At 39.6% G+C, this 60909-nt stretch overlaps 1 protein-coding gene across 1 annotated transcript; it reads left to right on the top strand.

The window, feature by feature from the left end:
• Nucleotides 1-22402: 22402 nt before the first annotated feature.
• LOC105918137 lies at nt 22403-40937 on the top strand. The gene is made up of 12 exons (XM_021310919.2): nt 22403-22683; nt 22764-22908; nt 23212-23325; nt 23413-23557; nt 31177-31325; nt 31434-31567; nt 37594-37738; nt 37813-37926; nt 38020-38164; nt 39160-39308; nt 39438-39577; nt 39670-40937. Exons 1-12 carry the CDS (start codon nt 22578-22580, stop codon nt 39822-39824), a joined length of 1641 nt encoding a protein of 546 aa, XP_021166594.2. The 5' UTR covers nt 22403-22577; the 3' UTR covers nt 39825-40937.
• The last annotated feature ends 19972 nt before the right edge of the window (nt 40938-60909 follow it).

Raw genomic sequence — 60909 nt, 5'->3', positions numbered from 1 at the left:
CCAGTTTAGTGTGTTTGGGATGCTGTGTATTCTGTAACAAACCTCCAAGGCCTTTATTACTGTATTAAACTGAGATTAAGTCGCACATAGAGGGATTCTATTTAGCAATTAGGTGACCACTGAATGCAGGTGTATACATTAGATTTTATTTAGTGGTATAATATTGAAGATGAACGCAGAGGCATGCAACTCTTTTGATGATTTATTTGTAAAAGAAATTAGAAAACTATGTAATTTTCCTTCCAGATAGAAGAATTTAGAATTCTAGAAGATGATGGACAAAATAAAACATTTTTGTGTTTGTTTGTTTTTTTCTGAGAGACTCTGTGTTTGGAATACAGTTAATATTGAAAATCAATATTGAAATTCTCCAGTGCACAACGGCACAAATGGTGGTACAACCTTGACTGCCGCAGGAGCGAATTGCAGACAGGAGATGTTTCTCAGTTTTCTCGATCTCACCTTTCTTCTTCTTCACCTCTTTGAAGAACAATTTCAGACTTGAGAGATTAGCAGATCTCAGCTCTGAAGCATGGCCAGATAAAAAAAAAGAAAAAAAATAACCCACTGGAATGGAGGCTGTAGGCACATTCCCACCCAGTGCTTTCAATCGAAGCTGGTAAAAAAAGCCCAGAGGGACATCTGCACACCTTTGATGTTTCCTTGAAGACTCTATTCCTTCCCAAAGTAATTTAATCCAGACCTCTTTGTCTTGAAACATGATTAATTCCAGCCTAGAAAGGCTGTAGGGGGTGTAGGTGTAAACATCAGCGTCTAAATTCAATCCTATGGTTTTTATTGCCACAAATTTGTCAGCTTCCAATAAATTATTACCTAATCGCAGAGTTTAGGAGGGTACCTTGAAGTTTGCACGCACAGATGAGAGAACATGAAAGGTAAAGATCAGAGCTGTAAAAAAAAAAAAATGCTGTTTACGTTGCTCAGGCTGTGTGCTGAGCTTTCCTTTTCAGCCATACAAACACTCGTAAAGCACTAAGAAAAGAACTGGCATTGAAGCTGAATTATTCAGATGAAGGGGGTGGAATGCACAATGACTGGTTCCATGAGGCTTCGAAACAAGCCCTGGAAAATGTTAGCAATCCATCAACATATTGCTCACAATGAGCTATATGTCTGTGGGTGGGATGCGTGCCTTTGGAGAGTGATTGCACTCTAACAGCACCAAATAACACTTAAAATGGATTTGATCTCATTTGTTGACGCCCAATATGGGTCAAGTTCATTCATTAGTGCCGCATTGATGTACGTTATTAAACTTTGAGTCAAGGGTTACTTTGAAATATACACAAATAAATAGCTGAGCGAACCCATGTGGATCAGGCGGATTAGAAAAGATGAGTGTAATCACGATCATCACTTTCGATCAAACTAAAGAAACTCCACTAACTCTTCCTGCTATTGAATAGAACAGCTACTCCTACGATGTTTCATATTTCTCTCATTCATGCAGCTGCCAGCCTCCATCCATCCTTGGCTCCTCTCTTATCTCTCTGAGGGACCCGAGCTCTTTACACTTCCCTAAGCTTTACAAAAGAAATTCATTGGGAGCTATTAAATATTGAAGCTATCACAAGGGTATGTCATGGAGGTCTTTTTGACATTGCAGAGGGTGACAGAGTGAGATTGAATGATTAACAAGGGCAAGTCAAAAGACCTAAGCATGAGGTGCTGCTGTGTTTGTTTAAAAAAAAAAGAAAAAAAAGAAGAGAAATGGTAATCCTTAAGAGTGTTCAAACAGGTCTTTTCATTGAAAGCTCAAATTAAGAACTAATGTGATCAAAATTAAAGAAGGTTTTTTTTTTAGATACAAGAAACCTAAAAAAAAAACCTCTCTTGACACACAATTTTAAATAAACTTTTCATTGTTGCCTCTTTCTCACTTTGTTCTGTCATATCTTAATTGAGCCAGACAGGCCCGGTAATGGGCCAGGAGGACAACGTTCATTTTTTGCCTTCCCTAAAAGTAGTTTGAACATGGTCATAATTTTTCCCCCCCTAAATCCCTTGAAGGAGGAGGGTTTATTGTTTCAAAAAACAAGTCACTGAAATTGTTGTTTTTACAAATACTATTGGTTTTACAGCACTTTAAGAGCACAATATGCCTTTTAAAGGCCTACCAAACGGGGTGGACTCTTCCAGAAAAATGCTGCATGACACAGATATGTTCTTGCTGCGCCCCACATGGCTGGCATCATTGGAAACTAAAGAGTCATACCTTTGCAGCAACCTATGGCACGTCTTTTTCCGACATCGTCAGGTGAACCAATTTCCGTACAACAGAAGTTTTAAAAGTGCTAGTCACTTTTATAACTCCGTCCTTTATGCACAGTTCACTTTACAAAATGCTCCCGACGCAGTTGATGATACACAGCGTAAATGTTGTGACCAAAGGCTCAGTCATGTGCAGAAAGAGTTCTACAATAGAAATCTGCACTTTTGTTTGACCAGATTCCCTTTTATGAGGTGAAATGGACCTCTGTGGGAAGTTCGACACGTTTACGGGCCAACTAAGAAACATAGGCTATGTTCACACTCCAGCCTGAAGTGACCCAAATCTGATTGTTTTTGCCCATATGCGACTTGGATCTGATCTTTTCATGACAGTCTGAACAACACAGATCGGATTTTTTCAATCACGACCCAGGCCACTTGGATATGTGGTCCTAATTCTGACACGTATCTGGTCTTTTCAAATGCGACCTGTGTCTGTACGGCCAGGTCACATTAATCCGACCTGTACGTCACCGATACTCGACAAACGTCACTAATCTGCGTCCTGCTATGCAGAAGCGGGAAGAAAAACGGCACCCATGGCGGACAACAATGAGGAGAGCAGTCAATGGAGAGAAAGCTACAGTTAGAAAATAAAATAAAGCAAAATGCGCACCAGCATTATAATCTGTGTTTACTTCCGCAAACACTGAGCATGCTTGCGGCGTGTGACATCATCGCGTCCTCAACTGCGCATGCGGGACACTTAAGTTGTATGAATTCAGTTCACACAGGAGATCACATACAAGTCGCATATATTTGGAAATGTGAACAACCACGCAAAAAAAAAAAATCTGATTTTACAAAAGAATCAGAATTGAGCATTAAGGCCTGCAGTGAGAACGTAGCCTTAGTCTCTCCAGTGTGTTCTGGGCTTCTTTCTGGAGGGACATGCCAGGAAGACCTCTCTAGGGAGGTCTGAGCCACCTCAGCTGACACCTTTCAATGCGGAGGAGCAGCAGCTCTACTCTGAGGCCCTCCTAGATAGTCAAAGTCCTCGCCACATCGCTGAGGGAGTGCCCCATCACCCTGCAGAGGAAGTTCATTCCAGCCTTTTGTATCCATGATCTTGTTCTTTGGGTCATGACCATAGATGAGGGTTGGAACAAAGGCCAACCGGTAAATGTCTTCTCCACAACGGATCGTGCCACGTATGCATTACTGAGGCGACCCTACTGATCCAACTGTTGATCTGCCACTCCATTCTCCCCTCACTCATGAACTGTGAAAAAAATGTAACAAGAGAGGACATTATGATGAACATTTGTAACAACTGATATGCCTCTAATATCCATTTATGTTGAACATAAATGGTCCTTAAATTTTAACCTTGATATGGTAAAATCTTTACAATACAGCAGACGTTTCGTTAGGATTCTTTTGTTTGTTTTTACAACTGTAAGAAATCGAGATGAAGGAGGTTTTACACATTCTGCCATGGGAACATTTGGCAACAAAGATCTTTAGCATTTTATCAGTTAGCTATTGTCACATTAGATGCAATATCACCGGTCGGATGCGGACCCTGACAACCACACGGTTTTGAAATGCTTAAATTTTAACCATCGTTTTCTGCCTGGGAATCTCGCCACTGCCTTTGTGACCCCATGCTTTTTAGACGAGGAATTCAATGTGTTTGTAAAACTCAGCTGAGGAACATGCCTGAATAAATGAAAGGGTATTTTTTTTATAGCGAGTTGAAATATTTTGACTGGTAGAGAGACAGCAGGACATTAATGCATGCAGCGCAGTAGCTTGTGCACAAATTGAAGCATTGACCCTTGAGTTATGAGGAAGCCTTAGCCTTTTTAATAACCAATGTGCAGCTTTGACAGCGCATGCTTCACAGATTCCGGTGGGCTTTTATCACAGCAGAGCCTCTGGGTTGTGTCAGAGAAGCTCTGACTCCCTGGAGCCAGTTCTTAATACTTCCACGGTTGTATTGTGTCCTTACTTTCTGTCATCACATGGCTGCCTTGTCCTTTTTGGTGGAGACAGGCAGGAGCAATTCCTGCTTGAACTATTCGCTGACAGGTAGGAGCTGCTGCGGGAGCCGAACAGACTACATTCTCTTTGCTTCACTGCACTGCGTTCTCTTTCCACCCCCTGCTCTTTGCCCTCTCCATCTCTCTTCCCAACTGAAATGACAGGTGTCGGAGGAACTCCCCTCACATTCAATAAAGACTTCGACCTTGCCAAAGAGTCCTCCAGTGTCATAGTCATTAAGACTTTTCTGTGTGCTCCCTTCCAGACAAAAAGAGCATAAATGTGTGCTGTTCATGATTCATTAAAATCCAAGTGGAAGCACAGTTTGAAATAATATGCACTTTTCATTTGCCATATGTAGTCTGATAATAATGTAATTTGCCTATAAAAATATGTCATGCTGTCCTTGCTACAAGCTTCTCAATTAGGTTTAGGATAGATGCATAAACCAAAGTTTTAAAGGGAGGGAAAAAAAACACTTTTAGTGACATCTTCTTTAATAGATTATGCACTGTAGCCTCAATGTTGCAAGGACACTCCAAATGTAAATTAAGCACTTTATATCTGTCATTCAGTGCTTTGCAAAAGCATTCCACACCTTGAACCTTTACACATTTTGCCACATTACTGGCAAAAAGCTCAATGTTTCATTGGGTTGTTGTGTAGGAGACTGACACAAAGTAGTCCATAGTTGTGGAGTAGAAGGTAAATATTGAATTTTTTTTTTCTTTTTTTTTTTTACAAATAGAAATCTGAAAAGTGCGGTGGGCTTGTGTTTTTAGCACCCCTCAGACAATGAAATGAACCACCTTTAGCTGTAATTACAGCTGCATGTCTTTTATGGTAGATATCAACAAGTATAACACATGAAAAAAAAGATTTCTGTCCGACCTTCTTTGTAAAATAGGACAGGCTCAACCAATCTGTATGGAGAGGACTTCAAAAAAGCAATTTAGCCACATAATATCAATCAGACGAATGTCAGGATTGTGACCTGAGCCATTCAAACTCATGAATATGCTTTGATTTATAATGCTGCCTTGTCTTTATGTTTAGGCAAATTTCCCTAACCTTGCCTGCAAGCTGAATTCTTGCGGCATTTGTGCGTTCACAAACACACAAGGAAAACTTTTTTGTCCCGTTTCCACCTTAAGCGTTTGGGACCAAACGAAAAACGATTCGGACCAATCATGTTGCAGTATTTTGGTTTAAGGCGGGACATATGACTGTTGACGAAAGCAAGAGCCTCTCAGCCCACAGCCGAACCAACATAAACATGGAAGCACAGGAGGACGGATGTGTAGCTGCTGCTATCACATATGTTTTGTCAGAATCGCCAATTTTTTCTTTGACAGAAGAACAGCGAGAAGTACCGGGACCAGCGCAACTTGCTGTGGTGTCTCAAGGCATATTCTCACATTTTAATTTGACTCTGTGATTGGCTAAAACCAACCTTTGGTAGAAGGACACTAGGTGTCGCTTTGCCCAATCAGCTCGGAAAGTTCTGCTCAGCATCACTCCTTTCCCCAAATGGAGTTGATGTGAGCAGTCACAGATTGATAATGTGCAGAACATATAGCGCTAAACATTACCTATCTGGCTTACCGTCCGTCCGTCCGTCCGTCCGTTGTCTTCCGCTTATCCGGGGTCGGGTCGCGGGGGTAGCAGCTTCAGTAGGGAGGCCCAGACGTCTCTCTCCCCAGCCACTTGGGCCAGCTCCTCAGGAGGAATCCCAAGGCGTTCCCAGGCCAGCCGGGAGACATAGTCCCTCCAGCGTGTCCTGGGTCTTCCCCTGGGCCTCCTCCCGGTGGGACGTGCCCGGAACACCTCTCCAGGGAGGCGTTCAGGAGGCATCCTGACCAGATGCCCAAGCCACCTCAACTGGCTCCTCTCCACGTGGAGGAGCAGCGGCTCTACTCTGAGTCCTCCCCGGATGACTGAGCTCCTCACCCTACCAAGTTATGAATTTTTACCCAAGTCTAAAATCTTGTGCAGCAACAGGATTTATCCCAGGGTTTCTCTGGGTTTGGCTCCATTTATCATCCCACCAACACAGATCAGTGTTTCCATTCCAGTCCTATGAAATGTTCAAAGCTAGGGATTTTGTATTACAACCTAGCCCTGCTTTAAAATTCTCAACAACTTTATCTCAGACTTGTCTGCTGTGGTCCATGGACTTCATAATGTGGTTTGCTCACTAACGTTCTCGAACCTCTGAGACCCTCACAGAACAGTTGGATTTACTGTAAGATTATATCACACAGCTGGCCTCTACTACTACTGTGACTTCTGAACGCAATTGATTACACAGTATTTTATTTAGGGGTACCAGAGGTAAAGGGGATACTGTATATACAAATACATGCTGATCTTCTCAGGTTTTTATTAATAGAAAGCGTTTCAAACCATGTATCGTTTTCCTTCCACTCCACACTATGCCTTTCTTTGTGTTGGTAGACCAAATAAATGTCCACTAAAATAAATTGACTTTTTTTTGTTGCAACTTGACAAAAGCTAAAATATTTCAAGGTGTGCATACTATTCCAAGGTACTATTTTGTCAGACGTGCCACGGCCTTTACGATTTATCATTTAGAGACTGGAAGGATAGATTTTTAAAGAGTGTTTTTATAGATCACATTTTGTTCCTAAGAAAACAAACTGCTGGCATCCTTAGAATCAAGCAGTTCTGCGTTTGAGGCACTAACAATGCCACTAAACCACCATGAATTCTGCCGCTGGGAGTTTATGACTCTGACAGTATTGGATTTAAAGATGAAAGAACGGGAGGTGGCTGGGTATGAAAGTATATCACAGAGGATATAAAGAAAGACAGAGAAAGAGAGACAAGCCGCTGCGGGCAGACATGTGTTAAACGTTAGTTTGTAAAAAAAGAAAAAAAAAAAAAGAAAGAAAGAAAAAGAAAAAGCTTTGCTGCTGGGGTATCAGGAAAGGATCACGGCTCTATATCTACCATCAATAGCAACCACATTCACACCATCCTGTGGTGTGTATACCGCTCAACAGTACACTAAATCACTGCCGAGATCAGAGGAACTGAGCTATGCTGCAAAGCACACCCAGTCCTCCTCCTTGGTCTCACTACACCTCCGGTTTGTTTGTCATCTGCGAAGCTGCCGTTTTCTCTCATGCATGACAAACATTCAATTTACCATAATTTTGTGTTTTGGTCCAGATGAGTTTTGCATCATATGGGGTAATTAAATTAAAGAGTTTGTGCTCTCCATCCTAAACTAAGTATAATGAACGGCTCTGCGAGGAGAAAGCTGGAAAGTGACATGACAGAATCTAATCTCAATTCAGAAACGGAGGTGAAGCATTTGAGCAAGAGCTTAAATGGCTTCACAGATGCAGAAATCTGACCTGCTGAAGGTCAAACCAGCACGAAGTCATCCGTGCAAAGAACGGGAACCGGAAACCGGCAGGACAGGCTCAGTGCCATTTAGCCGAGAATCTCAGAAAATCTCCCGGAGAGATGAAAAGATTGAAAGACCTTTGCTAATTGGAGGACAGGATGATAAAGATGGAGTCATCGTATTGAGTCTGCTATTTTGGGCCTTCCACTTCTTAAATCAAAGAAGACCGGAAACGCCCTTGTAACACTCACATGACTCTAATAAGTTGAGTCACAATAATTCCTTTTTTTTCTCTTCTGCTTGTTTGCGTGTACAAACACCTCATAGCTGACCTTTCACACACACACCTTTTACTGTTTTCTTCCATTACCTTGAGAATGTCTTTGCTAGACTCTCGCAGGTAGCCCCGGCAACCTTTTTTTACGCAACCCTGTAGGTGATGGCTCGAAACCATAAGGATATTTGTTTTCAAGACCTCACATTGCTGTCATAATAAAAGCTGTTTGTTTCATGGTTAATGCCTGTCAAGGTGTCCTTTCGATGTTTATGTTTAAACAATTTTCAAATATTCAAAATCAAGCATAATTAATTTAACTTGAAATATTTTAGACTCTGAAATACAAACTTGTCTGTTCTTTAACAAAAAGATTCAACGTGTCAGACCTGAGAGAAATAAATGACCATGTTGTGGACAGAGTGTTTTTCAGGTTCTCGGACTTTAAATAAATACACGAGGAAATGAAGCCTTCTCCCCGACGAGCTTTTTTATCTCCAGCATTCATTGGGCAACAGCGGGGAACACTCTGGACAAGTTGTCAGCCCGCCACAGGGCAACACAGAGAGACACATGACAGACAACCATCCATGCACACGCTCATATCTTAGGTCAATTGAAAAAGAAAATAAACTAAGTAGTCCTGCTTTCGGAATGTGGGAGGAACAATTGGTTATGCAGATTATTTAACTGTCATATGTGGTTGTGTTTGATGTCCCATATAAGACCTAAGACCAAAGCAATAGCCGGAAAACAGGCTGTTGAGATGCACATTTTGACTTTCTTTTCAAGTCTATCAAACAAAAAGAAGAAAACATTCAGGCAAAAATATCGCCATGCAATGTTTTTGTTGTTTAAAATATTTGATAAGATTCTTCCCCTGATTTGGTAAATTGCACCTTAAGTGTGAGCTCTTGGTGGAGATTAGAGTAATCAATTTTTAGGGGACAGAGATTTATTGAGACTAGCATATCTTTCTACCTTAATATTGTTTCACATTTTATGAATTGTGGTCAATTTGCAAAGATGCTTCGAGCAGTTTACGTCCCCTAAACTAAAAACACCCCTTGTTGAGCTCCTTTTTTATTTAAATACAATTAAATACAAGCAAGGGAGGACAAAAATCCAACTTTATGACATACTTGTGTTGCCTTACATGCAGGCTGTCCTTCAATCAGCGAGGCTGAGCGAGGTTTACACTGGGGCACATTACAGAACCCAGGGACTCAAACGGGTAAACAGAATGTGGTGCTTTAATATTGAGTTTCTCTCCAAAGATGAAACACTGTGGGAGTCAGTTGTGGCAGACTTGGAAGGCAGTCAGACACAGAAGGAACCACTTTTTCAACGAGAGGTAACTCATACTTTAACAACACTCAAATTGGTTGAACATGTACAGAATCTACTTTTATCAAGTTCTGTAACTATCTTTTATTACGACCGTTGACTTACTAGTGATGAGTCAGCTCAGATTGTCAAAGGGTGTGAGTTTTTTGTTTGGTGTGTGATTTTTTTTAAAATGATAAGGATATTACTTTACTGGCTAGGTGTCAATACATTTATATGATTTGTTTGAGGAGATCCAAACTATTTACACAGTTAAAAGTGAAATGTACTGAGAAATCCAAATGTGTACCTTTAAAAAGCTGCATAATCTGCTGGGGTATGCACTGGATGCTGGGCATATATCCAGTTGTGAGAGCAGTGTCCACCCAACTCATCTACACAGGTGATACAACTAAAGAATGGTTTATGCCTGACACACTTATGGCGGACATACGCTGTGCGATATTTTCAATCGTACTCACATACAGCTCAAACTATACAATGAAACCACAGGGTTTAAAAGTTCACAGCTCACCATATCTGTTCTTACACTGTACGGCCCGATGCTCTGATGCGATCTGATTGCTCACACTGTACGTCCAAAAACCAGACGTCGGACTCAGCCCTGTAGAGAGATGGCGCTGCTCGGACTCGTCTATCCAGAAGCCAAACGTAAACAGTGGAAGCAGAAAAAGACGCAAGTGTCAATGCTCAGTGTTCAATATGAGGCTGACTAAAATAAAACGCACTGCCTTGGCAATTCTACCAGAGTTGCTCCTCCATAGTTTGACTCCATGTCACACGTACCGCCACCATGCTTATGCTATGTTTTCGTCTGAGAGGAAGAAGAATTCCCCTGTTTGCACATGCGCACTAAGCGAAGTTGGGGGAAATCGGCTCGTAAACACTCGTAGCTCCGCTTCAACAGCAGGATGCGCTCGTAATCACTCATGAGGGCCGACTCAATTTCAAACATGTTTTCAATTCAATTCCGTTCAATTTTATTTATGTAGCACCAATTCATGATACATTTCATCTCAAGGCACTTTCCAAAGTCAAACTCAATCAGATTACTACACAGGTGATACAACTAAAGACTAGTTTATGCCTAACACACTTATGGCGGACATACACTGTGCGATATTTTCAATCGTACTCACATACAGCTCAAACTGTACAATGAAACCACAGGGTTTTAAATGTCACAGCTCACCATATCTGTTCTTACACTGTACAGCCCGATGCTCTGATGCGATCTGATTGCTCACACTGTACGTCCAAAAACCAGACGTCGGACTCAGCCCTGTAGAGAGATGGCGCTGCTCGGACCCGTCTATCCAGAAGCCAAACGTAAACAGTGGAAGCAGAAAAAGACGGAAGTGTCAATGCTCAGTGTTCAATATGAGGCTGACTAAAATAAAACGCGCTGCCTTGGCAATTCTACCAGAGTTGCTCCTCCATAGTTTGACTCCATGTCACACGTACCGCCACCATGCTTATGCTATGTTTTAGTCTGAGAGGAAGAAGAATTCCCCTGTTTGCACATGCGAACTAAGCGAGGTTGGGGGAAATCGGCTCGTAAACACTCGTAGCTCCGCTTCAACAGCAGGATGCGCTCGTAATCACTCATGAGGGCCGACTCAATTTCAAACATGTTTTCAATTCAATTCCGTTCAATTTTATTTATGTAGCACCAATTCATGATACATTTCATCTCAAGGCACTTTCCAAAGTCAAACTCAATCAGATTATACAGATTGGTCAAAAAGATTTCCTATCCCATAACAGGGAACCCAGTAGATTGCATCAAGTCTCGACAAGCAGCATTCACTCCTCATGAAGAAGCGTAGAGCCACAGGGAGAGTCGTCTGCATTGTTGATGGCTTTGCAGCAATCCCTCATACTGAGCAAGCATGACGCGAAAATGGAGAGGAAAAATCCCTGTTAATGGGAAGAAAAAACCTCCAGCAGAACCAGGCTCAGTATGAACGGTCATCTGCCTCAACCCACTGGGGGTTACAGAAGACAGAGCAGAGACACAAAGAGAGAGACAAACAAGCACAGAAGCACACATTGATCCAGTAATCTGTTCTACATTAGATGGTAATAGCGGGTGATGTCACAGCTAACAGAACGCCAAACTAGGTGTACCTACCATGAAGAGAAAATGAAGACAGAGAAAACAAAAAGTTAAAAGATGAAATAACAATCAAGGAATGCAAATTGAAGAACAGTAGGAGAACTCAGCAGAGTGAGAAAAATAGACCCTGATGTCCTCCAGCAGCCTAAGCCTATAGCAGCACAACTATAGAGATAGCTCATGGTAACCTAAGCATAAAGTCTAACTGTAAGTTTTGTCAAAAAGGAAAGTTTTAAGCCTAGTCTTAAAGTAGTAGGTTTGATTTTCATCCGACCGTATGATTCCTGATCAGGAAGTGGTTGTGAGAGGCTATTCGGCCCTCTTTACCTCATGTATACTACACGACACAGGACGCACAATGAAGCTGAAATTCGGCCCGATCCAAAAAAAATTCTCACATGCCAGTTTTTTTGCCCTTTTTGGGCCGATTTTTCAGTCGTGCAAGAATTTTTTTTACCTGACTCCGCTTCAACTTTCCGTTGAAGTAATTTTGGGAAGGGGCGAAAATACTGGTTAGCTGATTGGCCTATGTTGGTGATAGACGGGCCAAATAAACCAATCAGATCAACGAAGCATATGACGTACTCGTCAACATGCTTCGTCGTCGCTCGTAACAGAGCGACGACGAAAACACAACTACAAGCCAAGCTACTCTTGCTGCTGCAGGTAAAGAAAGGCTCGTTAGCTCAGCAAAGAAATACTCTGTAATTCCGATAAAACTTGCTCGATAGCCACACTAACGCTAGTTTCATCGGCTGAAGCCGCCATGTTTTTTAGACTGAACTGTAGCCCTTCTCGTTGCGTCACACCTTAACCCGCCTCAAAGCCAACGCTGATTGGACGTTCGTTTGGTGAACTGCTCCAAATCTTCTTTAACGGAAAGTAGCCAGACTGATCTGCGAGTGAAACCTTGAAAGCTCGCGAGATCAGGATGGTCTCACGAGGCTTAGAATTTTTTGGATCGGGTTGAGTTTCATCTTCTTCAGTTTATAAAGCTTATCTGCAAAAAAAAGTTGATGTTGGGGTGAATTAAACTTTAAACTCTCGTCATTCTGCATCACTTTTTCTCTTTTTTATTCAATCCAAAAAAGGTTAAAAAAATATATTTTTGCACATTTCTGGTTTGTTTTAAAAACTGACATCAGGTGGCAGGATCCTGTTACCACACAGCTTAAAAAAAAATCAACATTCGCTACAGGATGCAATGTTTTAGCCCCTTTATACACTTTAAAAGGATATATGCTTCTACTTTATGACATAATATGCCTTTTTTGGCTCTTGAGGGCTCGATACATTGCCTTGACGGGCCGGATTTGGCCCGCGGGCCTTGAGTTTGAGTTTTTACAGGCCTGCAGCTCCCACAGAAAAATTATTTTTGAACCTCATTTTTGTGAATACATAATGTATTCACTACTTTCAGGATGAAAGGACAGTTTTACCCGGTACTACAAAAAGTGTTTTTCTTAACAGGATTACCAACTATAGCTTTAAGCATAAACCAGGCTTTAATCACAGCTGTTTTTTGTTGTTGTTTGTTTTTGTTCTGGTCATGGCCAAAAAATAAATACAATCCGTCCTGGCTTAGCTGAAGATCACATCACGAATGCTACTGTATTCGATGCTCAGAAAGGCATTTATTTAAAGACGCTTATGTTCATATGCTAAGCTGTTAAGCAATAGTGCAACATTCTCATTATGTTCTATGCTGTGTGTAACTTAATTTTCTTGACGGGATGACAAACTAGTTCCTACCTAAAATTCAATGAGATTTTTGGACAAAGAAAAATGCCATATACAGGCCATGCATCATGAAATTTCTGCATCCCTTCGCTTTTCTTCATACACTTGCATCCCCCATGGATTGACTGACAGGAAACCAGCACCATTAAGACAATTTTTGAAAGAATATGTGTTGGTCTAAACTTGATTTGAAGCTCTGTTTTAGACAGCTACAGTTATGACTCTTTTTTGTAGCGTGAACCGACTACTTTGACAGCGTCTTGCAGACCAAAGTGGTTTCATATGTGAGGATTTATTTTATATGATGGCTTGTTTGGGGTAGAAATGTGGGGGATTTAAGGGAGGAAAATCTGTGATCCCAGTAAAACTTCCATCAAAACAGGAAATGTATTGCTGCAGCTGGGCTGTGTGAGGTCAATGGGTGTCCTAATGAACAGTATTGAACAGCGATTCACTATTCTGTGGATTCAGCAGTGGCCATGAAGAGCAAAACAACAAGAAACAATGGCAAAACTACACTAAATTCAACAAAAATGGAATGTCTCAAGCAAATATTAAAACTAAAAAAGGTGTAGTCTGAAAATAATCTGTGCAGAAAAGTGCAGAAAAGTAATGATATAACAAAAACACAGGAAATACACTTATATAACAGACAGTGATCCCAACCTACCATCCCCCCCAGAGATTTCTAAACAGCTATTGTTCCAGAAGGCATGTAAATAAAAACTTGCTGTGCACAAATGTGCCCCTAAATTGAATTGCTAACATAAAATTGGTCTTCACACAGGGAAACGGAGGAAGGTGATGAAAACAAGAGCTCAACAAAACATAATTATGCATTAATGAAAAAACAAAAAGTCAGAGAAAAAAAAAAAGATGCTGGAAAATATTTTGGTCCTCCAGGGCTAAAATTGGATTTGTTTTTAGATGATGGCTGATACCAAATGATAAATATCCTGTAAAAAGAAACATGGCATTGTTTTTCATGTTATTAACTCAGATGAAAAAAAATAATAATTTCCTAGCTTTTTGCTGTAACATTTGTCAAATTCAGATCCACATACTTACTTACATTTCTTTACTGTTTGGTAACATTGCCTTTATACTGTGACGTGGACCAAACATGTTCTGGTTTCTTTCTACAATTCTTCTTCAAACATTTGTTGGAAATTTGGGCCCTTCCTCCAGACTGAACTGGTGTAACTGAGTCAGATTTGAAGGTCGTCTTGCTCACACACACCTTTTCAGTGCTGCCACACATTTTCAATGGGTGACATTTCCTTTTTAGTGGTGAGATGGAGGCGTCAGATAACATGTAAATAAATATTTTGGATTGCTCGGTTCAGAGAATTTGGTTGGAGGAAAGAAATCTGAAAGCTTTTCTGTTTGTTTATTTATTTTTTTTCTCCCCTGGATGGCCCTAAACCACCGTTTCTCATCTCAGTGCCTTGTGATCGTGCCTCCAAAACATTGACTTTGTTCTCCTACTTGGCAACTAATTTGGTGGTGCGCTCAGAGTCATTGCCCACTGGGAAATTAATTTGTATACCAAGACTTTAAGAGGACATATGCAAAATCCACTTTAGCCCTTAAACACGCTTTGTTATGTGCTTGGAGTCTCTAGGAGTACAGAAAAAAATTTATCTGTCCAGGTGCAACACAGATATCTTTATTTTCTTCTGACATACAATTAAGCAAATAAGACAGTAAGAGGGAGAACGACTGCCTTGGCAACAGATGTCCTCATGATATATTAGATTTTAAATTGTTTTCTAGAAGCTGATATCTCATTGAGGGGGAATTACAAATATTGGTCAATAAATCTATCTGTGAACGAACTATGTTGTCAAACTAATTATGCTATTTTATTGTATTTAGTTTTTCATTAACCTGAATCCCCACCATGGCACCACATATTATGAGAGCAGGCTGCTCTGGGTAGCGCTAACGCAAATCACCATGGTCTTCCTCCTTTTGAGAAGCTTATGACTTTTTAAAGCTTTTAAAGTAAGATTTGCTATAATTTAGAAAAATAAATGTTGCTCTTATTACTTACAGAATTCAAATACTTCGTTATTTGTCATCAGAATCTCTTTTTAGCACATATTCTACTCTTGTGTGCTTCCGTTTACTTAGTATCCTGGGCCGAGCTAGCTGTGATGAAACTTTGCCCCCAGGGATCAACAAAGTAGCTCTGATTCTGACTCTGATTTGAGTCACCCCATAAAAAACAAGAAAGTTTCAGATATGAGACATGATACACACACGGACCCTTGCAAAAGTATTTAGACCCCGTGAATTTTTGTTACAACCACAAACATCAATGTATTTTTTATAGAAATTTATGGAGCAATACAAAGCAGTGCATAATTGTTGTGAAGATAGTAAATTTGGTACAGCCCACCCACCACATCACCCCCCAGCCCCAGCAAAAAACAAAACAAAAACCAAAACAAATGGTGTGGCATGTATACATGCTATAAATAATTGTACTTCCTTTCACTGTAATTAGAGTGCCAGCCCCTTGGGCTATGACTGTCAGCTTTCCACTTCTAGAATGATGTTTCTTGCCCATTCATTTTTTTTTTTTTTAAATAAGTCTAGCCCAGGTCTAGTCAGGCTGTAACCATCAATCATAATCTTTCCACAGACTTTAGATTTATATATGGACTTTGACAGGGCCATTTTAATTAGAGATGCACCGATCCGATACCTGGATCGGATATCAGCTCTGATATTGACTAATTAGCTGGATCAGACATTGCATTATTGATGCCGATCCAGCGTTCTGATCCAATATTTTTTTTTTATTAATATCATACACAGCAATACAATTATGGTGCTGTAGTCACCTCAATTCTATGTTTGCAATGGTTATGAAGAGCGTGCACAGCAGCTAGCGATGAGCAAACTTAGAGCAACATGGACCAAGTGCCACAGTGAGCCAAGTCTGCTGTTTGGAAACATTTCAAACTTGATAAGCCAACAAGTCTGACTGTAACATGCAGCATCTGCAATGCATAAGTTGCGAGGGGGTAATAAGATTTGGTAAATTCAACACCAAAAACTTAAATAAGCACCTCCAAAAGCACCACGTCAAACAACATGCAGAACCTTTTTTAAACAATTTTTATTTCAAGCCTGATAACTTCACTCACAGGGCAAAGTATACAGTTTATTCATTCAACAGTAGTATCGGATCGGTATCGGGTATCAGCCAATAAGCTTAGCCCAGGTATCGGGTTGGATTGGAGAAAAATGGATTGGTGCATGTAATTTTAACACAAAGTTATGCTACCTTTCAATTGTAGCTCTGGCTGTGTGTTAAGGGTATATGTCCTCCTGAAAGGCGAACCTATGCCGTCTCAAGAGTTTCAAAGCCTCTAGTCCGTTTTCCTTAAGGTTTGTCCTGTACTTACGTAGCTCCATCCATCTTTCCACCAATTCTTAACAGTTACTCATTCCATTATAAGGAAAACAATCCCCTCAGCAGTGCTAGGCACAACTAAACAAATAGTTAGCTTCACTACCACTAAACCAATGATAAATTAGGAAATTAGAGGAAGTCAACGCTAGCTGCTAACCACTAACCACTGACTGTCACTCAATCTTTGTCTCATGTCTTCAGGCAAAGGTTGGTACAGGCACATATGGCACATGATGAATATGCGCAGTGCTGCATGTTAGAGTGGATAGCGTCTTTAGCTCAGGATAAATCACTTTTAAATTTCAACTTTTACACAGCAGTGGAAGCATTTGAGATAAATATTCTATCTTTCTGTGCCAAGGCAGCAGCGTCTTAAAAAATGGAGTGAGTGTGGGCTGGAAACCAGAGTTGCCAGTTCTGACGAGAGAAACAGGAAAACCCAAGACGCAACCTGCTACAAAGTAATACAGAATCTGCTTGTATAGAGTATTATTGAAATGTTATTGTTTTGCATTGAAGTGTTGGAAAAATAAGAGTCCTACTGAGCCACGCAGTGACCCAAAAGCCCAGCACCGAGTCCAGCCTCTTTCCACCTCATGTAAAGCCGGTAACAAACCCAGACAGTTTTGGACACACTAGCTCTCTTGGGAACATGGACGTAAAGACAGTCTATAAAACAGACGATATAAAAAAAACTATATGTCCTTCTGCTGCGTCGCATAAGTAAGGCAGAACTATAACAGGTAACAATGTAGCAGTTAGGTTACACTACTGGTTAAATGCGACCACCTTCAGACTTCTGTCTGAATGGACCCCAATAATATATATATATATATATATATATATATATATATATATATATATATATATATATATATATATATATATATATAACATCATAGTTTTGAGCAAAAGGGGCTGACAACATTAAGACCACATCATAACAAGAAGAAGAAAGGTTAGAAGTAAACGTTTGTAGCCAAATGTTTTTGTTTTTTGTGAAGCTGTGGCTGCTGCTGTTGTACAGAGAAGTATGTGTGGGTGTGTAGTGAGAGCCAGGACAGTGACGTAAACAGCGGAGGAACATCTTGTGAACGGTGTTACCTTACTCACATGTATTGAAACCCAGTATAGTGGCAGCTAACCGACCCGCAGACAGTTTCTGAACTTATCAAGAAAACAAAAAGTAAGTTCCACAAATATATGTATGTGCATCAGTGCAACTGTTCCCATCACTGCCTCTCAGAGCAACAAGCAGGGTTTGTTTTCAACCACATGCAGCACTTCACATTCAAACTAGAAAGTTACATATTGGTTTCATCTAACAAAAGCACATTTGTCCATGTTCCTGTAACCCCGACATGCCAAACTTTTAATGGGATTTCTTCTGGGTTTCCTTCAACAGTTGTATTCCTCTTGCTGTTTCTAATTTAAAGGCAAAGTTTTGGAGTACATGGCTTGTAGTTTTCCTGTTAACAGACTCCCTCACTTGAGCTGTGGATCTTTGGCCCTCTTGAGTACATTAGAAAGTAGATAAAATTATCCACAGGTTGGCTCTACTTGCTAATTAGGTGACTTCTGAAGGCAGCTGATTGCACTGGATCTTACTTATGGGCATCAGTGTAAAGAAGGCTGACTTTATTTTATTTTTTTACCTTTATGTATTATTTTGCTTCCACTTCAATACTTTGTGTTGGTCTATAAAATACATTTTGAATAAGGTGTTTGTAGTTGTCATCTTATTACACGTAAAAAAGGTTCTAGGGATATTAAAGTTGCTTCAAAAATGTTATATTTCCAATGTCAGATGAAAGGACTTGAACCGACTGTCTTGATTACATTTAGAGGCTAAAACCCTTCACCATTGCTGCCTCACCTTTATTGTCCTCTGCCATCCTCATTTGTAATCTACTTGGCGCAGCCACCACTATTGGTCATGGCAGTGTAATTGTGGCATTAGCAGGCACCTAGCTTCCACGGGGATCCACAAATGTTATGCATAAATATACAGCGTGAAAGTCACATAGCCTGAGCCTGGGAAAGACAAACGGCTAAATCCACAGAGCTTGTTAGTCAAGGTTCCTAATTACCAAATGTTGTCTGCAGAATGCTTGCTATTGCCCAATTAAGTCTCATAGAAAAGTCTTATAGGCATGTTTTTCTACTTTGCTGATTGAAAAGATGCAGACATTTTCAGATAACAGCTTTTCTTATTGAAAACTGCAAAAACCTGTGGTATTATACAACAATGTAACCACAGGGTCCAGGGATTCATGGACCTAAATGAGTCACAATTTGAATCACACCTAATCCCAGAGTGACAGTGTTCTTTATTATTACCCATCATGCACATATCCTTCATAATGAAAGTGATCAAAAGTGGCGGGCATGTAATTGGATGCGATTTGGCTCATTAGATGATGAACGGCCAACAAATTGGGCCTTGTCCTTCGCCAGCAGCATGGGTCACAGTAATCAGTCAGTCAACGTAGAAGAGCTGTCCATTCTCAGCTTTAGAGCACAACCTCAACTGACATCAGATATTGTTTTGCCTGAACGGTTTACAGCAATGTCAAGGGTTCTTTCGGTATATTTAGCTTCAAACGAGTGGGAAGAGCTTTCTGACTTAAGTGTCATGAAGAGCTGTAACAGCAGAGAGCTTTTTATCCTCTCTTCTACGTCTCTCAAATGCGATGATCTGCTTCCTGTATCATACCTGTGCAGAAACTCTAACTGCACATGTGTTTGTAGCTAAAAAGGCTTTGGTCAAAGGCCTATTCATTTGGGATTACAAACAGCTCAGAGGAATATAACATCGGCAGGTAGGTGAAGAAATTAGCAAAGGCAACTTCCTGCGTTGAGGTTTTACATGTGTGCAACCATGTATACGTAAGATTGGTAAAGGGACCTAACAGACATGTTTTTGGACTGTTGGAGGAAGCCGGAGTACCTGGAGAGAACCTTAGGGATGCAGAGGGAGAACTTGCAGAAAGACCCCAGACCTGGATTCAAACCCATGCCGTTCTTGCTGTAAGGCAAAAATGCTGCCAACAGTTCCACGACGGAGTCCTTATTCTTATTCTTTTAGTTGATTGTTTACTTTTAAAATCATGCAGATGTATTTTGCTTCCAAGCATTCAAACCTTTTTGGTCCTTTGCTGTATGCCGAGAAGCCAGTGCTGAACAAAAAAAAAAAAGGTAAATGGCTTGTGCTTGTACAGCGCTTTAACTAGCCCAACGACTTGTGCTTGTGAAGATTCTCAGTCCTCCAGGTCATGGTCATTCCAAAAAAGTTGAGGCCAATAAGGACCCTAACGACTCCCCATTGCAGAGGCGTTGTCAAGAACGAGAGATTGAGGACCCAGTATTCAGCCAGACATGAGGGTGACAATAAGAAGGCTTTAATTTAGCTCAAAACGTTCAGTCAGGGAATATGCAGGCTCGGTGGTCAAATAACAGTTCCAAGTCGGTACACAGGCGGGCAGGAAAAAACAGGCAAGGACAACAGGATCAGGATCAGGCTGGCACAGAGGTTAAAAACGCAAATTGGGTCAGGTCAACAGGCAAACAAACAGAACAGGTAATCCTGGACTAGACTCACCAAAAGACAATGATCTGGCCGAGTGCAGGAGACAGAGGCTGATATAAGTAGGGGAGTGAGCAGGTGAACAGAGTGAAACTAATTACCAGAATGAGTGGAGCTGATCAGGGGAGACAAAATGGCTGGAAATAAACTGAAGCTGATTGGATGGTGACTGGTGAAGGGGAGTGACATGAAGACAAAAGAATGCTGGCAGGTGAACTGAATAAAGGCTGGTGACAGAACTGATCAGAACTGATCAGGCCAGAAGAAACTGATAATATAAAACAAAGTACAAAATCAAACCACATTAAAACCCAAACTATTTAATTAACCAACAATAATACATAACCTAAACCTAAGACAGAATTGATTACATGAAGAGAATTACTAAACCAAAACAGAAGTTAAACTAGACTAATCCAGAACCAAAATCAATATAAAGACCAAACCTGAGACTAAACAGAACATAAGCAAATAATAAAAACCAGAGCTAATACTAAGACAGGAGAGTGAACTAATTAAAAAGACCAACATAAACCATAACAAAAACCCAAATCATGACAGGCGTGGACCAGTTTCAGTTTAATTTGCATGTTATCTAAGCCATTACAAGGCCTTTGTTGGGCAGTACTATAAAGCTTGGAACTCCACACTACTCCAGACATTTTAAATTGAGAAAGCTTTCTAGATGGGAAGCGAAACATCTTCAAAGTTTGGAAAAAGTCCAGTTGTTTTGTTTCTCAACTTTTTTGGAATAGCCCGATGACCCCAAAGCGCTTTACACAACAGTCAAGTCATTCGCCCAGTCACACACACATTCACACTCTGACGGTGATAAGCTATGTTAGTAGCTACAGCTGCCCTGGGGCCGACTGACAGAGGCAAGGCTACCATACATCAGTGCCACCGGGCCCTCTGACCAACCGGCAGAACACAAAAGCAGATCTCAAATTTGCAAAAGGCACCCCGATGATCCCCAAGGCTTTTGGGAAAAACATTCTGTGGGCCGACAAGGAAAAGGTGAACATTTTTTGGAAGGTGTGCATGCTGTCACATCTGATGTAAAACAAACAGCATAGTATGACATGAACATCATGCCAACATCCAAACCTGGTGATGCGCCAGAGTTTCACCCTGAAAGTCAAGGTCACCTGTGTTATGTAGAAGGACAGTGAGCCAAAGCAAAACCTGCAACTCCACCTTTGAATGGCTCCAAATAAAAAGAAGCTTTTGGAGGTACAGAGTCTCATCTCATTAAGATGCTGTGGCCTTACCTTAAACAGTGTTCATGCTTGACAGTTATGGGTTTTTTTTTTTTTTTTTTTTCTTTGCAGCACTCTGCAGAAATGTGAACAATGTTTATGTGGACTGGTAATAAATTATCACAATGAAATCTGGGTTCTTGGAGGCAAATATAGAAAAGAGGGATGATTGAAAACCTTTGACCAATACTATAATAATTCTTCATACTATACATAGTGGCTGATGGAAATCCCCTCCAGCTACCTTTGCTCAAATCTGTGCACTCTTTAAAAATCAGTGTAGTAGTGAGTCTGAGTTGGTGATGCATTTTCATGCTAATTCTTCTGGAAGCTGCTGCTCCACGCTGCTCTGACAGCTTCACAATGCCGTGGTATAAAGCAATAGTGCCACTGTGTGGACAAAAGCTACACACCCCAAACCTGCAATGGCTTATCTTTACAATGCAATACATGCGATTTGCAAGGAGTGAGCAGAAAATCAATTAGATTTTCTTTGAACATAATTAAAAAATCACACTTTCAGTTACTGAAAAGGCCTCCGGTGCAGCGTGTGCTGAAAAGGCAGAGCGCTGTAGTAAAGGAAAGCGCCAGAGATTAGAGGTAACGCATTAATAAAATCTGAAGCATAATAAACTGCATAGTTACTTCAATAAACTGATACCCAAATAACAACAAATATGTGGCATAGCTGTCTTTGCAGGAGAGGAAGTTCGCAGCCTTTTGACCAAGGGATGTCATCATTCTGCCTTCCTCTTTACGCTAGGTTTTGACAGCTTTATTCTTTTACTCTATGAACTCCCCGGTTAACCTGATGGTCAGATTAACCCACTTTACGTTGGAGTTGTCCAACGGCCTCTTGTTGTACGTTTTTCACAAGCTGGTCTTTACTCTTCACCGTGCTTTTAACAACTAAATAACTGACTGTTTATGACAGGGGGGAGATAACAGATGCTATAAAAAAGACACGCTGTGACACCAGCCATGAAAGGTCTCGTCCTTCCCTGTTATTGAACTGGTGCAACTCCACTCCATTTGTTATCTGAGAGCCAGAGGACTGATGAATAGAGACGTACATCAGCGCAGATTCAATTAAACCTTTTTTTAATTATTTCTGATACTTTTTTCCGACCAAATTTTCCTCCTGTGGACTTTAATTCTCGTTTTTGTCACCATGGCAAACCACAACCCACCTCGAATTGTGCTCATGTTTGTCGGATTATTTATCCTTTCTGCTGCAATCACGCTAAACTTTCTTTCAGCCCTTGGGGATAAATCAGGTGAATATTTTATTTTTGCAAGGGTCATGTCATGGATTTAAAAATGTTGGTCTCGACTAAATATCAAACTGTCTATATAGGTGTCTTCAGGCAGCGAACGGAGGATGTCACGCGCAAGTACATGACAGCCATGACTCCTGCTCCGTGGACCTTTTTCGTGTGGGATTTTATCTATTTTTGGATTTTTGCCATGTTTGTGTACTTTTTGTCTGGACTCTGCAGAAGGTAAGCACATTTGGTCTCTTATTTTTAGGTTTTGTGAAACCAAAAGGCTCTGGAGCTACATCCCACTGGAGGAATGTGTCTCCGTTTAAAATATAAACAACTCTTCATCCCTTTCTTGTGTTGACACGTGTGGGAAATCACTCCTTTTTGTCTAGAGTCAGTTTATTCCTCCTATGTGCAGCCATTTTGTCTTTACACGCTCCAGGCTGGACAAACATTGTATGAAAAGATTATTTCCCACAGGCACAATCTGTTTGCCGAGGTGTACTTGGTATCTAACGATATTATCCCTGCCCCGTGCAGGAGTACTTACGAGTGGATGTACACCACGCCTGCAGTGCTGCCCTATGGTTTTCATGTCAGCATCATCATCAATCTTTCCTTGAACATTACCTGGCTCTTTCTGTATGACAGAGAGTAAGTACTTTGGTTCACACTGACCATGAGGTTCCTGCTGTCATTTCTCATGATTCACATGCGCATTGTGTTTCTCTCTGTGTCCAGGCTGCTGCTCCCGGTGCTCATAGCCTCAGCTCTAATGACGCTAACTGATTACATGATGCTATTTTTCTCCTGCCACGGGCTGAAGATTTATGGAGCCTGGCTGAGCAAATATCGTAACGCAGACCTCTGGATGTTCAGGATATTGGTAAAACTATAAATATGGGGCAACTCTCCTGGATGTTTTTTTTTTTTTTCTTTTCTAATTTTATGTGGTCTTTGCACCATACTTACAATGGCAGATGTGACTAGAAAAAGCTTGTAAAAAGCAGAGATAAATCCTAACATCCTGAAGCCTGCTTTGTAAAACAATAGTAAAAATAAATACCTGACAACAACAACAACAATAATAATAATATTAATAATAATATTAATAACAATAATAACAATAATAATAATAATAATAATAATAATAATAATAATAATAATAATAATAATAATAATTCAAGCTAGGGTCTCTGCAATTTTTCAGAAGTTTCCCCAAGTCCCTTTTTGAATAACTGCGCCTGCACAAGACCAACTTACAATTTGCATTTTCGATTGCAATGCAAATTGTAGTTGACAATAAAATTGATTGATTGATTGATTGATTGATTGATTGATTGATTGATTGATTGATTGATTGATTGATTGATTGATTGATTGATTGATTGATTGATTGATTGATACTTGCTCTTCCGCTCTTCAGGGGGATTGGGTTACAAAAATTAACCAAATCCAATCTGGTCTTATTTCTTTCTACTGAGGCCTTCCTCTTCTTCTCATGACAAACATGAACACGGTTTGCTTCTTGCGACTCTCAGCCGTGTTCAAACTATACGGTGAGAGCAGCTGAGCTAACCGCTAACCTAATCGCTAAGCTAACCGGATACTAGAAAAAAGTAGCCAGCAAGAGGAAACTATTTAGCTAACTCATAACCCTAGACATGAACTTAAACTGATGCATTTCTTAGGTGTTAGGTCAATTCTGAACAAGAGAAATTATCAGAACTGTCTCACCTGGGCTGAAGGGAAAAGAGACTGGACTGTCGCTCAGCGGTTCAAAGTCCTCTTTTCAGATAAAGTCATGATTTCACTCGGAAATTAATGAAGCTGCTGTAGATGGTTTCACTGTATTTGATTGGCCAGCAAATTCACCTGACTTAACCCCCCCCTCCCAATAGAAAACCTGTGGGGTTTCGTCAACAGGAGGATGAGAGACACCAGCCACAATGCAGGTGAGCTGAAGGCCGATCTGATGTCAACCTAGCTTTCTTAACACCTCAGGAGAGCCTCAAGCTGATCGTCTCCAGCCAAACTATGTTGATGTGATAGTTCATGCAAAAGGACCCCAACCAAGTCTATCTACTGTTGACTGCAACAACATGGTTTTCAGTAAGAGCTGCAATTTTCATGTCTGAAATAGCAATGCCAGAAATAGAAATGAGTGGAAAAACATCCTCCTATTGCTAAAAATTCATCCTTGCCTTTTATTCACTCTTCCTATTTGAATATTATCAACACGATATTGTTGTATTTCAGTGGGTGAATATACCTACTGACATGAACTACCTAATTAAAAATTTTCTAATTCAGATTGCACCGTAAGCACAGTTTCAACATTTTTAGGGGTTTATCATAAATATTTAATTTTATACTGAGCCCTGAAGAAACCCCAAAGTTAAGTCAGTCAGCAGCTTATCTGAAAACCAAGCAATCTGTCTTGTCTACAGAACTGAAACTTAAAAAAAAAAGATATCACACGTCTCTGCCTCTGACACATTTGTGTCCATGTATTATATTGAAATTCTGAGCCGGAGTCTCACCAAAACTTTCATTATTATTACATAATGACAGTAAAGACTCTTGATTCTTGATGATAATAGGCTTCATAATGGTGTTATTCAGCATACAATGCCCTCCTTTAAGAAGTAAACAATTAAAAATAAGGCATAAATTAAACTAAAAAAATTGGATAAAATATTTGTTTGTTGCCACGAACTTTGCAAATGGAAAATATATTTACTGTTTTTAATTATTCCAGGTTTATTTTGTGGGTACAGATGCCCTACATAGAAAAGATGAAAAAAAAAACACATTTTAAATGCACTGTATGTTGTTAGAATGCTAATTACAGTACCTTGTGAAGACACCATTATTAGAAAACTGCAGGAAAGAGACGCATTGTTTGGTTGTCTAGTCTTTAAAACAGGAACCTAAATGCCATCTAGGCTTTTACCTGTTTATGGGGGCATGAACAGGAAAAAGCCTATTCTGCGCAATTATCTTAAAATTTAACATGTGATATTTTCTAAATGCTTACAAGTTTTAAAAGGAACTGTGTGCTTTGATGAGACGGGAAAAGGCTTTTCAGCCAAAATCACTCCATGTGGGGCACGACTATCACGAAAAAGTGCCTGATGCTCACTGTTATGACTGTTTATTTTCGAAATGTCAAAGCCTGTAAGAGGACTTAGCATCATGAACTTTTAAATACCAGGACATTTCAAAACTGGTGGTCTTTGCCAGACTAAATATTTTTGTCCTTTATAAGGATAATGATCCAAAACATGTGGTCAAATCATCCCTGTCACAAAACTAAAATCTCATACGGGTGGATTGAGCTGAAGAAAACAGACTAAAAAGTAAAAAAAAAAAAATAATAATAATAATAAGCAGACAGACAGTGCTGAATGAACAATAATAAACCCCACATATGAAAAGCAAGTTGTTTAAAACGAGACATGTGTAGTGTTTTTTGTTAAATTGTGGTGTTTCTTTTTTTATGTTTATTTAAAAGGGACAGTGCATATTCATAAATATTTAAATGTAAATATACCAGAATTAGTCCGAAGGCTACTTTACACCTGTAGTCCCTGGCAAGTCAATAAGACAAAAACAAGAAAACACCAAACAATCAGACACCAGACAGAAGACATCAATCAATCAATCAATCAATCAATCAATCAATCAATCAATCAATCAATCAATCAATCAATCAATCAATCAATCAATCAATCAATCAATAACAAAACAATGGAATAAAAGACAGTGGAACATTAACAACACTGCACATGATAAGGATAATCTGAAATGGGTGATCACAGATCTGGTTCCATTTGAGCCATTTCTTACAATTGGTTTTAAATGAACTGAATGTAGTAGAGTGTCTTATAACAGCTGGAGTTCTGTTCCAAATTTCTGCACCCTTGACAGATAACACCTGTTGACTAAATGTTGTGCATCTGTGAGATATTACAGTCACCTCTAGTAGATGCTCTTGTTACCTGGTGCTGTATTTTAGCCCAATAAACTATTCCAGAGGTGGTGGAGCGAGTCCATTCAAAACCTTAATTATTGAACGGGCAATTTTAAATTAAATATAAGGTCTCTTCCTCCAAAGACTTTGTTAGTTAATGAATTGATTTCTGATAATCAGATTGATTTGTTTTGTCTCACAGAAACCTGGCTACAAGAGGACTACGTTAGTATAAATGAGTCAACCCCCTCCAGTTATTCAAATTTCCACATTCCCAGATCTGTGGGAAGAGGAGGAGGAGTGGCAACCATCTTTCAGTCTGATTTATTAATTAGTCCCAGGCCAACTAATAATTACAGTTCTTTTGAACATTTAACCCTCAGTTTCCCTCATCCAAACTGCAAAGCAATAACACCTCTTCTGTTTGTTGTTTTGTATCGTCCACCAGGCCCTTACACTCAGTTTTTGGATGAGTTGTCAGATTTCTTATCTGATTTGGTGTTAAATACTGATAAGGTTATTATAGTGGGTGATTTTAACATCCATGTTGACACTGAATGTGATAACCTTAGTGTAGCCTTTAAAACTATCCTAGATTCAATTGGTTTTGTTCAAAATGTGCATAAACCGACGCACTCTCGGCTCCATACTTTAGACCTTGTTCTGACATATGGCATTGATTGTGAAGAATTAACAGTATTCTCTCACAACCCTGTCCTGTCTGATCATTTTTTAATAACATTTGAGTTTAATCTAACTGAATTCTCCACCCCCAAAAGAGGGTTCCATTATAGTAGATTTTTATCGGATAATGCTGTATCAAAACTTAAAGAGTCTGTCCCCTTCTTAATATCCTCAGTATTGCAGAAATGCCCTGTAGATGGCAGCATTGCTGTTTCTTCCCATTCACAAATCGATACCTTTGCTAACAATGTGACTTCCTCATTGCGTTCTGCATTAGACAATGTAGCTCCCTTGAAAAAGAAGGTGATTATTCACAGGAAGCTGGCTCCTTGGTTTAATTCAGAGCTGCGTTCCTTGAAGCACAATGTTAGGAAATTGGAGAGAAAATGGCGCTCTACACACCAAGAGGAATCCTACTTAATCTGGAGGGACAGACTATTGTTGTATAACAAGACCCTCCGCAGAGTTAGAGTAGCATATTTTTCATCATTAATTGAAGAGAATAAAAATAATCCTAGATTTCTCTTTAGTACAGTTGCCAAACTTACCCAGAGCCACAGCTCTGTTGATCCATCCATTCCCTTAGCTCTTAGTAGTAATGATTTTATGGGATTCTTCATAAATAAAATTGATGCCATTAAAAATAAAATAATTGGCACCCTCCCAAACATGATTACCTCGTCCTCAGTAAGTGAGGCAGCATTGGAGGAATCTTTAGAATCTGCGCAGTGTTTGAACTGTTTAGAAGCAGTAGAGCTTTCTGAGCTATCTAAAATTTTAGCTTCATCTAAACCTTCTACCTGTATGTTAGACCCAATCCCAACCAAGTTGTTTAAGGACATATTCCCTTTGATCAGTGGCACTATTTTAGACATGATTAATCTATCCTTAGTAAATGGATATGTACCACAGGTTTTGAAAGTAGCTGTTATTAAACCTTTACTTAAGAAACCTTCTCTTGATCAAGATGAGTTAGTAAATTACAGACCTATATCTAATCTTCTTTTCTTATCTAAAATTCTTGAGAAAGTAGTTGCTAATCAACTTTGTGAACATTTACAAAGTAATGACCTACTTGAGGAGTTTCAGTCAGGCTTCAGAGCTCATCATAGCACTGAAACAGCTCTGGTGAAGGTCACTAATGATATTCTCATGGCCTCAGATAATGGACTTGTGTCTATACTTGTCCTGTTAGATCTCAGTGCTGCGTTTGATACAGTTGATCACAATATTCTCCTACAAAGACTTGAACATACTGTAGGGATTAAGGGGAAAGCATTAGGCTGGTTTAAATCTTATCTGTCAGACAGATTCCAATTTGTTCATGTTAATAATAAATCTTCCTCAAACTCTAGGGTCACCTGTGGAGTACCACAGGGTTCAGTCCTTGGACCAATTCTCTTTACTATATATATGCTTCCGATAGGCAAAATTATCAGACAGCATGGGATTAATTTCCACTGTTATGCTGATGATACTCAGCTATATTTATCCATAAATCCTGATGAATCCAATCAATTACTTCGACTGCAGTCATGTCTTGATGACATCAAAAGCTGGATGACTTTAAATTTCCTGCATCTAAATTCTGACAAGACCGAAGTTTTAATCTTTGGGCCAGAGTCCTCAAAAAATAAACTTCTTAACCAATCACTTAATCTGGGTGGCATTAACCTGGCCTCTGGTAATAAAGTAAAAAATCTTGGTGTTATTTTTGACCAAGACATGTCATTTAAATCACATATTAAACAGGTTTCCAGAGTTTCCTTTTTTCACCTCCGGAATATCGCCAAAATTAGAAACATTCTGTCCAGGAGTGATGCTGAAAAACTGGTCCATGCATTTGTTACTTCAAGGCTGGACTATTGTAATTCTTTACTATCAGGAAGTCCACAAAATGCAGTTCAAAGCCTTCAGCTGATCCAAAATGCTGCAGCAAGAGTTCTGATGAAAATCAACAAGAGGGATCATATTTCTCCAATTTTAGCTTCCCTTCATTGGCTTCCTGTTAAATCAAGAATAGAATTTAAAATTCTTCTTCTAACGTATAAAGCCCTTAATAATCAAGCTCCATCATATATCAGAGCTCTGATTACCCCGTATGTTCCTAACAGAGCACTTCGCTCTCAGACTGCAGGTCTGCTGGTGGTTCCTAGAGTCTCTAAAAGTAGAATGGGAGGCAGATCCTTTAGCTATCAGGCTCCTCTCCTGTGGAACCAACTCCCAGTTTTGGTCCGTGAGGCAGACACCCTGTCTACTTTTAAGACTAGGCTTAAAACTTTTCTTTTTGACAAAAATTATAACTAGTGACTCATGTTACTCTCAGCTACCTTTATAGTTTTACTGCTATAGGCTTAGGTTACTGGAGTATATCAGGATCTAATTTTCTCACTATATTGAGTTCTACTGTTCTTCAATTATGCATTATGTGTTGTCATTTCTGCTTTAACTTTCTGTTCTCTCTCTTTTCTCTTCATAGTAGGTACACCTGGTCTGGCGTTCTGTTAACTGTGACATCATCCAGAGAAGACGGCTCACCTGCTACTACCATCTAATGTAGAACAGATTACTAGATCAATGTGTGCTTCTGTGCTTTTTTGTTTCTCTTGTTGTGTCTCTGTTCTGTCTTCTGTAACCCCAGTCGGTCGAGGCAGATGACCGTTCATACTGAGCCCGGTTCTGCCGGAGGTTTTTTTTCCCGTTAATGGGTGGTTTTTCTTCCCACTGTCGCTTCATGCTTGCTCAGTATGAGGGATTGCAGCAAAGCCATGGACAATGCAGACGACTCTTCCTGTGGCTCTACGGTTCCCCAGGAGTGAATGCTGCTTGTCGGGACTTTGATGCAATCAACTGGTTTCCTTATATAGGAAATTTTTGACCAATCTGTATAATCTGACCCAATCTGTATAATATGATTGAACTTGACTTTGTAAAGTGCCTTGAGATGACATGTTTCATGATTTGGCGCTATATAAATAAAATTGAATTGAATTGAATTGAATTGAATTGAATTGAAATTTTCTGAACTAAGAATACAGTATTTTTGGAGAATGAGACAATGATGAAAGGCCAGAGGTTTTCTATCGAATACTTTTAAAGCCTTTTTAGATAGTGATTCTATTGTCAGGTTTGTCAATGACCAGTTAGTGATCCAGTACTCAGTATGTGAAAAACAAAATCATGCAATGCAGAAACGTATTAGCGGCATTTTCTGCTTCGATCCGCTAAATTGCTGGCATTTATGAGATGAGCTTCAAAATGCAGTAAGCTTCAATAGAACAGGAAGCATGCTCCAAGACTGCACTTTTACGCGGAAAGTTGCCAAAAAGTTGTCAAACAAAGGGCAGCTCATGGAGTTCTTGAGCATTTGCCACACTCCTATAGCTCCCAAGAATCCCAGGACGGTGGCGAGTAACTGTCCTAAGACAGCAAAAAACACATAACTTAGTCTTTATGTGCAGCATGTGTAAATAGCAAAATAATGCTATTAGGTACATGATATGAGGCCACATATGCTGTCAGTCCTTATAGGACTATTTTGTCTTCTTTGATTTTGTATCCGTCAGAGTGTGTTAAACATGTCAGGATTTCCATTTGGCATTTAATTAAAAACGCAATTTACATCTTTTATTGAATTTCTTTGAACAGCAGATCATATATTGTTAATTTTACTAGCTAGGCTACAGCTTCATATGTTCTACCTGAGGCCACAAAACCATAAGCAACATAGAATTACATAGAATTAAAGCAACAAAAACAAGTCCCATCTCTACAACCTTCTCCAACTGGTCCTAGTTCAGTCTTAACCACACAGTCAAGCTCTCTCTCTCATTGTGTCGAAACAGGTGCAAAATGGAGTGGCAGTGTACGCCACTTGGGGGACACTCTCCACTTTGCTGAACCTGACAATCTACTTGCAGCATCAGACGGGAACATCTCGATGTCACTGCGCGATTTTGTCACTGCTGCTGCTCCTGATGGAGCTGTTAGTGTGGTGAGTCTCCCTCCCCGCTGTTTTATGTCGTGTAACTGCTGCTGTTGCTTGTCACCAGACAGGAGCTGAGGGAGAAACAAGCCTTTTCGTGTCTACCGCTGCTCTCAGGTTCCTGTTGGAGAACTCCTACTTTGACGAGCAGGTACGCTACACCATGACCATCTATCCCGTGGTTATGCTGTGGCTGACTGGCATCCTGGACAACGACGCGTCTCCTGGGTGTCACTTGTACATCTTTGAAGGTAATGTTTCAAGCTTGGACCTGTATTTACAGAAATTTGACGGATAAAACCTCATTACTTCATTCGGCATGTACATACACCCAATCACACTGGCAAAATAAGCGCAAAACATGACCCTAAGTGCCTTGCCCATGTGGCAAGAGGAGCTGAAATCAAACCTGCTACTTTGGGATTGTTAAACATCCACTCCTTCCACTGGGCCACCGTCGTCTCTGTAGTAGCTGAAAAACTACAGAGCTCCAAATCAATCCTAAATGTCAATAAACCTCAAACCTGAAAGGAGAAATGTGCTTTTGGCTTTCTCATAGGAAAACCTATCAGTGCATAATTATTGGGAAAGCATCAGTGTGCAGAATTATTATGGAACTAAATGAAAAATGTTCAAAACTCACTTATTTACTTTTGTGTCTTAAAGTGGAAACCGAGCACCGAAAATTAACAACTAATTATTTCTGACATTAAAATAAATAAATTATCAATATACCCAGCCTTCTTTTTGACAACAATCACACACCTTCAGTTCATGGAGTTTTGTTTTTTTAACTCTGATCAGTTGATGATCAACTTTTTGTGTGGCAGCAACCACAGCCTCCCACGGACTGTTCCCTTTAACCATAAGTCTGCGCCTACAAGCTCTAAATGGCGATTAGAACATATGAATAAGGGAGAAATGTCTTTACTCTTTCATCTTTGAGACATTTGCAGGCTATCCATGCAGGGGAGTACTCCAGTGCTCATAATGGAGCATTGTTCTGCAATACAATTGTGGTGTTCTACAAAGTGTCTTCTACAGCAGGTTTGGGGGTTAATTTTAAGTTTACCTTCAACCTGCAAAGGTCCAACTAGTTCAACTTCAATCATACCAGTGCCCCTCCTCCACCTTGAGCTGAAGGTTGTCTGTTACTGATCCAGTTACGGGGCCCTGCATCTGGTCTGTCAAGAGTCACTTTCAACGTGTGAGCCCATTGAACCTGTAAAGTAGCAGTAAGGAACTTTTGTACAAATCCATTTTTTTAACATATTTGTTAAAACTATCACTATGTCTTGACAGTAACATATGAGACAGATAATAAGTGGAGAAAAAAAATCAGGCTCCCCTGGTTCCTCCTCCCATTTGCAGAAATCCACCGCTCCTGGTCAGAAACAAACAACCACAGCCTGAGGATTGCCTGGCTCTGATTGGTTGTTAACAGTGTAAATTACTCTGGTGTACACCCCCTCCCCCGCACAGCACTACCATCATTCAAGCTCCAGGTTGTAGGTGTGATACAGCTGTGTGGAGAAACAACCCGTTTTGCCGGAAAACTGCCAGTTTCTGGAGTGGCACCTGCTCAGAAAACAAAGACAGGTAAACATCGGAGCAGCAAGGCAGGATCTGCTGTGGAGGGTGGGCTGCAACGCAACGGGTTGGTCTTACGTATGTGCTGCCCCCGGTGTTGTTCTGCAGCTGTTCTGCTGTGTACAGACCAAATGTCCTTTGATCATCATAAAGGCGTCCAATGCCTCAACTTGGACACTTGTGCACATAAAAGTCTGAAGCGCTGTCTAGAACCTAAACACTCTAACGTGCGTCAGGTGAAGTGTGTCCCGTTGGGAGGAGCTACCCTGTTCTTGTTCTCTGCCGGACTTTTTGTAAAATTGCAGATGAAATCGAGAGTGGTGTGGCTTTATTTTATGAATAATATAATATAATCTGCACCGTGTCTGAATTTACCAGACAATTCAGAGGCGTTTTGAGTTTGGTGAGTTTCACCACTTAACATATTATATCTACTTTTTTTTATACTAACGGAACCCCATAGAATGGGCACTGGAGAAGTCGCTTTCAGAATAGCTGAAGAGTATATGTCCATCTGTCTCAGGTAGTGGGCATCTTGATGTTAGCATTTATCAGTAATCCGAATGAAGTGAAAAAAAATCCTGTTGGAAAACGGCACATTATGTCACAAAGTTCAGATTTTCCAACTCAACGCGCATCAAACCAAATTTGCAGCACGGAATGCACTGAAAGCCTCAAAATGTGTAGCACAAAACTTCTCGATGCGCGTCCACCATAGACTTTTCGTGTAAACCCGCTGAAATGCTCCTGACGTTCTAAAGGTGTTTGGTCTGAACGGTACATAAGGGATTACTGACTAAAGTGGAGAGGAAGTTTGCCTTGCAGAATTGAAATTCATGGCTTTATGAGGAAGTTTTTTGCCTTTTTGGCGAGAATAAGGACTCTAAAGCATAAAACTGCAGACCTTTTCATAGGCTGGATATTGTATATTCACAATGCGCTTATTGGCTGAATGTTCTTTGGGTCGGATCCAGAAAGCTACAGCAGTCTGCAGCAGAGCGGGCAGATGATCACTGCCTCCTCCCTCCTCCCGCTCACAATCAGGGGCTGTGAAATTCTTTTTAAACCAAACACTTGTTAGAGACAAAACTTAACAGCTTTCAATGTATGTTCAAGAGTGCTGCATCCCTTTGAAAGATTTATCGCAATTTCTGACTTTTATCGCCAATACTGCCATACCTAACTAACTATTATGTACACCATGATCCCCTGGACCAAAGCCTCTCTCATTATACACATCAAGTTGTGTTGCTTTAATGCATTGAGCATTCAATTTTGCAATGCTTTGAGTTGGAAATATGCATAGAAATGATGAAATGGTAAAAATACTAACCTTCCTAATAATCGTGCACACATTGTGTACGGTGCATACTTGAACACTTTGATCTCTTCTTCCACCTGCAGCTTTTATCTTGGCGATTTCCTGCATCCTGTTTGTGGTTCGCATCATCCTGGTGATATGGAGGCATCACAAGCAGCCGCTGTACCCGGACAGTGAAGTCAGTCTGTCTCCGGTGGAAATATCGTTGACACAATCAAATCTGTTTCTATGAATAGTTTCCTGTGATGCTGGTAAAACATTACATGTACATAGCAAGTAGGATTTTTTTTCCATCATGAGCTCTGAGAATGTTACTTGACTTTCTTAGGAAAACGGGAGACATAATGTATACCTCTTGGAAAGAAAATGTACAGTGTTTAAAAAAAATGACAATAGCAATGTTTTGAATAAACTGGAAGGACTTGTGGTGATAAATTACAATACATTGATGAGTGGACACCAAGAATCCTTTTTGGCAACACTTGTGGAAAACTACAGTGTTAGAAACCTGCAAGAAAAGCTCGGCCTCCCATTTTACTGGTTGTTTGTGACTCATGCGTACCAAAGATTTTCTATCTTATCATAACAAGCATCAGTGTGTGGAGTTTGCTAAATAATACAGGGAATAGAAAAAGGAACCACATAGTGTTGTCAAAGGAGACCAAGGCTGGGATTTGCAACATGTGGAAAAGCCCATCATATGTACATCAGTGAGGCTGTTCCAATTACAAAGGTCCTGGGAACTTTGTCAGAGTGTGCGGCAACCTGGACTCCTGGGAGATTTTAAAGGAAAGTCTGATGAGATCTGCCTGAAAACTAAAAAAAAAACGTGTCCTCATTGGATCTTCAAGCTGGATGATGATCCAAAACATTACGCCAAATCTTTGTAGAAATTGTTCACCAGAGGAACAATCTCCTGATTTCCAAGCCCAAATTCCAATAAATGCCTGTTAGATGCCTGTTAGATGAAGTGTTAAAACCTGCTGTATATACAAATGAATTAAGGAAGCCAAGTTATTTACACCAAAAAAGTAACTAATGTTACAATTTCATGTGAAACATGTCTTAAAAACCAAATAGACTACACTTATATAATAACTTTCTAGTCAATCCAACTAGTGAAACTGCTTTGAAACTACAAGTCACTTTCACCCATTTACAAACACATTCATACACAAAAAAAGGGTCAATAAGCAACCTGGTTTCATTTTGCTGCCATAGGACACTATGAATTGAGGAATGGAGTGAGCTAGAAGCAGCTCAGTATGATCAGTTGGCAAAACAATCACAGGAAACATGAATGCAGTGTAAAGACACGTCACTATACTTTGAATTGTCTTCTTACTGAAAAGTGCTTTATAAATAAACTTGACTTGCCTATAAACGTGTGAAATGTATATTATTCATCTTAACATTACCTCAAGTTTTTTTTCAGACAATCTGCCTGGTAACATTAAATATATATTATAGTAAGTGTTTCATAAGAAACATGATTGTTTTCTATACGACTATAAATGGAAGAAATTAGTTTTAGTCTGCGCACTGGGCTCACTCCCCTTCAGCTCAACTATAATTTTATAAATGTCTTTCTGTTGATCCAACCTGAACACATTCAGAAAGTTAACACCTGCAGGTAAAATACTAACCTGAGTCCTGCTGTGAATAATCATATATATATATATATATATATATATATATATATATATATATATATATATATATATATATATATATATATATATGATGTGGCATATTAAAATTAGCAATATTACCTAATTTTGAATTTGAAAGAAAATAAATTTTTTTTATCTAATTGTATACATTTTCAAGGACTAAGGGTTTAAAATCTCACCACAGAGAACCATAAAAGGTAATATAATATTTTTTTTAATGTTGTTGTCATCTATGTTCATTTAAGTTTCATGAGGAATGTTTTCACGCATGGGATGAAAATATAGAAAAATCCTTTTTTTTCCCATTTAGCCCACAGGTGGCCAGTACACAGGTGCAGATCATTGAAGTGGCCGAGGAGAATCTCTATAACTATCCAATAAATTAGAATATGGGTTCCAATGAGGATCATTTGTTAGATTAAAAGTACATTTTGAAAATAACAACCTTTGAGCAAGTATTAAATATACTTTTTATTAAGTCCATATATCTGTATTGAAAATGTATTTTTGTATCAGTTTGGTATAATATCTTAATCCTAAATCTCATGTATTCATTTTATGTAAGCAACAAAATCCTCTTTATTAACAGTAATACGGGCTTTAAAACCTCGGTCTGAGTACTTAATCTATTTAATGTGTTTACCTTGGTTAATTGAGTTACTGAAACATACTTTTTGATAATATTCTAATTTACTGAATATGACTGTATATGGTTCTGTAATGATACTACTAAAATCAACTAACAGAGGTAATACTGGGCATATATCCATGTGGGTTCAGAACGTCGGTAAACATAATGTGACATGTAGGGTTAAAGTCCAGAACTTAGTGCTTCACTGAGAGCAATTCAAGGTCTATGAGGTCACATAAGGTATAGGGTGTGTCTTTATATATTTTACTGAGCAAAAAGCGGCAATTGGTGGGTTTAACAAAATTAAACTTTATTCATGGTAGGGGGTTATATTTGAGTTAAAAGAGTAGCCAGTCTTTAGGGGTGCAAATGCTTGGGAGATAAGATAAGATAAGATATGAAATCCCTTTATTGTCCCACAACGGGCAAATTTGGGTGTGACAGTAGCAAAGACTCAGAAAGAGTTACCCAAATTTAATATTAAAGAACAAAGAACAAGCTAATCTAAAGTTAATTCTAAAAGTACGACAGTTATAAAAGGTAAAAAATAAATACCATCACACTCAATAGCTGACCTGTTGTGACACGGTGTACAGGCGTAATCAAAACGATCATAAAATTTCTCGGGACAAGCCAAGATCCAAAGTCCCACGAGCAAGATAATAGTACTTAGCCTGAGTCCTCCAGACGTCCCAGCTGTAGTCAGTCCGCACAGCACGACTTCCACCATGTTTCTCCTGATGGAAAACACCAGTGTCCATTTAGCGATACACGCTGGCAGCATCGTTCTTGCGATCATCACTCAGATAATCGCAGAAGTCTTTTTCTATCTGGCAAAGGAAGACCACGTGCCCAATGGTGAGTGAATACGCCTTGTGTGCAGATTTAAGTCACGGAATAGCAAAAAAGCAGCAGGATTCAAAGCTGGCTAAGATCGTAAGATACAACAAAAAGAATTATCCGGCATCTTCTCAAAAGACTTTCACCTTGTAAACATTTTTATTTACTTTTTTTGCAAGATGTTGAATACATCATAGATCAGATTTTCTTTTGGGTCCTCAGCTGTTTTTCAGACTTCCTCCTGGAATGTGTCCCAGACCTTCTCCCTAGAGGTGACCATGGACTCGTGGTCTGAGTACTACTGCATCTTCATTGACCTGTGGTCTAAAATGTGGCTGCTTTGTGCTGCCATGAGCCTCTTTATAAGGTACATCAGCAGTGCAAGAAAGAAGTGTGGTTATGCCAGAGTTTCTGATTTGAACGTTGCTTTGCTTTCTATAGAAACGTACTTGGTCCCGAGTCATGCAACCCTGAGATCCACCCCCCCAGGTTCTTTCTGATATGGACTGTCAATAATTTCATACGAGTGTACAGCCTGGCTCTGTGGGAGAAACAGTAAGTTGGCTCCAACAGTGCACGTCATGTAGCTTGGATTGAAAAATGAAGTTGTTAAAGCAAGTAAATTAAAGCTCCTTCTGTTTTCTACAGCTACATACTGCCAGCAGTGTTGCTCAGGTGTATTATACCACTCCACAGCTTCTTCATGCTTTTCATTTCCTACTCCAACCTCAATAAGCATGAAGCCTGGCTTGCCATCAACAACCCGAGTCTGATCCCATGGACACGTTATCTGGTGATAAGACTGTGATGAAACATAGATTTGGGAGTTGCAGTGCCTTGCAATAGTCTCTATAGCCTTTGAACTTGTTCCACATTTTGTCTCAGACAAACGTAAAATGTATTTTATTAGAATTTTAAATGATAGAGCAACACAAGGTAGTGCATACTTGTGAAAGGAAAAGCATAAATGGCTTTCAAATTTCTTTTAAAATTTTTATTAGTTTTATTTTGACAAGCGTGGCATAAATCTCGGGGCCCCTGATTCATACCGTAGAACCACCTCTGACTCTCTGGGTTATGGCTGGCCTTTCTAACAAACACATATGTGTTTTCTCTGATCCAGACCAGGGTGTCCAAAGTGCTGCCCGTGGACCCTTAGCAGTCCTTAAAATGTTTGTGCATTTGACTGTGGTGCATGAATGGTGCAAATATGACCCTCACAAAAACAAAACATCCAGTGATCTTTACTGAAAACCAGGGTTGGATGTAACTTACTCTGCCTTATTTAAATACAGCAAAAGTTTTCAAAAGACTGGTGACACATGTTTTGTTCTTGTTGCTGACAATAGACCAAAAGTTTACCTAGAGAGTAAAAAAGATAATTATCAACCCAAAAAAAATATTGTGTGATTAACAAAGATGTTTTGGCCTGCGTCTACTTTCTTTTGGGTGATTTTAGCTGTATGATTAGTGTTGCTGTCCTGCTGGAAGGTGAACTTCCTCCTCAGTTCGATCATCTTTGTGGCTTCTAGGTTTTTTCCTAATCTGGCCTGTATCTAGTTCAATTTATCTTCCAATCAACTCTGAACAGCGTACCTGTCTTTAGTGAAGAACACCAATTATGCACCAAGTTGTGTTGGTCTATCACAGTAAAAATCTGGTTGAAATGTACAAAAAGTTTTATGTTTGTATCGTAAAAAGTAAACACAAAAGTATGAGGTATGGAAGGTTTCGTGAGGTACTTACGCAGGGGGGGAAATGATCATTGTTAAATTCCTTTTTTTATAGACCCAGAATGGATTAGCAGTGTTTTCCTGGTGGTCCCTCCTGCATTCTGTGGTGGGTCTGGGCATACTGCTGAAATATTATGCCGGCGTGCAGGACCCAGTGGCAAGTGGCATTGTCCTTTGCATCCTCTCCTTGTGCATTATGACATGGTAAGGGCAGAATTTCAGAATATACAATTTATCGGGTTTAATTCTGGATGTTGCTTGTGAAAGCAGAATTGAATAAAAAAAAAAAAAGAAAAAGTAGGGACTAATAACGTTTGTTTGCTAAACTTACAGGTTCATTCTGCAGTACTTCTTTTTGACCAAGTACATGCGCCACACATTCAGCATTTACACCATTCTCATCCTGGGACTGGCTGCAATGTTCACCAGCAGCTACCGTGTCCAGAATTTCTCCGTAAACACTGCCGTCTGCGGTAAGATGAGAATGAAGCACGTCGTGAATGATCCTGGCAGACTATCTACACTCTATCGTGGGATTCCACACTGAACATCTTTCCCCCTTCAGGAGTCCTTATGCTTCTGATCACCGTCATGAGCTTCATCCATCTGATCTCTGCCTGCATGGAGAAGTCCCGCACTCCAGCTGCTGCACTGAGATCTGAAGGCTGTGAGACCGTGTACCAACCCGAAGGGAACATCAAACACAAACTGCAGAACTGAGTTCAACCAGGCAGGGAGCACAATTTGATCAGAAGATTTATGTAAAGTAAACACGGGTCATTTATTACACTGTGCTTCTGAACCAACCCTGCTTACTGGCCTCGTCCGCTGAAATTTTAAAACCGTGTGCTATGAATCAGCCACCAGAAGGTGGCGGCAAAAGCTCAGATTCACATTGGGAGTTTCAAACCGGTGCTGCACCAGGAGATGGCATAACGGTGCACGCTTTATCATTTGATGCACACGAGGTAAAACTGAATTCTTTTAATGAAAAGTGACCGTGTACAGATATTAATGTCATTAACCTTCATGGCACACTGTATTTTGGGACACTTTTAATTCAAAGTTTAAATTATTCTGCATTCAAAGCTCTCAAAAGAAGCTGGGCAAAGATCAGAACACAATAGGGCGTGTGTGTGTGTGTTTACATAACTATAGAATCCTCTGAATAAATTAGAGAACATCTGTATTCTTCATCTCCCTCTCTGCTCCTCTCCGGGGTCTGTGACGCCGTACCAGACGTAATAATCACACTCAAGTTTGAGAGAGGCCTCTTCCGCGACGCTGCTTAAAGAATGGAATATCAAACATGCCCTTTGCCTTCAGGGAAGAGCAGCTCAACCTTTGATGAGGAGCTTTAATAAAGCGATAAATGAAAGCAGAGGGGACACAGACAAGATAGATACAATGCACATGACCGTGGCAGTGGCATTTGTTCAACAAATAAAGATGTGTTATGCAAAATGGTTACTGGTTTGAAAGGTGAGACTGTAAAGTGCAACCATTTTCTGCCTGATCTGCTTGTTATGGGTGTTTTTCTTATTCCTTGCTGCTGGCGCGGTGGTTGTGTGGGTACTTGAACACAGACATTAACTTGTAAAGCCCGCCTCTGTGGTGGGTGGATGGCTTTGACCCCGCATCAAAAGCTCAAACTGGCAATTTGCTCGACTGTGATATTTGGGGGTTTTATCTCTGATTTTATAACGCAGAAAGGATTCGGTTTCAGGGACGTTTAAAAAGACTACATTGGCATCCGAACTGCAAAATCTAGAGATCCTGCTGACGTGCAACACACCCGTGCTGTTGTCTGCAGTAATGATGTTGTGGCTCACTCTGGGATTCTTCAAATGAAGTTTAAATCAAACCTTAAACTAACAAAAAGGAATCCGTTGTATTTGATTCATCGCTAAACTACCTGTAGAGTTTTTTTTAGCAGCTTATTTCATATTTACTCTCCATAAAGTGAATAATTTACTACTCATGCTGTGCAGGGAACTCAGATCATACCTTTCCCCTACTTTAGCTACTTTTCCTCCATGTAAATCCAGTGGTTCCTTAAAGATGTTTCAAAAGAATGAATACATGTTTAAAACACAGGCGGTAAAAACAAGTCCATTTAGGAGTTTGTAATTATCTATGCTGAGAGTTTGTTAACAATTTTGGTCTCTCTCTTGTTTAAAGAGTTGAAGAATTTGCTGTGTTTCAGAATATGAAAAATAAAACGGCCCAAAGTTTTTGCAAGAAACCTTGACCAGCCAGATTAAACACAGGACTAACCACCCTCTTGGGAGTAGATGAATGTTTTTTTTATTTTTTATTATTACTTATCTCCCTCGAGAACTAGGTGTTATGTATTTTGGGTTCTCTAATCGGGAGGAGATGGTGGAGGTTTGGACCAGTTCAAAGGCTGAAGTAAAAGGGGAGAAAATACTTATTTTTAAGTTGTCTAGTTGAGAAATCTGTTATCAATACTTAATGTTTTGTCTTTTCAACAAAGAAGAAATCTGTTCCCACAGGAGAAGAAAAAGGGAGGATCGTTTGGCTTTACCCAGTAACAAAACAATCTGGCATCTTTCCAAGGCAGGAGGACTCCACAATGCGCTGAACTGTGAAAACAGGGTGACCATGTGTGAATATGGCGAGTGGAGTGGGTTTGGCTGGAGGGTTCAAGGACCTGGAAAGTACAGGTTTGATGTGAGAAAAGAGGGGATGGGATGCAGATAAAGATAGGATGGAAGTTTGAGGTGGACAGAGGATGGGCTAATAACAGATTTGATCTTGTAATGACTTGGGAATCTGGGAGCGAGATTTTAAAAGAAAGTCTCTGCAATGTAGTCAAATGTCTTGTCCAGGAGAATAGATGGGTGCTAGGATCCGTTTTCTCCCCCAACTCTTTTATGGCTTTATGGCTTTTGGGCTTGGATTTGTTTCCAGGTTCTATGACATCAGAGAAGGGGAGTTCTGACACAAAGTCTGTCTGAGTCTGGAAATGATGATGGAAGAGGAGGATGGCTGGTACCTGATGATGCTTTGAATGGGGACAAATCTCAGGCTGCTGAGACACGAGAGCTGTGATCATACTCGATCCAGGTAAGATGTTGGGTCCAGAAGGTAAGGGGTTATTGACACATAAACAAGGGAATGTGTTTGTCGGTTTCAGCAGCAGAGGGAAAGCTGGAGAGGACGATGACATGGCAAGTATTTTAAAAACAGCTGATGAGGATGAAAACATCAGTTTTGTTCTTGGTGGCTGGAAGACTGGTAGCAAAACAAATAGCAATACGGGACCAAGGGTGGCTAGGAACAGGAAGAGAAATCTTATTTCTGGCACAGATGGGACTTGCTGAAACTTAAACTAGGACATCTTTATTAAGAAAAGCCCATTGGAAATAAGGGTCAGAGCAAAGGATTTAAGATGACAAGAGAAGTGAGAAGAATGTGCCCAATGAACTACTTGAGAAAGCACACATGACAGAATGTAGAGACGGCCAGGAGGAAACCCTCCAGGATGATGTTCCTTTCTTGGACACATTGGATGTGACCCTCCAGATCGAAACGAAAGAGCTCAAAGATTAAAGGATCAAGGGAAGACAGATGTTCGTCAGGCGCTTCCTTAGAGGAAATTTTGTTGAAAGAGAACATAAGGTTTAATGTTTCTGGATCCTGGAGGATAGACAATAGAAAAAAATTAATGAGAAAGGAACAGTTACGTCTGGATGGACATGAATTTAATCACTTAGCTTACTGGAAATATGAGAAGTTCATGTGGTCTGTCTAGAAGATGATTGGTTGCTCTGTGCCCTCCGGCCGCTGTCTTCATTTTTCCAACACCAGCTGAGTAAGAAGGAGTCCTCCATCTCCAATATTGTAGTTTCACTCTAGGTGCGTGAGTTGTTAATTAAAAAAAAAGCACTCAAGAATGGAGCTTACATTCTGAAGATGATATCTGGGAGAGTCCTGCCCAAACTCTGGTGTCTGAAGCTTCTACCTCTATAATGAACCATGCAGATGTTCTCAGGGTGAGTGGAGATGGGAGCAGTGGAAAAATCTTTTCTTTAGTTTAGAGAAAGCATTTTCTTCTTCTCATAACTAGAGAAATAGTTTCTTTGTGGATGTGAGTGATGTTAGGTGTGGGGCTACTAGGCTGAAATATCTGATGAACTACCTATAGAGGTTTAGAAAACCTAAAAAGCACTGGAGCTGTTTTTTATCGTTGCGGGATTTGGCGATTCCTGGACTGCTTGTATCTTAACGGTGTCAGTCTTGACCTGTCCCTGCTCAAAAATGAATCCTAGGTAGTTAATGAACTTGACATTAAACTAACACTTTTGTGCCCCTATAAAAAGACAGCCCTCCTGGAGCCTCTGAAGAACTTGTTGCACAAAAGTTTGATATTCCTCCAGGTTTTTCGAAAAGATCAATATGTCACTGAGGTCCATGAAAACCAAGAGCTTGATGAAAACTCTTAAAACTTCAGTGACCAGGTTTTGGAATATGGCATATGCATTAATCAGACCTGAGAGCACTACCAAAGACTGATGGTTGACCGTGCATGTTTTAAAGGTGGCCTTCCACTCCCCCGCCCTATGTTGATAGGACAATGAACTTCTTGGAGGGTCTCCTGTGGTAGGGATAATATAATCACAGTGAGACTTTTTACCTGGATAATTAAAGGTGCAATAAAAAGAATCATGAAGCACATAATGTTTATTGTCACCATGTGTTACCATGTTGAACGTTTCTTGGAGACAGACCATGGTTGAGGATGCATACAGATAACATAACATGGACAAACAACATAATTCCACACACACATACATATATATATATATATATATATATATATATATATATATATATATATATATATACATATACATATATATATATATATATATATATATATATATATATATATATATATATATATATATATATATATATATGAACCGACTGAACATCTGAACATACTGCTGGGTGTTTTTCTTTTGTTTGTTTTTTGGCAACAGAAATGTTTTCTCTGAATGTGTGAAAGCTATTTGCACAGGAAATACTCAGTCTAACAAAATTTAAAGGTGAGGAGAAACTAACGTGTGAATTCTGGTGTCTTCTAGTTGCCTTTTTCCAGTATGTAAGAGGAAAAACCTCCAAATATTTATGCATCTCTTCTCTGCGTTTACATTAACACACAGACAAATGTATGAGTCCATGCAAGGGAGCCATATAGAAAGGGCCTAAAAGAAAGCTGAGTTTTATCAGAAATTAACTCCTCTGCAGAAACTATATAAAAGAGCAAGAAAATTTTTTTTTCTCAAGCTTATCATCCCAAATTCAACTGATTACGCCCATTGCTCCCTGCAAAGAATATCCTGGGTTCCTGCTGCTCCTTGTAATTGCGAAACAGATTCAGCCCTACGTTGGCCTGTTCGCCCTGCTGTTTTTAAACAGAGGGAGGGCAAAAGGCAGACTTTTACAGCTGAATTCACTCTGTTCCTGTTCAGCAGACAGAGCCTGTGGATGAAAATCTGAGACAAAGACTGGTGGAAGGCAGTTCTCGCTGCAGAATTTAGATTAACCCCTAACAGTCACACAAACTAAAAAAAACACAAAGGTTTGCAAGCTGGTTTTCCTCCCATAATTAAGCTTTGTGCTTTAAAATGGACCTTCATACCCAATTATCCAATATGTTTCAAGAGTACGCAACAAATATTTTTTTTTTCAGACAAACTAAAACAAAAAGAAATAGTACTTACTGTTGAAAATGGTTTAGTTAAAAAGTAATAAAAGTTGCATTCAGTTTCAGCTGCATATTAAAACCTGTACAAATGGTTTATTGGGACGTTTTCTGAACCAGACACACGGATCACGGAGTTCTTGGAACTGTTCGACACCAACAGGACACTGAGCGCTTCAGCATGGAGAGCTTGAATGTGGAAGACAACTTTGAGTTTCCCTCAATGAATAAAGGATTCTATCCAAGACTGGCATCCTGAGACAATGCCAAATAGGAGATGCGTGTCCAAGAATTGGTAACCTTCAAAGCCACACTTCAGGAGAAAACGGCAACGTTCGCAGAGTATATCAGGAAGATGGCCACAAATTATGAACTGCAGACACCCAATGTGCATAAGGAAGACTGGGAGGATCCGTGATTCAAGGATAATCCCCTGCACGGCACGTAACACCTGCAGATTAAGAAAGTGACAGATTACAGTATTATGAAAAAGTTAAATAATGCAGACTCATGGTGTCACAGCTCATCAGCGAACTAAATCAAAACACTTGAAAAGTTTTCCTGAGCCTCTAAATCAGGGGTCACCAACCTTTTAGAAACTGAGAGCTACTTCATTGGCATTGTGCTATATGAAGGGCTACCATTACTGCCCTTTGAACTAAAAGAGTCAGAGTTCATCTTAACTTTATATTAAGAAAAATCAAATTTTTCATGCTGTGTTATATATATTGTAAATATATATAAATGCAAATGTAAATAAACAGGAAGAGTAACAGAATAAAATAAAGTTTTAGTTACAACTCACTGGTGGATTGTGCTTTTCTTTAAGAACAGGCTCGTGTGCACCACATGTGGTCCTCGGGGCTACTTGGCGCCCGCGGTCACCATGTTGGTGAGCCCTGCTCTAAATGGTCTCTCAGTCTAGGCTAGGAAGCTACATCATCATGGTTAAAACTGCTAACTTGACAAATGTCCAAAAAGACCTCCTCACAAGGATGGTAATCCCCAAAGGATCATGGCTATGGATGTTCACAGAGTTCCATTTTCAAGCATATTCATAGAAAGTTGAGTGAAAGGAACATATAGGGTAGACAAATTGGGGCAGCAGAAAGGAATAATTATAGCCTTGAGAAGACTGTCAAGCAAAATCCATTCAACAATGTAAAGGAGGTTCAACAAAGCTACCAAGTACAGACAAAGCCTATCCTGAATCAGAGTCGCACACGTCTTACTTGGGCTAAGGGAAAAACGAACAGGAGTGTTGCTCAGTGACCTAAAGTCATCTTTTCAGATGAAAGTGAACATTTTATTTATTATGGAAACTAAGGTCCCAGAGTCTGAGGGAAGAGTAGAGAGGTACAGAATTCACGTTGCTTTTACTCAGATGGAAAGTTTCCACAGTCAGTGATGGTTTGGGGTGCCGTGTCACCCGCTGCTGTTGCTCCACTGTGTTTTAGTTTTCTTTTGTTAATGTTTTCAGTATTTCATTGTTTATTTGTGTTGATTTTGTTCCTGCGATATCTTTTCATGCTTTTGTTTTTTGTTTCATGGTTTATTCCAGGGTAAAGAATATACCATGTTTTTGTACATTGGGTATTGTTTCTGTTACATTTCTCTAAGATTTTCCCCCCTTGGTCAGACAGTTTCTGTGTATCTCAGTTCACCTCATTCATGTTGTTTAGCGTCTCTTCCACAGGCTCAGTTCCTTCACATTATATTCTGATTTACTCACCAGCATTTAATGCCATTCCTCACTTGTACCTTAGTTTATGTGCTCATCGGTTCTCATTGTTCCCTGCTGAATCCCTCCGTTGTTCTGCATCCGTTAACATGCCCGTTACGCCCCCCCCCTCACCCCTTTTTTTCTGCCTGTGTTCCAGGACCTGTTCCGCTTGTGTCATGCTGTAAGTTTTTGCCTTTTTTGTTTCCAGTAAAATATTTCTTTTCATCGTGCCGCTCCCGAGATCCCGTCTAAATTTTGCTCCAGCACAAAAAAAAAAAAAAAAAAAAAAAAAAAAACACAAGCTCTGACTTTCACTGGAACTTTTTTTTCCCCAACACCCACTCATCTTTCTTAGCAGCTTCCGGTTTAACACTCTGGCTATTTCACCTCCCAAAATACACTAGCAGATCAGAGGATTGAAAACCTCTCTGGATTTTAGCACAATAGTCTTAAGATGCTAAGGAAAAAAAGGAAGACATCTTAGCGTGACCATAAAAATGAGATTCTCCTGCGTCATTTACTAGCTGCCACGGATTCCAGAAGGTATAATCCCATTTTCTTCAAAATGTAATTTTCATTGCCTGCTCCTCTGCAAAACAAATGATAAATGCCCGATGGTAATTTAAAGATTCCAGGTGAAGGCCATTAAATTGCTTCACGGATGTGGCTCCCGCACATATTGCACCACAGCTTTATCGCATCTCTCTGGAGCTCTGCGGCCAAATCCTCCCTGGGGTGAAACACTGGCTGAAGACGGCAGACGCCTTGTGAGAACTGGTGGTATTTCACTGTCTGGCAGCCCTGTAATTGTTTCTGTACTCTCCAAAGACCCTTTTCCCCATAAGAGAAATAACCTAGATATGCAAATGTGTATTCCCAATTAATTTCATTCAAATAATTATGTAGAGAAAAAGAGATTGGATTGAGGGGGGGGGGGAAAGAAGTGTTACCTTGTGCCAAGTTGTCCTCCCACTCGAGCCCTCTCGCTCTACAGGGTACAGCTAAATTAGCTTAAAATATTGAAGCATGCTTGGCTGCCCAGATGAGCATCAATTATCTCTAACATTTTAATGTGAGTTGTTCAGCGTCTGAAACCAGCAAACTGTGCTGCTGGCAGAAATCGACGCAAGCGGTTTAAATGCAGCGGCTAAGTCCATAAACATGACCCCATTTTCAGATGTTCCTACAGCTTAAATGAGAGGAGAGCTTTAATGTGAACCAAAGGACTGCTCAGCGTAATGCTCCTTATAAGGGAGCTAATCTAAACGGAGGAAAACTTTTTTGGGAGAGGAAAACATTCATGGTTGCTTTGTATTTAAGAAACTGTTATAAGGAGGGTTCAGAAAAATAAGGTGGATTCAAATATGTACCATACACGGGATACTACGCGTTTAGAATAATATAAAGAGAAAGTCAGACAATTTTTTACTATAAAATGCTAAATAAAAATATGCAAACAGGTACAAAGGATTTTTTTTGTTGCAACCAAAACAATGTCTCTTAAAGCTTTCTCTTTTCTTTCTTTAAATCGTTTTTAGAAGTACTGGAATAAGGAAAAAAATATTTAATGGGTCAATACTATTCCCTCTGCAAATTCTCGGTTATCCGGGTCATCGCAACACCAAACAGGGTTAAATCGGAGGCAACCGGATTTTCGCTCAGTACTTCCTGCAAAGGTTTCGACACCTTTGATACCTGTTGACAAAGACTCCTGGATAGGTGTCGAAACCTTTTCAGAAAGTACTGAGCGAAAGTCCGGTTGCCCCCGGTTTAAGCCTGTTTTGTGCCACTACTATTAATTCTGAGTTTGTGAATCCTAAAGAAAAGAAAATGTCAGATGGAATGTCATTAAAATCAGTCCTTTAAGGCTACACCGATCAGTATAGTTTTTATTTTAATGTGCTGTGACAATGAAAAAGTAAAAAAAAAGTGTTTAAACTGAAGCCGCAATCATGCGATAAAAACAATTTGACACAATTTGGGAAGAAAACTATAGAAATGACTTTAAGATCTTTCAATTTTAGAACATTTGAAAATGCTAAACACTAACATGACTTCTGCTGTCTGATTATTTTTTGCCAAATGTCATCCTCATTAAGGTCTCCTCATCAATTAAACCGCAGGAGGCCTCGTAAGTCCTTGCTCACACTTGAAAAAAAAAAACTTTTAGTACTATTATAAGTCTTTGTATATCTTTATATATAATCTTTATCTATCTATCTATCTATCTATCTATCTAACTATCTATCTATGTTTCGCTTTGTCTCTCTCTCTCTCTCTGCATATATATATATATATATATATATATATATATATATATATATATATATATATATATATATATATATATATATATGTGTGTGTGTGTGTGTGTAGAGAAAAATGTTAAGATCTTCATTACAAAATATTTTAAGATCCCTGAACATTTTTCAGTTTTCTGGTCCATTATTTATGAAGTATTATTTTTTATAATAAGCTTATAATGTGCAGTGATGTTTTTTTTTGCTGCATCGAATCAAATCACTTCACAGTTTAGGCCTTTTAGCTTCTCACCTAACATTTATACACATACAAAAGATTTAATGAAATTGAACTAGCTTTGAACAAAGTTGTTCTTTGGAAAAGTCCTCAAAACATTTGTTTGTAGTCAACCGGGATCAGACAAAATATTTTGGCTTTGAACTCTGTCATAGTTTCAAGATGTTGACATGTGTGCATTGGAAATTTTGAGGTAGAAGGCAGATTTATTCTACTTTCTGTCAGGAGAAGAGTATCCTTGACAGTTTCCAATAAAATGAGTCACACAACTCAAAAATAAGTAAACTTTTTTTTTCAAAACTTGCACATATTGGCTATTTTCTTATCGTAAAGCATGGGTTTGCTTATCGCAGGTGCTAAACTGTGGTTCAATTGTTGGATGTGTCACAGCAGCAACACACCTGAGTCACATAATTAGATCATTAGCAGGACTGGAGTGCAGGAGGAGATAATTCAGCCATTTTATTCAGGTGTGATGGACTTGGGACACATCCGAAAGGTGCAAGAAACTGGCCTTCGAGGACCGGAGTTTGACACCCTGTCTTAATTAATAGAAAAAACTTTGAATATATATTTTTTTTACCATAGTGTATCTAATGATAAACCATACTTTTTACTATCTATATTTTATTTCTTCCATATGTTGGCGGTATCAAATCAAAAGATGAAAGAGAAACCATTATTCTAATAAGTCATGAGCATTAATTCCGAATTATAGAAAAGCTGATGGGATTCACAGAAACACTAAACTTGTTATGAGCAAACTTTGCCTGAATTACATTCAAGTGGCGCTCTGGGTTTAGTGCATGCATGCATTTCACAAAGCTAATGGAGCAACGACAACATGCATGAGGCTGACATATTTACTCTTTGCTGGTAACAAACAAACTTAAGCATCTCTCAGTATTTCATCGGTGGCACACAGATGCCAATTAGCTTGCCAAGACAATTAGAATATATGTAAATGCTGTGAATTAATTAATCCCATGACACACGTAGGCTAATTAGCTGGTAATCCCTGATTCCTTTTTGCTCCATATTTAAGACAAACCCACCCAGTCCAGACACGGGGACAGCAGATAGAAAAGTTTGAAATCTGTAAGAATAATTATTCTTTTAAATGGATGTGTTTTTTTTAACTTGATTTGCCTAATTAGTGGTGATACAATTCTGTTATTGCTGATGTGCATTTTAAGATATCTTCCAGGACTAAAGCAAACCAACAAGGACAGCACTGATGTTAATCAAAAGATATGCACTTTAAATTACCGTTGTAATTAAGGCGAGCAATAATTATTGCGAGCATGGTTCTCTGGTGGTCCATGAGTGGCTTAAATGACACAGAAACATAAATCATTCATAAGAATTTTGACAGCTGACAATCTTTTACAAGTTTATATATGGCATGGCTTCGAAATTGATCAGTTTCCAGTAGGGCTGTCAGTTTTAACGCTCTATTTTTTTATTTTTTTATTTTTTTTCCCCAGTGTCCTGTCTAGCAATGTGGCAATAAGAATTGATATCTTAATGCCAAATAGAGCTCGACAGATTTTACTTTCACAAGTGGAGCAAACAGCTTTCGCCATAATGCTCCGCTTGATTTGTGCGTGTAAATAGCTTTATTGTGATTCCTGTAGGGAGAATTTCAAATTATATGGACACTACAATGGGAAAGTAGGAGAGTAAAAGAAAAACAAGAAGAGAAAAAAAAGAAATAAGAGTTGAAAGAAAGACGAGATAAAAGGAAGAGAATGATAAAACGTCCTCTGTCTGCTCCATCACCTGGAAAGAGACACAAAAAGAACAGCACAACCAACAGACATAAAGCAACAGATACAATCGTGTAACACCTTGATACCATTGCTAAATCATATGTATTATTTAAGCTGACATGTGTAATGTGATACCTAAAATAGAAAGTAAAAGAAAGTAAATAAATAAATTATAGCCTTTCTGTATATAAGTGAACATTTAATACCTGGGACCCAGCACCTGTGGGAGTTTGTGAGAGTGCAATAGTTTAGGTGAAAATTTATCCAGAAGGAAATAGTTCGATAGTGATTGTGGAGAACCGAAGACCCACCTTCCCCGAGCACAGAGGCAGGAGTCAGGGGACCCGTAACCCCGGACTCCCAAAGGGGCCCCCAAAGCAGTGCGCCCGAGAGGGGCCTTCACAGGAAATCTGCAACCACCCCCCCCCCCCCCCCGAGGAAAGAGGAGAGACGAACCCGAGGAAATCCCCCAGCCACCGCAATGCCGACGCTGAAGTGGTCCTGGCCATGGGCCCTGGGGGCCAGAGGCCCCAGGGGCGCCCCGTCCCCGCGGCAGGGGCCCCGGCCGCCCCCCGGGGGGCCAGGCCCCGCAAAGCCACCGCCGGGAATGGGCCGGCGCCCACCCGGGAACCCGCCCCAAACCCGAGGACCGTCAACGCGCCAGAGGGCCAAGGCGCCTGCCAACGCAGCGGAGGAGGGCAGGACGTGGGGGGATGGGCTCCGCACCTATCGGAGACTTGAGATGATCTTGGGAGAGGGAGCGGATCGGACCCGAACCTGGGGAAAAAAAAAAAAAAAACTCGTTCACACCATCCCTCCCTTGTGCCCCACTCGCCACACACAGACACAAAAAAAAAGGACGCTGTACACACATTCCCACATAGCATTCACATCCAAAGATCCCAAGTGGGGGGGGTCACTACAATTCAAAAATACGACTGCCTGTGCCCGACCCCCGGCCCCGCCCCCGGACCAGATGCCCCCCGGACCAGGCCACCCAAAGAGGGGGGGCCGACACCCGACCAGAGCCCCCCCTCACCCACTATATACCTAATAAACCCCCTCCCACCCCGACCTTACCCTAGCCACCCCTGCCCCCCATCCCTTCCTGGGGAGAGCAGAGGCTTGTGTTGTTGCATGTTTTAACGCTCTATTAACGCATTAACTTTGTTAGACCATAACGGCAACATTTTTTTGACGCGCGTTAATGTTTTTTTTTTTCCCTGCAGCGCTCTCCGGACTGTGTTTATTTTTTTATTTTATCTTTTAACCCTCGGCGCTTTCCGTAGTTCCAAGAATGCTAGAGACTGTAGCAAAACAGACCCGCGTTCACTGTTGCTAAGTCCGCTTATTTCATGCAATTTTGGGCTTCTTTTTTCTAAAGTCGCTTGTAAATTTCTTCAGTTGCAGGTTGCGGTTTTTGGGCTTGTTTCTGAAAGTGAAGTGCTTATTAGTGCTTATTAGGACAATTATCACATTGCCAAATTGTTTTTAACCTATTTTTGGAATTGCCAAATGAAGTACCCTGGAGTTACAATATCAGCACATAAAGCTGTGCTAAGCAGTTCTCTTTGAAGGGTATTAAGCTTCTACCCCAGTTGAAAGCAAAGTGTAAGACTCTGGAATGATCTGGACATGTTAAACTTTTTTCCAGGCTTTAAACTGTATGAATGTATAAACAGCATGCAAAAATATACGAAGAAATTATTGTTGTTGGTGTGAAAGCTCAGGAGTAGATGGGTGTGTGAGAAAAGAAAAAATGTATAAAACTTGTGATTTTAATAAAATGTAAAATTAGTATTACTTGTAAATATTGTTGTTAATTTGTGATTAATTTCGAGTTAACGATTGAAATTATAGCATTACTATGCGATTAAGCACGATTAAAATTTTTAATTGTTTGACAGCACTAGTTTCCAGCGTCTTCGACCCAAATCCCATGCATGCTAATCTTAATGTTGATTGTGTGCACTCGCTGGGTTTTATTCTGAAATGCCAAAGGAAAATCGAATACAGGGACATTTAAAAACACAGATAAACAACGTCAAATAAACTATACTAATGGCGAGTTAAAGTCACTTGTATTCTTTGTTGCGAGACCTGCGACCACTGTTTGGCAGTGTGCTAAATTATCTGATAAAAAGTGTCGTTGTAGGGCAACAAACAGTGGAATGTGTTGATTACCACAAGTTGGACAAATGTTATTTCTTGACTATCACATCCTACAGTGCATTTATGTTTGTGCTGCACAGCAGCCAAGCCAAAGGGACTATTTAGTTTTATGCAATGTTAAGCATGTCATGGTCATGAGGTGAAGCAATTTCAGTTATTTTTTTCTTTTATTTTTTTTTTAATTTAACCTGGTTCCTGTTTTATTTGCGTAAACCTGTTAACTCTATTCTGTTTGCACAAATTAAATTTGTTCTTCCTCTTTTTAAAAAAATAATGTACATATGTTCATACTTACATTTTTTTTACTTCACCTTTATTTATATTTGAAATATCTTCATTGAGAGCAAAGAGGGGAAAAAAGTGAAATTCCTTGTTTTTTGCTCACAAACTTGGCAAATAAAGCTGAATCTGAGTTTCTGAGTTTCTTTGTGACCTTTGGCTGAGTTTACTTGTTTTTATCCGATCCTCTTGTTTATTAGTTTTGTCATTTCACTGCTCAGTCAATGGTCCCCCGCAGCCGTTCCACATTCAGTTAATCAATCTAACCTGTTGCCAATCCAGCAATCACCTCTCTAAACGTTTATACTGACTCTGTTTCCTCAAGTCATTTGTCAGAGACACCTGTTACTATGCCTACGTCTCTCCTTTTCTGCAGTTTTTTTGTTTGCATTCTGTTTTTTTTTTTTATTATTTTTCAAAAAGATTATCATTGACATGGTTTTGCTGGTCTGTGTAAACATAATATGAACGTTCTTTGATAAATGTAAAACTAGTTACAGTACAAATCTGTCCTGGCCTATGCTTGGAATTAAAATCATACATTCCTGAGAAGCCAAAACCACAAAACTGACACCCTTTTAATTTTTCTAAGGCAGTAGCTTAGAGTTAGCCTTCATTTATTTGACATTTGCTTTCTGATGAGCCAGACTCGTGTGGAACGTTTTAAAATGATCATGATGTGTATCTCGGCTCTTTTAAGATCTCTTGCACAATGTTGTTTTTATTTTATTGGCTTAATACATTTTCAGTCCACTATGCAACCTTTTAGATGATTTTATTATGACCTATAACTACTCAGACATGTAAAGGCCCATGAAACTCAAGAGATAAACTATGTTGTCTTTGCAGAGCAGAACTCTTAGCGAATTAATTATTTTAAATTGGCTCCTCAAACACTTTGTTGCTTGAATCCTGTTGCAGAAACACTGTTCCAATTTATTTAATTGAATCTATAAAAATGCCAAAAATGACAGGCTGGGGTTCATAAGATATTTTTTTTAGCACAAACAAGATAAATCTTAATGAGCAATTAAATGAAACCCTGGTGTACGGATGATCAAAGACAGGCTTGACACATCGCTCAAACTTTGTGCCTGGTCTCGTTTTTTCCCCCTCTCTTTTCTTGAAGACATGATTTTCTGATACTTAGCTTTCTTTGGTTAGCCACATGTCTTCTGCTGCCATGAGTTGTGGGTTTTTGAGTTTGGTTTGTTTTTCTGATTTTTTTCAATGTTTTGCTTTTTTAGGTTTAGAAACTTCTTTGAGTGTCTGGCTTTCTATGTCAGTTTTCTTTATATGAATTTTGCATTCAGTTGTATGCTTCATATGTTGCCACAGTTGTGCTCTGCAGGGAAATTGCTAGCACAGCCAAAGCCGGTCAATTACGTACTGTAATGTTTCATGTCGACAGTTTTGCCTTTGAGCAAGACATAAGGATCTCTGCTGATGTATAGTAATAAGTCTCATTGGAGACATTAAACATAGGAGACAAGAAATTACCCCTTAGGTTTGGAACTGCTCCTGGATAAATAAGATACATTAGCTCTATATTTCCAAAAAAATTACATTTGAAAGCAATTTTATTACAACAAGAACATGAATTTTGCATGAACATTTTTGAAATAGTTGTGTATAGCTGATCCATTGCTGATTTGAACAAGCGCTCTCAACAGAGTGGGTTGGCATTGATTTGTGTTGTTTTTTTGAGGAAAGGCACAAGTTGCAGCTGCAGAATTGAGACCCAGTGCTACTCGCCAGAAGGGTGGCAGAGAGGCCACCTTTCACAATTAGTGGTATCTGTGATGACTTCATTTTTTCTCACCTACACAGCAAAGCACTTAGATCAGGAAGAGAAAGCAGCTGTCTCAGACGGAGATCAATTTCAAGTATCTGACTCGATGTACCTCAGAGGTCTGAGGTCTCTGATTGCAGCAAATTACAGATTAAAGGGCCCTTCATACTGTTTCAGAACATGTCCTGACACACTAGTGTGAGTCTGAGAACGGAGTCCGGGGAGGGTGAGTATCCAGTGTGTCATTTTCCTGGAAATCAGCGGGCTTCTTTCTTCACTGAGCAAGGTGAAAGAAAAAACAGATTGTCCTTTCAGGTGCCAGATGGATGACATTCAGGGAAGTTATTAGGCCCTGACATCAAATCGTTAGTGTTAAAGTCGAAGTGTGTGCTTAATGAGCTTAGCTTTGTTCTGTGAGGTGACTGACAGTGTCCTTCAAGAGTATTCAGAATTGTTTCATGTTTTGTTACAGCCAGAAACTTTGCAATTTATTGGTATTTAATGTGACCGATCAACCCAAGGTTGAAGCAAGGAAACTTATGTTTTTTTCACTTTTTTTGCAAATATTAATGGAAAAATGGTGGCAGTACCACTTTCTTACTACTTTGCGGAGCCAGGTTTTGCTGCAGTTATAAATACAACTTCTTTGGTTTATCTGTCTACGTCTTTTGCACGTCTTGGCTGACACTTGGCAAGTTCTCTTTGCAAAATAACAAAACCAACAGCCAAGTTCACCTGTTCTCGGGAGTGTCTAGTCCTTTCATTGCACAGTTTTTAACATCACTCTGTAAATTGACTGCTGCTTCTCTTGCTTTTAACTTCAACATATAATTATTATCTGAATATGCCGTATTATATTAAAATGATTGCACAGTATGTTTCCCCTTCTGTTATGTCGTTCTCCTCTGTTGCACAGCTTAACCATAATTTAACGTTTTTTCCATGCTAAATTTTTCTTTTGGAATGCATGTTCTCTGTTTTCCATGGGCGCTTTTAATTTGTGTCTGTGTGTTATGTGTGCATTCAGAGCTGATGTCTCACCAACATTTTATTTTGGCTGCATAATGACAATAAGGATTCTTCATGTATGATTCTTATAAGCTCAGGTCGATAGAATGAAGAGTAACTGTGTTACATGATTTGGTGGACCTGCAGTTTTTTTCCATGTCTTGTTTCTTTGATGAGGAATTCAACCGTCCTCTGCCAGATGTTCAAAGTTTGGGATTATTGATTTATGACCCAACCCTGCTTTAAACTGCTCCACAACTTCATCTTGGACCTCTCTCCGTTATTCTTTGGTCATCGCGATACTAATTTAGATGACTTATACAATCAGGGAATAGTGTCACAAAATGAGATGCAGTTCAAAGGGGAATGAATATGTTTGCAAGGCAGAGTAATTTAAACTCAAAACAAAGAAGGTCATGTTGAAGAAATAAGAAACGTCTGCATGTTTTTCCTTGGACAGACTCTAGGAGCCGCAGCAACTCTGCTATTTCCATGTCATATGACCTTGACTGTTTTGTTAATTGTCATATTTTTTTAGGGCAGAGCCTCAGGCTATTCCCTTAAAAAGTTAATCAGGGGCTCACTTGACACATTATATATGAAATTAGACAATTACCAGTTAAACGGACCTTAAACAGTTCATTAACTCTTTCAATTATAGGTTTTTGTTGAAGAATAATTAAATCAAAGTGATTGAATTAGCCCCAACGCTTTACATTCAAGCTTTTCTTTCAATTAGTCAAAAGGTAGTAATTATTTCACGTATTTTGAGACAGAAGATTGGTTACCATTCGTTTAAATTGTGACAGGAGTGTTTGGGGGGGAGGGGGGTAATCATTAGATTTAATTCAAATCTAAAAGCTTAACACTTAAAAAGAGATGCGAAAGTCATAGAAAGACAAAGAAAGGCTTCTGGTCGGTGCATATTTCGGTAATTGGATTTTCTTATAACAAACCAATGGTATTTAAGTTTTGGTTTGAAAATATTAAACTTCTAATGGAAACACAAAGGTTTTTTTTTCTTTTCAAAGGTCAAAAATGGATGAGCAGAAATTTGAAATTTGTTTTATTTATTTTTCATAATTAATGAGAAAACTGACATCAGCACCAAAGAGACAAAAAACTGGTCCATTTCTTATAATCTGACTGACTGCCTCCACACCATCTTTCTTGTTTTACCCTGTGGCCTCTCTGACCATTCAAGGCTGTGGTGAGTGGTTTGGAAATTGGGCTGAAGCAAGTGTTTTTGGAATATTAATTTCATCAACGTGTGTGTGTGTGTGTGTGTGTGTGTGTGTGTGTGTGTGTGTGTGTGTGTGTGTGTGTGTGTGTGTGTGTGTGTGTGTGTGTGTGTGTGTGTGTGTGTGTGTGTTTCTTTTTATTCTAAGTCCGTCCGTCCGTCCGTCCGTCCGTCCGTCTTCTTCCGCTTATCCGGGGTCGGGTCGCAGGGGTAGCAGCTTCAGTAGGGAGGCCCAGACGTCCCTCTCCCCAGCCACTTGGGCAGCTCCTCAGGAGGAATCCCAAGGCGTTCCCAGGCCAGCCGGGAGACATAGTCCCTCCAGCGTGTCCTGGGTCTTCCCCTGGGTCTCCTCCCGGTGGGACGTGCCCGGAACACCTCACCAGGGAGGCGTCCAGGAGGCATCCTGACCAGATGCCCGAGCCACCTCAACTGGCTCCTCTCGACGTGGAGGAGCAGCGGCTACTCTGAGTCCTCCCCGGATGACTGAGCTCCACCCTATCTCTAAGGGAGAGCCCAGAAACATACGGAGAAAACTCATTTCAGCCGCTTGTATGGGTTTCTGATTATTCTAAGTCATTAAGAAAAAAAATGCAGGACAAAACTTTTCACGTTTAAAGAAGAAACAATACTGGTAATACATATATTAATTAATTAATTAATTGAAGAAAAGGAAAAAAGAAACAACGCTGGTAAATATGTTGCATTTCTTTCCAAGTTACTTGGTGTTTATCGTTTTAATTATGAAACAATTTATATATTTACTCATCTGATTTTGACCAGAAAAAATTAAATGTGTTTAGTTTTGATATTTTATAGTTTAAAATGTAAACTGAAATCAAATAAAAACTACCACTTGTTTTGTTTTTTAATAGTGTCTTCTTATATAAACGCCCTGCACAGACGGATTCTAAAACAAAAAGTTCCCATACAGAAGAAAATGTATGCATTTTGGAATAAAATTTGTCAAATATCTAAATATAAATATATATTTAAAAGGGGTACAGCACAGTTGCTGTAAGTTTCAGTCTGGATTTTTGTAAAAATATAAGCAACATAAGAAACAAAAACCTAAACGACGCTGACAGCAGCAACATTTAAGTGAAAATAAACTGCAGAAGACTTTCTGGATGGGATTCACAAAGTTACCTTGTGTGAAGAGTCAGAAATAAATAAGCGGTGCATGGAAAAGTTGTCACATATTGACAGTTCAATTGACAGCAAGACATCGTATATCCTTGTGCAAACAACCTGACCCTTTCTTTGATTTATCATTTGAAAGTAAATAGGTGAAAATGGGAAGACAAAACATGCCATTTTTCCACTGCTTGAAATTCAAGAAACACAAGAAGCTGCCATAGTATTCCTATTCCTGGCATGTGCACTGCGTCACATGAGGGTCTGGGTAATTTATCAAGACGATGGTTGGACAATGAGAAAAGCTCTTCAGTACTGGATTACAAGCATGTCCGCAGGCCGGATCGCGAACGAGGAATAATAGAGGAGTGTCAGGTTAAAATATGGCTCCCGTGGAAACGAATCACCAACAAGCAATAAAAAATGATACGTGACAAAATGTGTTTGTTTATTTCTTTTAAATCCCCGTGTGGCACCGTATCGCACTGGGTCCTGTAGGATCCCATAAATTTTACTTGGAGACAAAATAGCCTCAATAATGACAGAGTGACCGTGACAACACAGGAGCTACGCTGGCATAAACATCTACTCGACTGCCATAGAATATATATGACGGATCAGTATGCAAACATAAACACACAAAAAGATGTAAAGCAAGCAAAAATGGGGTTTGTTTTTAGCAAGGGTATCACAAAAGATAAAATTCAACCTGTTTCAGCTACAAAGAGGTCATTTTACATCCCCCCCTTATTTCAGCTTATTTCATTGCTTTTCTGCTGCAAAGTTACAAAACCCAGGGTTCACGCCAGACAGTTACAGAGGTTATTTTCACCCACACAGAGCACTCTTCCTGATTTATGTGAAATGCCTTGAGGGTATTTCAGGTTTTGTTTTTTTTTCTCTTGCCATACTCGTCTGCATCAAACCTGATGTCAACTATCGACTGAAATTCTGTCCTGACCTCAGTTTCGTCCATGCACTATTTTTCTGCAAGAAAAGTTTCAATGGATTTCAAATTAAGGCAGCAACTGATCATTTTGATAGCATGACTTTACCCTAAGGCCAAATTCCCTTTCGAAGAAAAACCAGTTCCTCAAGCCCTTGTCTAAAGTGATGGCTTAGTTGTCAAAACACATCAATAATGTACAGCTAAGTGATATTTTGTGGCATTGATAAGAATAAGACACTCTAATACATCCAAAAAAAGAAATGATGATGGTCATTATGACAGTAAAATACATTTTTCACAAATAAAAGATGAAAACATTATGACTGCATTTTGGCTAAATCCCAGTTAACTCCGCTGAACCAATCGCCTATCCCTGCATCTTTGTTTTGCACATTTCCGTTAAGGGGTGCGTGAATCTGTAGCTTTTATTTATTTTCTTTCTTTTTCTTTTTTATCCAGAGGGAGTGAAACAAAGTGTCTGAGTTTTCATATCTATATATAAATATATAGATATGAAAATCAAATGTGTGCATGTGTGATGTCCTGCAAAAACTCAGTTTCCACTGACCCACATACTCATCTCCTTTCCAGCTGAAGGTGTCATTGGGTTGAGTATGCTGGCCTTGTGTATTCTCCTTGTCTGATATTCAAGCTACTAATTCTTGTGATGGTCTATGTGACTGGCCCGCCTCTCGTTTATTGCCTGCCGCATTTCTTGACCATGTGGGAATAGGGATGGCCCCGCATGGTTGAGGATTGTCCAGTGAACGAACACCATTCAAGACGCGTGTGAGATCTGAGCACACCAACTCGTAGGGAAATTGTTGATCTTCTGAAAACAGCAAGTGGTGAAATTTGTAAAGGAAATAGCAAAAAGAGCTTGCAAATAAACTCATAGACAAGTTTTGCTTTCCATTTCAAACATCACACACTGCAAAAACGAATCTAAAAATAAGTAAAATATTCTTCAAGTTAGCGTATTTATGCTTGATTTGAGCAGGTAAGTAAGATCATCTGCCAATGGAATGAGTATTTTGACCCCTAAAATGAGATAATTAGATATACTGCGCTTGAAATAAGATGATGGAGATGAATTGGTCCTGTTTTAAGTCCAAAAATCTTATTCCATTGGCAAATCCTCTTATTTACCTGCTCAAATCAAGGACAAATACACTCATTTTAAGAACATTTGACTTATTTCTAGTTCTGTTTTTGCAGTGCACTGTCCTGAATATCCGGTATGAGCATCTAGTTTTTGCTCCAATGCATTAGTTTAGTAATATTCTCATTTCTTCCTTAAATGTCAATCTTTTGCTTGCTAGATAATCCGTTTAGGTGGTGGCAACAACAACAACTGATTGTTTATGAGCTTCTCCGATATTTATGAAAGATTTTTACAACCCAACCAATCATAACTAAAGTATCTAAAATGTGATCATGGAAAAAGGAGTGAGAAATGTTGCT

This window comes from Fundulus heteroclitus, chromosome 21 (assembly GCF_011125445.2).
Source record: "Fundulus heteroclitus isolate FHET01 chromosome 21, MU-UCD_Fhet_4.1, whole genome shotgun sequence".
NCBI classification, from domain to species: Eukaryota; Metazoa; Chordata; class Actinopteri; order Cyprinodontiformes; family Fundulidae; genus Fundulus; species Fundulus heteroclitus.
This window is presented reverse-complemented; position numbering and strand designations above follow the sequence as displayed.

What these genes read in the sequence shown, in the direction of transcription:
- LOC105918137 (XM_021310919.2), top strand. Translation starts at nt 22,578, where the DNA reads ATGGCAAACCACAACCCACCTCGAATTGTGCTCATGTTTGTCGGATTA. An exon ending in CTCTTTCTGTATGACAGAGA is followed by an intron (nt 23,326 to 23,412) that starts GTAAGTACTTTG and finishes CTCTGTGTCCAG; the next exon opens with GCTGCTGCTCCCGGTGCTCA. An exon ending in TCCTTGTGCATTATGACATG is followed by an intron (nt 39,309 to 39,437) that starts GTAAGGGCAGAA and finishes CTAAACTTACAG; the next exon opens with GTTCATTCTGCAGTACTTCT.